Here is a 53338-nt window from a genome sequence, read left to right as displayed (position 1 = left end):
TCCACTTTGAGTAATCGTCCCGCGGCTGCCTGCCCCGTTGCGCTGTGTGAAAGCTTCCAAAGAGCCGCTCGTCCCGCACATCCTCCCTGCCCGCCACTGCGTATCCTTGCTCCAGGCTGCTCAGAGGCCCCAGCACGCACCTCTGGGTCGGTTCTGCCACCAACACGCTCGCCCACTGCCCTTCTCCACCGGGAAAGCAAGTGAGCTGCTTGGAGGAACCCAGCACCTCCACCAAACAACCTCCTCGTTTGGGACTGGCTTCTCTGAAACTGATCGCCTTTGATGCCAATATATTTCTTAATGGGACAAGCCTACATCTGCAGAGCAATCCATTCGGTTGTGAGTGCCCTAAGACTCCCAGCCCTCACACTCGCCTCTCCACCTGCCTTGTTTGTACAGCCTGGTGTCCCAGCTAAGCAGATTTTCCACTGATTTCTCACAGGAGTAACCTGGCGATCATGGCGGAAAGTTGTGTTGGGGAGGATGTGGGAGCCCTGCCTTGGTGGCTCAAGGCTGGCATTGCCGTGCTCCAACCTGGATTTGTCATAAGGAAGTATCAAAATAACCAAACTTCACCTTGCCTGGTCCTGGTAATAAAAAAAAAAAAAATGATGAGCCAAACTCAGTAATAACAGATGATAAAACACAGAGCAAGTGCAAAACTTCGCAGTCTGGGAGGTTCAGGATGGACATCAGGGGAAAAAATCTTACCCAGGGAAGTGGTGCAGACCTGGGACAGGAGGGCACCAGAATTTCCAACTCTCCATTTTTTTTTTCTGTTTTAACATGAGAAAAAAAAAAAAAAAAAAAGTACTGGAGAGCGACTGAGTCTGGAACACATTGCCCAAAGAGGCTGTGGTGTCTCCGTCCTTTGCAATACTCAAAATCCACTTGGACATGATGCTCTGCAGCGTGCTCTAGGTGACTTGGTGCTTCTGCAGGGGTGTTGGGCAAAGTTCCTCCCCACCCTCAACCATTCTGTGATTCTGTGATTTGCAAGGCCCAGCTAAAGAAAGCTAGCAGTGATCAGATAAATTCGTTAGATGAGAAACTTTTTGCACTAATTCTTAGGATGCTGTGATAGAATGGTAAGATTTCAACTGTCCTGAAATTTTTCCATCCTGCCTCTTTTAATGGAGAAGAACAAATATTCTTTCTGAATCATTGAATAAATTATTAAAATTTAAAAGAAAAGAGCATCAATTAGACTCCTAGGCTCTAAATACTATTCCATTTTTGCTTACAAGATCTATACTGAAATGAAATGGATATGATATGACACGATATGTAATGAAATGCATTTCATATGTGTAGCTGTCCCTCTACACGAGACCAGAACTGACCCTCCTGTTTGCAGGGCTTTCCTCAGTAAACCTGTGCTGCAAATGCTCTTCTGCTAGGAGACTGCCCTGAGCTTGAGCTGCTACCCGAGGGCCTGGCATGAGCTGAGCATTTCTGTGGACACCGTGGACACTTTGCTCACTCGCAAAGTCCTTCTGGGCAACTGGCCCTCCTGAAAGACCAAAAGCCCCATCAAGCAGAGGACACCCCCCCAACCACGGCCACCCCAAGGCAACCATGCGGATGGCACCCCACAAGGCTCTCAGCTCTGCTCTGAGGACACTTGGGACAACAGGCCTGGGCTAGGACAGTGCCACCAGTTGGCAGTTGCTTGTCATATTTGCACTGCTATGTTCCGGTGTCCTTTTGATATAAATGACCATAATGCAGTTTTTTTGATACTCTTTCGGTGTGTGAGAGTGGTGTATCATGAGCTCTGGACACAAACTTCAAAACCCAGGCTGTTAAAACTGCCCCGAGTGTCATTTAAATTAGCCTTGTAGAGGGTAGTGCTCTCCTTTTGCCAGTTCTGAGTATCTGCCAAGTGTCTGCCATGTCTTATTACGCTGGCATAAAAAGGAAGGAGTGTCATTAAAACACCACGGCATAGAGGCACAGGCCCTCATTCCTGTTGTTTGTTTGTTTGTTGTTTGTGGTTGACAAAGCACGATCCTTGCTGTTGGGTACAGCCAGGAGGATTTCCACAGCCCCTTCACCGCACTCACCTCTGAGATGGAGCCTGCTGCCCTCTTGCCTTCTGCCTGGGAACAGCAACTGCCTCAAGCAGTGTGGAAGCTCTGGGTGTGAGACTGATGTAAGTTCTGCAAAGGAACTTCTGTTCTCTTAGCGGGTAAAGTGGCCTGTTACTGCAGGAGAAACAGACTAACATTATTATTATATTGCACTGGTGCAAAAACAAAACATGTTTATTCTGAAAATACGTTCACTTTTTTTTAAGACGCCCTGCTCCAAAATTATACACAACTTGGGGAGAGAAGAAGCATTAGGCAGGTGCTGGGAGCAGACGCGTGTGTGTGGGTGCTCTGCCCGGTTTCTCCAGAGCTTTCCCCGACGGTTCCTGCTGCTGTCCCGGGCACCTCTCCCTGTTTTCCACCGCATGTTGTCAACCCCCCATTCCAGCCGGAGCGAGGCTGATCCCATCATCCGCGTGGGCTGCTCCTGCTCTCCCCGCGTGCTCCCGGCCTCTGACGCACAAAGCGCGCACGCGGCAGCAGCCAGCGAGCACCGAAGGCTCTCGCCCTTTCTCCGCGCCGCCCGTCAGCACCACAACAAGAGGCTCCGCCGCAGGATTAGGCTGCCTCCCGCTCGGGGCCGCAGCCCGAGCCCGGGCCCGGCCCGGGATTAGCGACACAATCGCGGCCGGGGAGCCTCCGCGGGGACACAAAGCGGCGCCGCACAAAGAGAAGCGATGGGGCAGCAGCCGCCTGAGCCGCGCGGATTAGGGCCGCTCGCAGCGGCCGGGAGCCCGCGGGCGATGCTGGCCCAGCAGAACGGCCCGTGGCAGCAGCAGCAGCGGGACCCCGACGCGCTCCAGGGCCGCGAGCGCTGCGCTCGTTGCGCCGCTCCGGCACGTCCCACGGAGTAGGGCCGGGGGCCGCGTGCTGGGGACACGACGCCTTGCGCTGCCCCTGCGGACGTGGAGCCCGCCTTGCCCTCCGCGCGCTTCCCGGTTCCACGTGCGTATCCAGCACACACCGTGCAGCCCAGGAGCGGCGTGCGCAGCACGTGGAGAGCTGCTCCAGCACCCGCCGTGCTCGCCTGGTTCCCCTCTGTCCTAACCAGTGCCTGCCGCGTCCAGGAGCAGCTTTTAAAACTGCCCTTTGACTGCTTAGGCTTAAGGAGCCCTTAGCGATGCACCCGGCTACTCTCCGTGCTGGGGTTATTTCACGCATTTTCAGGGCGTTTGCCACACAGAACGGAGGAGCCAGGCTGTGCTTTGCGGATGCACTGCACAGGCACGGCCATGAGCTCAACAGGGATCCTCTGCTTCTTGTGTAAGGGGCACGCTGAGAATGAGACCCTTCGTGCCCATCCAGCACCAACGGCAGGAGCCACCTACGGGAGCACGGCCGGCCGTGCCCTCCATCCCAGCACCCGCGTCCTCCCAAAGCTCCTGGAGGAGCCATTGAGCATGATGCAGGAGAAGCAGCTCCAAGCCCACAGGGATGGCCCAGGCTCCTCAGTGCAACGAGCTCCACGAGAGCTGCCGGCAACCGGTGGGCTCCCGGGAGGGCTCGCAGCTCCCACTGCAGCCACGGGAACGGGAAGGATTAAAGGATCTGCTCCCTGGCTGCCAGGCACGCACGTACGTGCGCACGGAGGAATGTGCTGCAGAGATAAGCAGAGGCCGCATGTCCTGGAGGCTCAGCGGAGATTAATGGAGCGGCTGGCCACGGCGGCCGCAAAAGAAGCCACATCCATCTCAATACCGGAGGAATCGGAGGGTGCCTTTGTTCCAGATAAACTGGCTCTATCTGCTAAGTCTAACAAGAGGTTGTGTAACTGCCTGTCCCTGACAGCCGGACAGCACAAGCCTCAGGGAGTTAATTACTGCTCAAATAACGTAGCCTGCATAGGTCTGCTTATATACTGTGATCCGGTGACTCTAACCAGTAGCATTTTTTAAACTCGTGTTATTGTAAACAGGTGTTGAGCTAATTGCTTTCTGCTGTATTGCAGACTCTTGCTCTACTGGCGTAGCGGTGACATCAGCTGCGAGCGTTAGCTGGTAGGAACGAGCAAACAAGGCGAAGTGCGGGGCAATCCTGAGCAACGGAGACATCCCGCACCCCGCAGAGCCTCGCTCAGGGCCGTGCACGGCCGCGAGCTTTACGGCTCCATGCCGGGCTCCGAGCAGGACGGAGGAGCCATGCGGTTCCCCACCGTGGGGCCTGCGTAGCTTTTCTGCAGGAGCAGAAGCTCTGCGCTTGGGACTGTGCGTTGTAATACTAATTTTGTGGTTATGAGCTTTGTGTTTTGCATGAATCCATGTGAAGGACTTCACAAGCCAAGTAATGGCTGAAGTCTGTACGGAGTTTACAAGGAGTTAACGACCACAGTTTTACAGACACAGCAGTAACAAGCGCTTGTTCTGTGGGGAAAGAGCTATTCCTTACTACGATGCAGCAGTGAAGAACAAAAAAGGCCCCGAGAAGCCGATTCACAGGATGTGGCACTGGGGTACAACGTGGTAGATGGGGTACATAACCCCACGGCCATGAGCAACTCATACAAAGCAACAGAGCAAAGGTGCACGTGGCTCAGACCAGCAAGGAGTATAAAAAGCAAGCGGCCAGGGGAACCCTAAAGAGGATTTCCTTCACTGAGCCCATGGCAAAGCCTGCAGGCAGTGAAAGCTCGGGGCAGGCAGCTCTCCGGCAGGGTGGTTTTCTCAGGAAGACACTGGGAAAACCTCGGTCTCTTTTTCTGTGTAACTTCTTCTGCTCAGGGTGGCAAAGCACACCCAATTCAAGGCTTTTACGTAGTGGGAAGAAAGTTTAAGAGTTATTCAGAGAGTTACTTAAGGCAATTTTCAATGCCTGGACCTTGTAACAGCTAAATGAATTCATTAGTGAATTCATTGTGATTTGGTGTCACCCCTCATCTGGGCTCCCACTGAAGTAGACAACTTGCTCCCTTGCGACACAGCTGGGATGCCACCGAGATGCTGGTCTTGTGTCTGGAGCCCACTGGAATGAGCCTCACCCTCAAGGAATTAAATTTCTAAGGGGAATTACACTCAGTGCTCCATCCCCGCACACCTCCAGGGACCCCGGACCCCCCACGGCCTCGCCACACGGCGGACCCAAAATGGCCCCCGGCCCGCAACGAGGCGCCAAATCCACCTGCGCCACTGGGGGTTGGGGGGGAGGGGCGCTATGCGCATGCGCGCGGGGATGGGATGGCGGGGGGGCGGGAGCGCGCGCGGGCGCGCGGCGCATGCGCCCTGCGCGGGCGGGAGGGGCGGCGGCCGTTGGGCGGGCGCGAGGCCGTTGGGCGGCGCGGGGGGAGGGGGCACCTGCCGCGGCGCCGGCCCCGCGCTCGGGCGGCGGCGGCGGCGGCGGCTCCGCCGGGGCGGGAGCGGCGGGACGAAGCGGCGAGGGGCGAGGGCGGCGAAGGGCGAGAGCGCGGCCGTGCCCCGGGGCGACGCTGGCGGCGCGAGCCCGTGGTGAGGAGGAGCCCCCGGGCTGCGGCTACCTCTTCGTGCCTTCCCCCGGAGACCGCGCTCCCGCAGGTTGGTGCCTGCCGTCTGTTACAGCGGGGGGTGTTTCTCTGGAAAAAGAAAAAAAAAAAAAACTTTTTTTTTTCCTTCTTAGGTTTTTCTTTCGCCCGTCCTGGGAATGACATCCCCCATTCTGTGCTTGCTGTGGGGTGAAAACCTCATTCCGTCTGTTACCTTTGTACCTGCTGCCTTGTTTGAGGAACCGGGCTGTCCTGCAGCTGTTCCTTGCAATATAGCTCAGCCTATTGTATGTGGGGATAAGGTTAGGGTGTATAGTGCGGTAGTGCTGTCCTAACCCACTTTTGGGCTAGGGTAAAAGCACCCACTGGTGCTTTTCCTAATCAGCCCCTCGGTTTTTCTTTTCCCCGTTCTAGTTTCTGTTTCTCAGTCAGCCATTCAGTCTGACTTCTCACACTGTGAATTTTCTTCCTTGTCACTCCCTTAGCCCAGCTATAAGTGGTGTCATATTAATTTATCCTACACAAGTGGTATCATCCTAAGTCCCGTTAAGCTGTTTCAGCTAAGGGGACTTGCAAGACTCTTAAGAAGAGTATCAAGAAGCCAAATTCTTAAATAAGAATTTTAATTAGGAATTTGAGCTCATTACTTCAACAAGAAAGTAAAGAAAAAGGGTCCAACAGTTCTTTCTGTGAAATTGCTCTTGAGCATGCTCTTTTTGCAGCATGCTTACAAATCAAACTATGTTGTGGTGTACCTGCAAAGTCCTTTGATCAGTAGCTTTAATATCAAGCAGGGGTTTGTCTTACTGCGCTTACCAGCTGGGCGGAGCGGCCGCCGGGCTCGTCCCGGACCCGTAAACGAAACTCAGCGCTGCAGGAGCAGGAAGCGCTGGATGGGGGAGCGCTGCGAGGAGGTGGATGGAGGCAGCGCCGGCACCTCCGTTTCACCCCATAGCACGGCCTCTGAGATGTGCGCAGGGCTGCAGCTTGCTTGGCGTGGGCAGGGTGCCTCTGAAGGCAGGCGCTCTGGGTCTGTATGTGTCTGTAAAAATGCCTCTTCCTCTTGTTTTGGGATGCAGGGGACATACGTGAAGATGCTGGAGGCCGACCTTGTCGCGAAAATGCTGCGTGCTGTTCTTCACTCACATAAAAATGGCATTCCCTTGGCGCAGCTTCAGAACGAGTACAAGTCCCTGACTGGCGACTGCATTCCCTTCCAGCACCTGGGGTATGGGACGCTGGAGAGATACTTGGCGAGCATCCCGGGAGTGGTCCGGGTGGAAGAGAGCAAAGCGGGAGAGGTAAGGAGGTGTGAGCCGCACGCAGGGGTGGCGGTGGGCTCCCCACCGAAGCATTTCTGCAGCGCGCTGGCTTTGTCGCCTTGTTGTGGCTATTGGCGACCCACAGCAAGGTGGGAGAGGGGGTGTAGCCCAAGCCCTAACTGCATTCCTGCCCTCAGAGAGTGGAGTGTGGCCTCCAGAGCTGCCCTTTTGCAGCAGGTGAGCAGGCTTGTGAGCGATGGCTTTGCTTGCTGCGAGCTGCTGTGGACTGAGGCCATGTCTGTGATGCGGGTGTGGGTGGCCCTGGCAAAGGTCAGTGCCAGTATGGTGGAGGTCCTGCTGCTGCTCTGTCACGCAGCCATTGGTTTGCAAGTTAAGCCTTGGGAGCCTAAGAAAAAAGAATTCCCACCTTCTCTTCTTGTGCTGTGTGTGAGCCTTGTGGGTACTGTGGGCTCTCAGAGCTGGGCTGACTGGAGAGAGAGAGGATGAGCCTCCATGCTGGAGGTAGTTGGAGGAGCTGCCCAGGGAACAAGAAAGGGGGTTGTGAGGCCGCGTCACAGGGCGCTGCCTTTGGAAGGGGATGTGCCAGTGAGGCACAAGGAGGGCAGCTCCCATGGTGCTTGTGGGATGGCCACGCAGCTGGTGCCTCTGTGCTGCGTGCGCACAGCTTGGGCACCAGGCAGGCGGGAAGAGAGGCCGGCGTGTGGCTGCTGAGCTCTGCTCGGGACTGAGGCGATGAGGAGGCAGAGCACACGTGGCTGGAGTGCTGCCGGTGATGGCGACATGCTGCTTTGGAAGAAGAAGCAGGAGAGTTGCCTTCTGTGTGAGAGAGCAAGGCAGCTGTGTGGAGCTCTTGCTTGAGATGGATGATGAAACTGTGGAGAGATTATGGGTGAGGATTGTGAGCAAGCTGGGTGATGCTTTTGTGGCAAAGAATAATAGGAGCTGAGGCCTCTTTGAGGACTGCGGAAGTGTCCTGTTAGCAGGCCCTTGTTGTCACAGGGGGCTTGAGCCACCCAGGTGTCTGCTGAAGGGATAAGACAGCAGGGCACAAGCAGTGCAGGAAATTTCATGAATGCATTGATGATGATCTGTGGTTTTAGTTGCTTGAATTGCTGGCAAGGAGAGGTGCTGTGCTGGACATGATACCACTGTAGGTGAAGGTGAGGACAAGTGAGTAGGGGACTGTAGAGCAACTGTTTGAACATGGAGAGATGGGGTTAGGAAAGCCAACAAGCACATGAAGTTAAATCTGGGATGTGAGGCACAGCAGGAAAAGTTGCTGCAGGTGTATCAGCCGGCAGAAGAAATCTAGGAAAAACGTGTGATAACCCATGAACAGGAAGGGCAGCCTAATCATAATGGACATGGAGATGGCAAAGGTGCCGATGTCTTTCTTGCCTGTGTTTTTTGGAAAGGGTAGCCTTCAGTAATCCCAGGTCCCTGCAGTATGAAGGCATACTGGTGGCCTTGCGAGATGACCCTGCTTTATATTTGGACGGTCATGGTGGTCGGCGATGCTGCCAGTGACTGGAGGGCAGAAAATGCCACTGCTGTCTTCAGGAGGGGCAAGAAAGAGGACCCAGGGAAACACAGGCCAGTCAGCATCACCCTGACCTCTTAGCATATCTACTTGGATATCATTTTCTAAACAGTTGAAGGATGGAAGTTGACTGAGTGTAGTGAACCTGGCTTTATGAAAGGGATATCATACATGAGCAACTGGGCAGGTTTCTGCAGTGAGCTGACCAGCTGAAGGGAGAGCTATGAATGTTGCGTCTCTCGACTTCAGTAAGGCTTTTGACACTGTTTCCCATAAATTTCGCACCGATGAAACTGAGACTACGTTGAGTGGAGAAGGAAGTGGGCTGTAAGCTCTTTGATTTGCTGGACTCAAGGGTTGTGGTCAGTGGCCCAAAGTCTAGGTGGAGGCCAGTGATGGGTCCCCCTCCAGGGTGAGTGCAGGGTGCAGTATTGTTTAATGGCCTTGGATATGGGAAAGAGTGGCCCCTCAGTGAGTTTGCAGGTGATATAAACTCAGAGTAATTTGTGCACACAGTGATTACGCTGCGTCTCAGAAGGATATTGACAGGCTGGCAAAGTGGGCTGAGAAGATGCTCACAAAGTTCCTGAGAGAGAAATAACTAGTGTTGCTCCTTGGGAGAAATATCCCCTGCATCAGCAGATGTCTTGGTCCAACCTGCTGCAGAGCAGCTGGCAGAATCCTGTTGGGCAACACATTGAGTGAAGCCCTTACAGGGAGACCTGCTGACAGCACCCTGGGATTAGGAGAGCACGGGAAGGAAGTGAAGGGAGGTAATGCTCGTTCCCTACTTGGTACTGGTGAGACCCCATGTGGAGTGCTGAGCTCACCCATGCAAGAGAAGAGATGGACATAGTTGAGCAAGTGTGCCCAGGGCCATGAAGATGAGGAAGAGATTGGAGCATCTGCCATTAGAAAAGATTCTGAGAGAGCTGGCGTTGTTCATGCTGGAGAAGAGGAGGTTCTAGTAGGAGGATCTCATAATCTTGGTGGTGGTTTAGGGAGTGAGAAAGATGGAACCAGCCTCTTCTCTGTGATGCCCAGAGACAGGACAAGAGGCAATGGACACAACCAAGCTGCAGGGAGGCTGCATTTAGAGAGAGGAAGGTATCGCTTTCTGGTGAGGGTGGTTGAGCACTGACATGGCCAAGTTTGCCAGAGGGGTTGTGGAGTCTCCATCCATGAAGGCAGTGAAAATCAACTGGGCCACACCCTGAAAAACCTGCTGTGGTTGACCCTGGGTTTAGCAAAGAGTTGGACTAGATGATGAACAGAGGTTGCTTCCAGCCTTAGCTCTAATGTGACTCTTTGCATGTAAGCCCTGGGCTAGGGAGGCTGTGCGCAGAGAGGTTGCTAGTGGGTACATTTTCTGTGTTGGTGGTGACTGTGCAACTAGTTTGCTGTTTGATTGCTAAGCAGGAACCCCTCAGAAGGGAAGAGCCCTTCTTCTGAAGAAACTGCCAATATCTGCAGCTGCCTTAGTTAAGCCAGGCAGTTGTGGATCCTGGGGCTTAGGGGGAGGTTGAGCTGAAGTGTCCTGTACTAAGTCAAGAGTGTTGCCTTGTTCTAGGTTTGGCCATGCCTGTATTTCTGTAGACCTTCTGAGTCAGGCTGAGAGACTGAGGAGGCTATTGAGGTCTTGGGTGAGCAGTTGCTGACTGAGTGATGATTTGTTTTGTGTTTATTATTATTATTATTATTATTATTTTTATTTTTATTATTCCATCCTCCTCTTGTTAGAAAAGCTTTCTTCTCTTCTCATGAACATTTCTGCTAAATTTCAGAGGTGTCTGCACCCTCCTCTACCCTTGAGGAGGTCCTCTTGTCTCCTGCTTTTGTGCTATATTCTCAGTGCCTTAGCTTGTTGTGAATCTGGTGTTGTGTGCAAGGGTCCTTCCCATGGTTAAGCTTGGACATCAGCAAATGTTTGACTTTGTCTCTTTGGTACCCTGAGCAGATCACTTGCCACGCTGTTGCTTGCACCGAGACAGTGCGGATTGCTCAGCTGGTAGCACGGCAGAGGAGTTCCAAAAGGAAAGTGGGGCGACAAGTCAACTGCCAGATGAGGCTGAAGAACACAACTCCTGTCACGTTAGTAGGTAAGATGTGGCAAGCTGTGGAAGGGCTGCCTACATCAAATGCATGTGTAGTTGCTGTGGCAAAAAGTCTTTGGAGCAAGCAGTGCTGTTTGCCACCAGTTTTGTGGGCCTTCTGAAGAGTAGTTGTTGTGGCAGAGTGTTACTGTTGAGATTAGGTGTGCTTAGACGCTAAGGTGTGTGCGGAAGCCCTTTTCAGAGGTGTACCTGAACTGTAAATGCGGAATGTCCTTGAAAGACAACTGGCTTCACTTGTGAATGTGATGGCTCCCACCATCAAAGCAATGCAGTATTTGGATGAGTTGTGTAGCTGTGCGTTTGCAGGTGTTCAGAGGAGGAACAAGAAGGACAAAACAAGATGAAGTCCCCCTTCACTGCATTCAGTGTTTACATTGTTTTAGCAACTGCTGTTGGGGGTTGCTAGTGCCTGTTCTTTGCAGCTCTCTACCCTTTTACGGCCATGGCAGTGTATTTCCAAAGCCTTGGGGACTATCTTTCCTTATGTTCCTGTGCTGTTGTGTTGGTGGTGGTGTCCAGGCCTTGTACGAGCCACGCCTGATATTGGTTTTTTGTCAAAGGAACCAAGAAGAACGGGTGTGACAACTATGTCTCTTGCCCATGGGGCATTTCACAGGTGCTAGTTCCAACTGGAGTGCACAACTCAGCCCAGTGCACAGCACTGCATAGAGGAGTCCTTTAATACTTGAGGAATCCTGCCAAGTAATAGGTGTGTGCAGAATAGGCAGTACTGCCTGCATAGTCCCAACAGTGCTGCTAGTCTCCCAAGGAGGGATGGGGAGCTGGGAGGGGGAGCAGGTGCCAGTGAAGGTATGTAGCACTTGGGAAAAGATAAGTTGAAGGTCATCATCACTGTGCATTATGTAGGAGGTGGGTGTTCTCCTGCTGGGGAGTTTTTCTCTTTCCCTCTTCTTTGTCCCTGTTTCTCTCCTTACTTTTCCACAGGCCACTTTTCACTGTTAGTTGCTGTATACCATCAGGTACGGACCACCCAAATAAATCTTTGTGTGTCTGTGACACTGTCTCAGGTTTCCTCCTGCCCTATTGTCTTTACATGCCTGCTTCATCCCTAGCAGCGCTGGAATATGGGAGCAGCCTGGCAGAAGGCAAGCAGGCAATTCCTTGCAGTTCTGGCTGGAGCTGCATGTACTGGGGAGGCTGGTGACGCTCCTGCAGTGACCTCCTTCCCTCTTTGTTCCTGAATGTGCCTGGGAAAATGGGGTAGCTGCCAAGGTGGCTTCTGGGAGAGGGAAGAGGAGCTGCGGCCAGTTTTGTTGTTACCCTGAAAGCAGTAGCTCTGGGAATGCAAAGAGTGTCCCTGGACAACCCACGCTGTCAGCTTTCACTGAAAAGAAGCTGGAGACTCCTTGTCTGACCTTATGGTTGCTGCTGCCACCTTTTATACAGATTGAAGCTCATATATGTCATTGATTTGCTTTTATTTTTGAGCAAGCCCTGCTGTGCCAGGGATTGGAAATGCCTGCTCTGTGTTGGGGCTGGGACAGGGGGTCCTTTGTGCCATCTAAGGAGAGAGACAGGCCCTACGCAGGGTAGGGAAGGCAGGCTAGCGACTTTGGGTTTCTCCAGAAGGGTATCTCAGTAGGAGAGACAAGGGGTAATGGATACAAGTTGAAACACAGGCAGTTCCATCTCCATGTGAGGAAGAACTTCTTTACTCTGACAGCGCCCAAGGACAGGCTGCCCAGAGAGGTTGTGGAGTCTCCTTCTCTGGAGATCTTTTAAACCCGCCTGGATGCCACCCTGTCCCATGTGCTCTGAGTGTCCCTGCTGGAGCAGAGGGTTGGACTAGATGATCTCCAGAGGTCCCTTCCAACCTCAACCATTCTGTGATTCTGTGATCTTCCTGGCTAGGGGCCTTTGGAATTTGCTGGTTGCACAAGTTTTACTTTTGCAGTAGAACTGCTTGTCTACTGTTGCTCAAACGCTCCTGAGCAACACTGGCCTTTTCACCATCTTAAAGATGGACCCTGTCCTCTCATCGATGTCTGAAATGACCTACAGAGCTATGGCTTACATGATGGGATACCTCTCCTGCAGGAAGGATGGTTCCAGATTTCCACTCCTGCTGGTTTGGCCTGTCCCAGGGAGAACTCAGCCACTTTTCCCCACTGGTCACTGCTTGGAGCTGCTGTGTCGCTTGAGCTCTGTGCTGATCAAGGTGACCATCCCACTTCAACAGTCAGTAGTTCTGCAGCTTCTTTGCTAAGGGGTGAGCTGTCTTATCACGAAGGGAAGCAACTGCCTTTCCCAGGCAAGCCCTGCTGCTTGTGTCTCTGAAGTGACAGTGGACTATGCAGTAGGTAGTGAGTTTCTCTGCTGCTGAAAGGAAGGTATCCAGCTCTCTTGTTGAGCTCTGGACTGGCATATCAAGCTTAAAACTCAGGAGCCTTTGTTCTGCACACATTCCACTACAACCTCTCTGTGTCTCTCCGATATTCTCTGTCCTGAAGCTTTTGGTTTTTCTTGCTCTCCAGTTACATACTAGCAGTGCTCCCTAAACTGATGACTCGTGCTAGTTTAATGAAAATGATTGTAAACCCATTATTCAACCATATTGCACAAAAGTTGGTCTGGTACAATAAGCAGATAAATGGCACATAAAGGACAGTGTGCTGTGTTCCTTTGTAGGTGTTAGTTGGTGACTTCCGTTGTGTGGTGGGAATTTAGAAGGACAATTGTCCAGGAATTGCCTCAGGAAGGTGGAGTTAACTTGAATCCACTACCATCCTGAAAAACCTGCCGCTATTGGGTTTCCACGGGTGGTAATGTGCAGCCCGGAAAATGAGCTTTAACCAGGACTTACTTTGGTATCTCACAGACTGCATGGTTTATCATGGCTGTGATGGAGCCACAGGGTCTTGTCTGTCTCGCTCTGGTGCTGTGTGGAGATAGGAACTATGGTTTTGCTGGTGCTTGGGTGTTGTGACATCAGGCTGTTGTGAAGACATTAAAACTTGTGTCTGAAAATGTCCTTCCTAAATCTGTTTGCCAAGGTATGGATACCCTAGAGGGAGCTGTGTGCTGTGCTTGAAAAGTTTGGGTTGGGTGGAGGAATTTTTTGTGTCAACAGAGTGGGACAGCATTACTGACAGCTTCATCTGCAAACTCTTTAGGAAAGCCAAAAGGAACTTTGCGACAACCCAGGTTTATGAGCAGCCCAGAAGAATGCAGCAAGAGGCCTGTCCCTCGCCTGCAAAGAGGAAGAGGCACGGCCTTCGGAGTGGTGAAACCCACTATAGAGAATACCCTGCCTGCCTTGTCCCCGTCTGCTGGAAGTGGAGCACCTAAAGAGATTCCCATGCAGAGGCATGTCACTGTGATAAACAGGTCAGTGCGCATGTGTGTGCGAGACACCCACTGGAACACAACACGGACAGGTGAGATTGTGGCAGGGCTCAGGAAGCAGGTAGGTAAATGTTGCAGCTGTTCGAGGCTCCCTCTGTCCTCTTTTGTATGAGTGCTGCTTTGAGGCTTGGAGAGCAGGAAGGGTTTGGGGCTCTGCTGCCTTTGGCTCATCACAGAGACGTCCAGTGCAGGAGGATCTCGTGGACTGCCTGGAGGCCTTGCTGCTGCCATCGAGCTGGGCAGTGTGGGTGGAGGAGTGTGTGGGAGCAGTGTCCCGCTGGGCTGGATGGCCTTTCCGTAGCAAGAGCGAGTCCCTGTGCTCACTGCTTACAGGCTTTGTGTGCTGCTAACGCTCACCTGTCAGTACTGTGCCTGTGGACACGTGGGTGCAGGGGGTCGCTCTTTGCAAAACCAATCTGCAGGTGCTAGGGGGAGCAGGAGGGCCATTCTTTTCCTTCTTAGGTGCTGCCAGAGCCTTCCCCATGTTTCTGGCCTGCTGGCCCCCTCCTGACGAACACTCTGTGCAAAGTGCTGAACAGGGGTGCCCAAAGCAGCGTGACAAGCACAGCGCTCGCAGCCCTGGAGCGCGTCGGGGTCCCGCTGCTGTTGCTGCCACGGGCCGTTCTGCTGGGCCAGCATCGCCCGCGGGCTCCCGGCCGCTGCGAGCGGCCCTAATCCGCGCGGCTCAGGCGGCTGCTGCCCCATCGCTTCTCTTTGTGCGGCGCCGCTTTGTGTCCCTGCGGAGGCTCCCCGGCCGCGATTGTGTCGCTAATCCCGGGCCGGGCCCGGGCTCGGGCTGCGGCCCCGAGCGGGAGGCAGCCTAATCCTGCGGCGGAGCCTCTTGTTGTGGCGCTGACGGGCGGCACGGAGAAAGGGCGAGAGCCTTCGGTGCTCGCTGGCTGCTGCTGGTGCCGCATGTGGGTGTGGGAAAGGCCCAGAGGTGCGCACGTGTCTCTCCCCGTTTTGTGTACCATGGTTGCTTGGTGTGGTTTCCTGTTTCTCTTCATTTGTCTTCAGAAGTGTGGCTTCTCTGAAAGGCCTCATGCCTGTGGTGGACAGGCAGAGCAAAATGCTGTTTCGACTCTGTTCGCTAGGTCTGTGCAAGGCCCAAAAGCCTGCAGCAATTCTTAAAAACTTAACTGGGTGAGTGGCTGCCTTCTGTGGACTCCAAGCAAGCCTGCAGCTTCTGGTGTTGTTCTTGGTGTTCCCCCTGCACACTGCCCTCAGCTTGTTTCGGAGAGCAGTGTCCTGCTTTGATTTCCAGGGCTCAGGCATGTTGTGCCCCTATGATCAGTCCCACTTGGTCCTGTTCACAGGGTGCTGCTGGAGAAGTATTTACATTGTAGGGGATCATCCCATGTCCCTGCCCTGTCCAGGGATGGTGTGCCATGCTTGTGCCATTTCCCTGTGTGCATTTCCCAGCCCAGCCACTTCGAGAGTTCGTAGCAAAGCCTGTGAGTGCTGCCCCAGGTGCCATTGGGTTCTCCTGCTCTCATGGCAGATGGCAGCTGTTTATCGTGGCAGGGCATCTTCAGACCTCGGTGCTCCTTGGTGCTCGAGCTGGCTGTGCAGACTCTGCAGCAAGTTTGCACATACCATTGTGTTTGGAGTCTGCCTGCCACCTCTGCAGTGGCCCTCGAAGCTCTGTGGTGCTTTGCTGTGAGGGGGCAGACTATTTCTGCTATGTGCCTTGTCGCAGGAGAACAGGGAGGTGCTGAGGGTACCTGCAGTCGGACCAGGCTGCCCTACCCTGCTGCCCTTCCTGGCTTTGCAGGTGGCATCACAGCGCCTGAGAGGCTGCCTCTTCTATAGACAGTTGCCTGCCTTTACACAGCTACTGCCTTTATCCTAAGCCTTTTTCCTCACAAGAATCTTGTTGGCAGGCTGAACAAGAAACCCCCTGTTGATCTGTTTTGCTGCTGCTTACAAATTTGTCTTTCAAGCCAGGACAGTGTCAGTTGTGATCTCATGCAAAAGGCCAGCTACAAGTATGTAGAATGCATTTTATTTTATTTTATGCCACACTGTTTTATGCCATCCACACCTGGAGTGCTGTGTCCAGCTCTGGGCTCACAATTACAGGAGGAACATGGAGCTACTGGAGAGAGTCCTGGGCAGGACTGCGAAGATAGGGAGGGCCCTGGAGCAGCTCTCCTGTGAGGAGAGGCTGAAAGAGCTAGGACTGCTCAGCCTGGAGCAGAGAGGACTGAGAGGGATCTTAGCCAGTGTGTGCAAACACCCTCAGGGAGAGTGACAAGAGGCTGGACCAGGCTCTTGTCAGTGGCGGCCAGCAACAGGCACAAACTGAACCCAAGGTAGTTCTGCCTGAATTTGAGAAAAAAACCTCTTGACTGTGAGGGTGACAGAGCACCGGGGAAGGTTGCACAGAGAGCTTGTGTGGTCTCCTCTGGAGATGTTCAGAACCCACCTGGACACAGTGCTGTGCAAGGTGCTGACCCTGCTTGTGCAGGATTTGGACTAGATCATATCCAGAGGCCCATTCCTACCTCAACCACGTTGTGATTCTGTGATTCATGCCATTTTAAACCATACCATTCCAATGCTTTTTATACTATTGCATTGCACCTTGACCCCTTTCATTCCATTTTATAACCTGCCATTGCATTTTATACTCTAACAGTATATACCCTTCCATTACATTTTAGGCTATTCCATTGCATTTTATGTCCTTCCATTTTACAGCATTGCAATTTTATTTTTTCCATTCATTCTGGTTTTATACCAATTCATTTTATAGCATTTTATTCCACTTATACTGTTCTGTGTTAGACCTCTGCTCTCTTCCATCTCATTTTAGCTTCAGATTTTATAACATTCTGTTTCGTATGAGTACGTTCACTTTTTAACAATTCCATTCCATACTATTTTGTACCATACCAGTCCATTTTATAATATGCCATTTCATACAAATCCATTTTATGCTGTTTCATTCCATTTTATACCATTCCACTTTATAATTTCCATTTTATACCTTTTTACCTTTCCATTGCATTTTACACCATTCCTTTTTATACCATTTGATTCTGTTATGTGCCCTTCCTTTTCATTCCGATACATTTTATACCGTTCCATTTTATTCCACGCAAATCTGGTTTATACCATTCCATTTTCTTTTTTATGCAGTTGCGTTCCTTTTATACCATTCAATACTGTCCTCTTCCATTTTATATTTTATACCATTATATATTACATTTTATATGCTGCCATTTTATACCATTCAATTTCATGATTTTTCTCCCTTCTGCAGACTTGCCTTCTGTTTTTTTACCATTCAATTTCATTATATGTTTCCACTTAATTCCATTCTATTTTATAGTCTTCCATTTTATATTAATTCTTTTTAGAGCATACCATTTTTCTTTCCATTTAATACCATTGAAGTGCCATTTTATGCCACTCCACTTTATACCATTCCTTTTTATAACATTCCATTCCTGTCTGTATTTCATTTTACAGAATTATATATATCATATTATTTTGCAGTTTCATTTATTATCATTTATTTTTTTCATTTTTAATATAATTTCATGATTTCATATCAGTTCATTTTCCTTTCACATAAAAATCATATCTTTTTCTAACATTTAGTATAATTTAATACCATTTTATTTATAATTACATATTTCATATCATTTCATATTTCATATCATTTCATGTATTACTTTATAGAATTTTCTGATTTATTTCATATTGTTTTATATTGTCATTTTCATGTCATTATTTTGTATTATTCTACATAATTTAATTTTATATCCTTTTAAATCTTTTCATTTTATATTATTGTGTTTCTTTTTTCATGCCATTTCATATCATTTCATTTAATATTGTTTCATTTTCTATACTTAAATTTTGTGTCATATCATTTTATATCATGTTTTTAGCACATCTTTTTTATATCGTAGCACCATTTTGTGTCATTTACTGTCATATTATTTCATATTTTTAATTTAATATAATTCTTTATATTTCATTATGCCACACTTCCTATAATTTTGTATATCACAGAATCATAATAGTTGGAAAATACGTTTAAGATCAAGTCCAACATAACCGATCACCACCATATATCATTTCATACTGCTTTCATATCATTTTGTTTCATCTTCTTTTGTACCATATTTCATATCACATCATTTTTATCCTATATCCTATTTCAAATTGTTTTATATTATTAATATAATCTCATTATATTTTATATCGTTTTATATAATATTATTTCATATAATTTCATATAATTTGCATCATATGTATATCATTTATGTATCATTTTATAGCATTTCATATCACATTGTCATTTATAATTTATCTTTTCAAATAATTTTATATTGTTTCATAGCCTTTCATGTAATTTCGTAGCATTTTGTTAAATCATAAGCTACAAAATGATAATCTCATTTTATATAATTGCATATAACTTTATATCATATGATATAATTTTATATAATACCATTTAATATAACTTCATATATAATATCATACAATTCTATATCATTTTATATAATACTGTTTTATACCAGATAGCTTTATATAATATCTTTTCATTTTATATAATTTAATATAATAGTTTCACGTCACATTTCATGTCACGTCACATTTCATGTCATTTTATATACAATTTTATAGCCTTGTGTATCAGATTTTTGTATAACTTTATAGCATTGGTTTATGTTGTATAAGTGTGTATGATTTTAGTTTATATTTTTATTTATCTTCATTTTATATGATTTCATATAATTTTATTACATTACATTTCATATCATTTTATATCCCATATCATTTTATATCTTACCATTTTATATTTTAGGTATTTTTTTTCTTAATTTTAAAAATTTATATATTTTAATCCTGTCAGCAAATGGAATGGTAGTTTGAGCCTAGGAGTCTCAGAATGTGAGAGGGGGCATAGATGGGTATTTGCCTACCAGCAGGTTGTCATTGTGTGTCTTCCCACACAACATGCCTTGTTCTGTGGGCGTTGCTGTGGATCGGCAAGGCCACAGAGGGCAGGAAAGATCTTGCTCGTAATGTGAGTATCAGAAATTTTCCCTTGTGGAAAGTGGCAGCATGGATGCAAACAGGCTGAACTGCTTCCTAATTCCCCTGTTTGGAGCAGCAGCCAGCACTGGCAAACTCTGCTGCTGGAGTTGCCTTTCAGCCCTTGTCAGAGCTGCACTAGATGTGTCAGCCTCGCCAAGGTTGGTGCCTGCGTGATGGCTGCCTTGCCTTCCCTCTGAAGCACTGCGCTGCGTAGAGCAGCCCAACTAGCTGTTCAGCTGCAGCTCTGCACAGGGGCCCTGTGGGCTGTGTGTCTGCTCAGGTGTTCCTGATGTGCCCTCCTGCAGATGTTGGCTGCTGCAGCTGGGAGGGCTCTCCAGCAGCTGGGGAACAAAAGGCCTTCCACAGATGGAGATTTCCATGTCTGTGTGCCAGGGAGAACATTGTTGGCCCTGCTGCTCTCTAACTCCATGCCAGTCCATCTTTAGAGAAATAAAATGTCGACTAGACTCCACATCAACATGCAGCATGTCACAGGATTCTTGGCCCTTTGCAGGGCTTGAATCTTGGCTATAGCACCTGCTCTGTTCCTTGGGAAGCAGGTAAGCTATGGGAAGCAGCAGGAAGCTCCAGAGAGATCCCATGATGTCTCTGAGGAGGGAGAAGATCCCAAATGAAATTCGCTTTCATTTCTTGGCACATGGGTAGCAACAGTCCTCTATTCCAGGCCTCCTTTCTGACACATTCCCAAAGACATGGTAAGAGGAGGTAACAGCTGCCCTTCTTCTGGCTCCTCGGTAAATCTTCTCAGGTTAAGAAGGGAGGTGACTGCAGGTGTTTGGCTGTTGCCAGAAAGACAGGCTTGATTCTAGACTTTCCTTCAAGCGTTAGTGCAGATCACTGAAACCTTGCTTGTTGCCACAGGCTTTCTTTGCAGTTGGATTATCCATATCACTCAGTGTGGCTTTTAGTGGTGCTTATTATCTGGTAGTGCTGAGGGCCAGTATGCTACTGTTCCCTATTGCGAGGCGGCAGCAACACGATAGTGTCTGAGGTAACTGAGTACATGAGTAGATGTAGCAGTGGTGATAGTGTTCTTGGAGTCTGTTTCCCCTGAGGGACCTGCTTCCTCCCATGGGTGTTTAGCTTGGAATTGCCCACTGTGGTAAATATATGTACGGAGACATGCTTGAAGGAGAAAGGGATCAGACTTTTCTTGTGACTGTTTGGACAGACCTTACATCCTTTCTGTGAAGGACACTGTGCTGCCCCCTTGCAGGGGGCCCTTAGTTGTGCCTGGAAGGTAGAAGGATTTCTGTGATGCTGCCAATGTGTTGAAGAGCCTCTTCACATGCACTGTGAGCATGAGATGTGAATGAGTTAGTGCAATACAGCAGTGGATGTGCTACTGTTGGTCCTCCTGTGTTTGGCATGAGTGACCTTTGCCTTAGTCTTGTACCACATATATTTTCCAGATGTAGTTTTATTTGGTCCACTGCTTAGCACTACTAGGGCATCCTCTGTGGCTTAGGGAAGTTGTTGTCCTGGACTAGCAGTGCCTTGTGCCTTTTCTGAAGACAGAGATACTACTTTTGGTTCAAAGGACACCTCACTGCTGATTGCAGAGTGGTCATGCTCTCTTATGGGAATAGCAGAAAAGTAGGGGAGAAGAGATTCTATCAAATCTGTAGGATGTTGCTTAGATGTGTTTTGAATATGCGAGGCCATTTTCCTGTTTGTTGTTGTGCTGTGTCAGTGTGAATAAATGCAGGGCTGTGTTAGTGGTGTGTGTGTGTGTCTTGGATTCCTGTTGCTGTTAATACTAATCACAGTGTAATAGTTGACAGTGTAATAGTGTCCTGACATCAGTATGTGCAAAACGCCAAAGTGTTTAGTAATTATAGAGAGTTCACCACTTACAAGAGATCAGATGGAAAAATCCTTCTTCCTCCAGCTAAATGAATGTGGAATGTATTTTAAGCATAGATCTTGTAAACAAATTGAATCGTATTTAGAGCCTAGGAGCTGCGTTAAAGCAATTTTCTTTTTTCTTTCAGACCTGAGAAGAGACTGACTATTCCACCACGGTTTCAGAAGGAGCTGCAGGTTCACCTATCCAGAAAATCTTCTGTGGATCTGAATGGTAAATTTTCCTGTAAAGAGGTATTTTTGTCCATATTGCTGATGTCGTATTAGATGTTCTACTAAATAGAACCCAGCTCGACTCAGTTTGAATGAAGATTGTTTTGAGTGAGAACCAAATTCTGTGAATGAGCTTGCTTACTCTGAAGTCATGGCCCATGGGGAAACCTACATAGCTGCTTGTCTGCCTCTATCAGTCTTTAAGAAAATTCCTTTTGCAGTAAATGTCAAAGCCAATTTTATAGAGAGCGTGAGTAGTTTAGTAATGGAGGGATTGTGCTTGACTTGACTGGGAGGGTCAGTGACTGTGATCTGATCAAGAATGATGAAATCCATGCTGGTTTTCGGGAGCAAGCTGTCACATGAATGCAAGCACACAAACACACTTTTGCGGAAAACCTTCTGCCTATTTGCTTCCTATAAGTTAAGCATTTGAGAGCTTGTCAAATGACGTCACCTCTTTTGAGCCAGGCAGAGCTGTGAAACAATAGGTCTGATAGCAAATACACTTATCTGCGAGGACAAAGGAGTAGTGATTAGGAAGCAGGTGAGCTAGTGGTATGAAAGTCCCATTTGCCTTTCTCCAGCATGAATTGTGTAGAAGTAACATGGACAGTTACATGCTTCCTTCCTTGCTTTGTTGGAGAGGTTTTCTGGACTGCAGTAGCAAGAGTAAGCAGACTAAATCCTTGGTGTATTTTGGTATATTCTCTGAGCTGAGAAAAATATTCTCTGATGTTTTGCTGCAGCTTTGCTCTTGTGCTTGTACTCAAGGAAGCTGTCTTGTGTATCTCTTTTGATGTTGCTTTAGTTTAGCCTCTCAGCATCAGAGGGCTTTCCTCATCTCTTCAGGTGTTTGACGTAGCATGACTGAGGGTTTTGGTGTTTCTGCATTGTCTGCCAGGATCATTTCTGAGGAAGCACTAGCAACTCCTGATGAAAATAACTGTAGTGGTGAAAACTCAGCTGAAGATCAGCAGTTTGCTAAATTTATGAGGCTTCTATGTCTCTTTTCAATAGGAGGTATTTGAAAAGGTTCTGCTGTGCAGAAGGAAAGCATTGTTATAGAGTTGGTGTTACACCGCCAGCAATCATGTTTCACTTTTTGGCATGAGTGCCTTCAACTGTCTTTCTCCTTGCTGTTGAGATGACTGTTTCCTTCAAGGCTCTGTGTGTTTCTGTTTAAACAGATAACTTGAATACATCTGTTCAGGAGACACATAGTGGCTCTTCTGCTCCTCACACTAGTGAAGTTCAAAGTCGTATTAAGGAGATTCTGACAAGGTACAGCAATGGCATCTGGCTGTCAAAATTGCCTCAGATTTACCAGCAAATGTACCAGGAGGAACTTAGCACAGCAGTGCTTCGTCAGCTAGAATATTGGCCTCATGTGTGCACAGTAAGTATTTAATGTCTTTTTTTTTTTGGTGAAGTTCAGATTCCTGAGTGTTTATTTGCCATATGTTGTTTCAGGTACTTCTACATTTTCTTTCAGGATTTATAGCAATGACAAATTGAAACAATACCTTTGAAACAACACCCAAAAAGTCCTTTTGAATAGGGTGGTTTTGCTTTGGGGCGGAAGAGTTGGCTTCTGTGACCTCCTGGAGTGAATGCTCAGTACTGCTAAGCTGCCACCTTTGTCTGACTCTTAACACTGATGGTTCGACCAGGTGCTGATGACCCTTCCCCACTATGCCATGTTTTTTTTTTTTTTTTTTCTGCCTTGGTTCGATGCTTTTCAATGTTGGTGGGTGTTTTCCTCTTGAATCCTAAGCTACCGGTAATCCTGGTCTTAGCAGTCTTAGGTCTGACTGTCACTTTATATTTCTGTAGACTTTTGCACAACTCTTTCTCACATCAATCGGTCAAGGTTACAGAACTCCACTGTGTGTGTGTTAGGCTTGTGATGCATTAGCAGATGAATGTTAAGTGTGATAATGCTGGGGGGAAAGGAGACTATAGCTCAGGCCTTCCTGCCTCCTACTGAGAACTGTTATTTTTTTTGATAATCAGAGGCATCCTCTTGTTCTTCATGTTCGGGTCTAGTGTCAGGCTGGAGGTTCAGTTACATCTGTATCTTGTGAGTTGCCTGGGTTAAGGTTCATCAGTCACAAAGCTTCTACCTTCAGTCCAGTGTTTTTTCTTGTCACTGTGATTCATTCATGGTCCATGCCGCTTTACAGCAAGGCTTTGTTCACATAACAGTCATTATTAACAAACACTTTTAACTTAATGAATATTTGTCAATTCAAGACAGCAGAAATACTGAAGTAGTGAGATTCTTCGCCTACCTGAAATGACTTGTAAAGAAACTTAAGATACAAAACTTGAAATACAAAAAAAATATGATTTGTTACGAAGGTTACAAACAAAAAGTTTGTTATGAAAGATGAGCTCCTGTGTTATGCAGAGAGCAAGCTGTTCAAGATTACTTAATTTGTACAGGAAGCCTTAGTCTTACCTTTTTCTTAGGCAATATTTCAAACCAAATGCCAGTTTTTGGGAATCACTGTCCATTTGCTTATCTGTTGGGTCCATCTCTTCCATGTAGCAAGTAAAGAAATTCATTTTTAGCATAAATAAACAATCATGGAATCATGTATTGTACAACAGCAACCAAAACCACCAGTTTTCTTCTCAGTCAGTCGTATTGCAGAGAACTGTTAACAAGCCTGTTAACAGTTGTATAGCCTTCGTATATGAAGTCTACCATATATTGCATGTATATGATATAAGGAGAAGCATATACATGTTTATGTAAAACGTGTGTGCACGTATATATGTATATATATATATAAATGCCTATTCAGCTTTATTCTTGTGATCTGCAAATAAACAGCTCTTTAGGTCCTATGAAATGCCCTAGGGCAGACTTTACTCTTTAGTATTAGTAAAGATGGTTCCATTCCTAAACTCCTTGGGCTTGGTGTGCTATGTAAATAGAGAAGGTTTGCTGGCCTCTAAGGAGTAGGAAAAATGTGTGGTTTTCTCTCAGCATCTCCTTAAAGAGCCAGCACATACTCTAATTGAATACATGATGATAAATAGTAGTTTAATTACAAACCAGGAAACAATAAACCCTGTAACATTTTTTTCAGTATCACTGAACTTCGGGCCTTTGCCATGGACAACATCAATTGTAAACCACATGACTAAACTTTCCTCTGGAAGGAAGGACTTTCGTTTTTAACTTTTAGAAAATGGCTATTTCTGTATTCAGGTTACAATCACCAGTAACAAATTTTTCAACTAGAGAGCTAAAGTCCCCATAAAGTATCACAAATTATACGATGAGCGTCTTACTTTCAGCCCCCATTTTTCAGTAATCTGGAGGGAAAAATCTACTGCTAATGATTCATCCAACTATTTTTTTCTTTTAGAATCTTATACCTTCCTGTTTTGATGATTTTTGTGTTGTCTTTCTCACAGCTTTTCTCACAACTTTGTAATTTCCTTTAGAATTCTGAGTCAAATTACGTAGCTCTGTTTGGGCTTAGCCTTGGATCCTTGTGTTTGAATCACCTGGAATCCTCAGCTGAATAACTGAGAAAGTACAATATGGAAGTGTTTAGAAAAAAGGGATTATAGGCTTCTAAAAAAAAAAAAAGTTCATTGTTTCCAAAAGTCAAAAATGAGACCAAAATTTAACAGTAAATGCATACTTATCTTTTGTTGCGTGCCATAGTTTCTTTTTGAAGTCGAAAGGCAGTTATAAACTACCTTAGTGAATGTGTGCTTTTAGGGCTTTTCTTTACATTTGCTTAGGTCTCCCATCTTCATGAACTTCTCTTGGAGCCACCGAGGTTGGTTATGGAGATCCAGGAGAAAATTCAGTTCCTACATTTCTTATCAGAACTTCTACTTGAATTTCAAAAGTTCTTTCTGATCTTTCCCTGAAGATTTTAGAGCATCCTAGAGAGATGTATAACTGGATAAAAGTACAGGAATAGCATGAGACACTATAATAGCAAGGTATGATAGGAGGGACTAAAAGCTGTCTTCAAAATGCCAGGAAGTCATGATGAGGCTTGCTAAGGGGGACGTCCTGGCTGGTATAGTTGTAATTGACCTGAGAAATGGCTCAAGTACAGGGTAAGTTTGCTGATGGTACGAAATTGTTCAGGACAATGGAGAGATGAGCTTCTGAAAAATTGCAGAACTCCCAAATATCAGGTGTCTGTCCCATAAAACCACAGCTGAAGTTTAACATCAGCAGTGGTTAGGAAGGATTCAAACATATAAAAATGATGGTCTCTGTGCAGACTGTTAAACTTGGGAAATGAGGTCTTGGCACTATAATACTGTTAGGAAAATGCCAGCACAATAGAGAACGCTAGAAAAGGAACAGAGAACAAAATAGGAGACACTGCCATTGGAGAAATCCGTTGTGTAAGCATTTGTCAAATACAGCTGTGCTCCTCTCATCCCCATCCTGCACACATGGAAACTGAAACTCTCAGAGAAGCATAGCAGAGTGAATGGGTGATTGAGAATGATGACAAGGGTATGGAACAATTAATTTATGTAGATAGGAAGTGATGAAGATATTGGCTATAAAATAAGTGACGTGGAGAAGGGAAAAAGGGGGACTGATCATCTTCATGGATTCAGAAGCAACTTAATATACTCACTGAGACCAGGAAGCATCAGTTATGAATTATTTAATTCCAAAATACTTACAGACCTGAGTTGTGAAATACCTGAAATGGAAGATGCATCACTACACTTATCCTATCTCTGCCTTCCTAGACATCTGCTGCTGCTGTCAAACAATGTCAGACCAGTAAAATTTTGTTTGATCCCATACAGCTCTTCTAGTATTCTGGTTCAAGCCTGCCTATTTATAATTTCACATCTGATTCTTTGAATAACGGTGTTGGTCCTGGCTTCTTTATGATAGTGGCTTTTGTTGATGTTTGGACATCAAACCAAGAAGATAACAGTAAAATATCAGTCTCCTTGAGATGCTTGCAAGATGAAACTGTCCTCTGTCATCCTGCCTAACCTTTCTCGCTAGATTCTCTCTTTCAGTTAGAAGACAGAGCCAGTGGCAGCAATATTTAATTGACAGAGAGGATGTTGTCTTCTCTGGGCTTTTAATTGTGACAATAGCTGCCTTAGCTTTTCTGTCTTTCCACAAGCTTCTTTAGAAGCTTGCCTAGAAGCTTGTTTTCCCCAAGAAAAAGAAGCTTTTCTAAAGAAGCTTGTGGAAAAATAAGCTCAGTGTTAAGAATTGTGCTGTGTATTTTTAAAACAAATATTTGCTTTTTCTCGTGATATGCTATTGGCCCTGACTATCTACTAGTGTGATAATCTATTGTCATCAGATGCCAGTTTAAACTCTGGTTATGAAGCTTCCTCAGTTTGTTGTCTTCCTTCTTTTTTAATAAAAAATGCATAAAAAATGTGCAATATCTGAGCGTATTCTTCAGTGAACTTGATAACCTTGCTGTCGAATAACTGGCTGATGTTCATGCATATGCTTCTTAGACTGGCTTACTTATTTTAAGCTGGAGATTTTGCCCAGAAAGGGAAAACTTACTGTGCTTTGCTTTGCCTGTCTAACTTCCAGCACATGCTTGACAGTACTTCTTGCAGGGAAAGAACAGGAAAATTGTGGATAAAAGAAAAAAGGGAGAGTTCACTTTTATTTTTTCTTTATCAATTGAACCTTATTAATCTTATTAATTAATTAGTCTTATAAAGCCTTTGACTTTACTATCAAGGAATATTCACAACTTTTATAAAATTCATGTGATAAGAAAAATTCCAAGGAAATAATGACAGAAAAGGGGGGAAAAAAAACTTCTCCTAAGTCTCCATCACTGGGCTGTATCTTCTCCCCAAATGAACCTGATATTATGCCCTACTTGGTCTGGCAGCTGAATGCTTGCTGAGCTGTTCAGAATTAATTGCACAAGCCAACTCAGTGGAGAGAGGAGTTTCCACAGTAACCGGTTGTATTCCTTGGGCTTCTTTAGTTCTGTCAGTCGTTAATTCCCGGAAAGGCATTTCTATACCATGATTCAGCCGTGTGATACAAAAGCCATTATTTCAGATAAATCTATTTGAGATATTATAATATACAGTGTGTGTTTACGAGCTGAGGCTTGCTTTGAATTTGGAGTATAAACTGAAGAGAGATCGTGGCTGGGAGCACGAATGACTGACAGGCTGCAGAATTTTACGCTAGCTGTACACCCTGGCTCTTGCACATGAGTGCTAACACTGTTAGCATTACGGTAGGTCTTTTTCTTTGCCTTGCTCACTCAAGTGGTCACTGGTCTGATGCTTCAGGTGGCCTTTTATTGGCTACTAAACATAAAGCCACTGGTTGCTGCGGGTGGAGTTCATGGCACAAGTGTTCTGGCTAGACATGCCCTGTGTGTACAGTTTGTATCTGCCTATAAGGATTCAGAACAAAAGGAAGTATAGAAGTAGACCTAGATGTGACATATGTTTTAATGCTACAGTAAATATGGAAGCAACGAGGACTAGAATTAAGCTTCAGAGTTGTTGCAGCATCTGAAATGTGTTATAACAGACCTGAGATTTTGGAGGGCAAATCTTAGATGATGATAACTGAAATTCAAAACTGAACCAGTTCACCAAACACAGCACAATTATATGGTTTGGTGAAGCCCTATTGGACTAGGGCCTGAAAATGCTGCAGTAGATCCCAAGGATATATACCATGCCTGAGTGATAAAAGGGTTTTTCACAACCTTGTAGGGGAAGTTCCTGCAGCTCCTAAATTCTAAAGAGTTTTTAATGAGTGAGAGTTCCTAAGAGTAAGAAGTTACCACCCTTTCTATGGAGAAGGAAATACTGTTTGTGCAGGGTTAGGTGTTTGCTTGCTGTTTTTTCCTAATATTACAATGTGAAACACATGAACTGTCACCCAGAGCTGGCTGCTTTAAATATGAATGGTAGTCATCTGTCCATCTGAATGGAAAAATTGTAGGATAAGGAAGACAGATTTTATTTCTGTACAGTAGCGGATTCTGACTAAGAAAAGATGCTGCCAGACAGAGTTATGGATGCAGGGTAATACTGGTGAAGGTCGGAACACCTTCCTTACTGCTTGGAGCTCCAGCTTGCTAGGGACCAGTACTTCATGCATGAGAAAGGAAAGTCAGGTGGGGATAAGAGCTGTGTTTGCACTGAAGCACTGGCTTCAGGCGCCTGTCAGCAAGATGTATGTATATGCAGTTTTTGGCATGTATGCTCTAGTTGTCAGCTGGTGTATTGTAGTCTTAAACATGATCTGAGAGACTCTATGAATCACATTTCTGATGAATTAATCTCCCTGAATTAGTGTGAAGAGTCTAATTGTTGTATCTTAGAGCAGTCTTTAAAGCCCTGTAATCAGTCATCTTCTACAGCTGCTACTAAACACCTCTATCTCTCGATATGTATATGTGAAAAGAAAGGAACCGACTCCTCCCTTTCGTGTTGCTTAGATTACAGTTTAGATTAGTAGATTTACTTAGATTACAGTTCATTGGTTTGCAGCATCAGTCTTTATTTTGGGACTTTTTTAAATTTAAAGCTGCATTATTTTGGGATCCTGATTCTGTTTTTTCAGAGCTGCCTGTGTTACTCTGCTTATTCTTTTTGTTGTTCAGCTCCAGGAGAAACATGCCCTTATTTTTCTTCAGTATAATATGGCTTCAATCTGTCTGGTCTTGAACAGTGTTGGCCCGGCAGTACATTCTCATAAGCTTTGTCCCTGCTCTCTAATGAAGAGGTATGTTGTACTTGCAAAGCAGGACTGTATTTATGGGCAGCACCATCCTGTATGGAATGGCAAATGGACCTCGCTAAAAACCAGGATGGGATTTGCCCTAAAGACAGGGTAGCTGATACAAAGTCTGTCACTCAAGCTAAACTATTTACAATTAAAAGAGTCTATCCCGTCGGACAAATTTGAAGATCTCTTGGCCACAGCAGTGATTGAAAGAATCTGTTGCATCTTGGCTGTTAGTTTCAATGCAAGAGGTAGTAGCCTGAGGACATCCAGCTGAGCCTGCTTACTGAAGTAAGCTGAAATAGCTTACTGAAATAGCAATGTTTTTCTGCCTCTCAGTGGCTGACACAGCATCCTGTCAGCATCCAGTCTCTTCAGAAGAGAGATTTGATGTCTATAAAACCTCAGAGCTATTATTGGAGTTAAGAGGCTTAAAGGGCTCTAAGGGTCTTCTCTCTTCAGTCTGCTGCCAGTCTCCAGGGTGCGAGGTTTAGAAGTCCCATCACTAAAACTCATTCTTCCCTTTTGCAGCGCCAATTTAGAAAGTGCTAGCCAAGAGAAAAGATGCATAAAGGTAGGCTCTTCCTTCTAGCTTTTCCAGGATAATCCACCATACATCCTACCACAGTCTGTTCATATGGATTGTGGTCCTAGTAATGTCAAGTATTTTATGGAGCTAAAGGACTAATAGTTTCCTTGGTTTGTCTTTTAAACAAATCCCAACAATCATTTTGAATATTCTTAACTTGTTTTTGTGTCTAAGATATTAATACTTGTCAAGGAGGTACTGATATCCTCTGGGCTATTTGGCTATTTTTCCAGGAGAGTGTACAGGCAAGTTACCCCTTGCAAGTATTTAGTAACTTTAAATAAACTCATTTCTTTGGTGGTGGTTGAAGGGGCACACTAAGATATCTGCTAGCAGCTGCTTCTACAGATGCTTCTTCTGGTGAAGGAAGAATGTTATTTTGTTTTGTTAATGATCTTATGATTGAAAATATCCTTGATAGCTTCCATGAATTACTGTCATAGTCACTTTTGCAGAGGCTTCTAAGTAGCTATAAAGGACATGGAAGAAGTCATGGTACTCACTGCCTTGTCTGCCTTGGTTTCTAGTCCCTCAGACCTTCTTGGTACCCAAATCTAGGAGCATTATCTGCAGGAATGAAGCATTACCCACAGTTAAAAAAGATAAAGTTGGGAAAAAATGAAGCCAGTTGGGTTTGAGAGCTGAGGGAACTAGCTGATGTCATTGCAGAGCCATTTGCTAGTACTTTCCAGGATTGTGAAAAGTGGAACATGCTGGGGAACCTAGTTCCTGAGGCCTGAAAAAAATCACTTACTTGCAGCCCTGGGAAGATTCCAGAAGCATGTGAAGGACAAGGAAGTTGAGAAAGACTGACAGATATTTGCCTAAGGGCAGTTCATGTCTGATTAGTCAGACCGCCTTCTCTGAATGAATGAGCAGTGCATGATGTTTCCTTTGATATCTTTATAAAGGTTTTTGACACATTTTCTCATAGTCTTGTTTGCATCTGAACGCTGCATGTGGATTTGATCAGGTCTGGTGGTAAACTGCCAAACTACTCCTACTGCTGCTGATGACAAACCCTCCAGGGGTTGTCATGAGCGGTATGAGGTCCGCTGGGCTGATGGTTGCTTAGGGGTATGCCTCAAGGGTTGATGCTGAGGCCGATCTGCTTAACATCTTTCTTAATAAACTGAATGAGGGCAGTCTGAGGATGATACCACATTGGGAAGAGTGAGATGCTGGAGGAGACAGCTGCTCTTCAAAGGGATATCAGCAATCTGGGTCTAGCAGGAACCTCCTGAAGTTTAGGCAAATGTCAAGTCCTGCTGGAAAGAGACTGCTAGTGGTGCATAGGGCTGAGTGGATAGCAGATCTCACTAAAGGCCTTTGGGAGTCTTTGTGGGCATCAGATCAGACTGGGATAAGCTGGGGAGCCTTTAGCTTCCATGTGGGTTGTCTTAGCAAGAGTGTGGGTAGCTGGTGGAGGAAAGGGGTTCCTTCTATTCTGTCGGTACCGCTGAGCCTGGTACATCCCAGAGTCCTGTGTCTGGTTTGGAGCTCCCCAGAACAGAACAAGGCACGTATTAACTGAAAATGCACACTGGGCAGAAGCCATCTAGGTGAACAGGGAGATCTAGAGAATACCATGTGTAAGAAAAAGTGACAAGAAATGCCTTTGTTCAGCCTAAGGAAGAGAAGACAGAGGTGAGTTCTTCCTGCTGTCACCCTTTGCTCATGGATGGGCATTGTGAATACAGAGTTCTTGGAGATGCACACTGGTAGGACAGGAGGCAGCAGATATATTGCAATACAAGGCAATTCCAGAACATTGGAGGAGCCCTTTTTTCCTCAGAAGAGTGCTTAGCCTCTGGAAGAGAAACACAGTGAAGCTGTGGGATCTGCACCCTTTGAAATCTTCCCGACTCAGCTGCGCAAGACCTGGAGCAATCTGATCTATTGGGCTCAGCTTTGAGCACATAGTTGGATCGTGTGGCCTCCAGAGGTCCCTCTAAACTTTTTTTTTTTTTTTTGCTAGTTTACTGTAGGTTCTCTGGGTTCTGCAAATCACTGGATCCTGGATTTGTCCTCCTTTCTTAACTCTGATTATATGGCAGTATCTGGAGTTAGATTCTGTTGTGGAATAACTTCTTTTGGAGGAGAAAAGCTTATTTTTATATGCATTCATAAAATGCTCTGAAAGAGCTCAGTAATTATCAAAGAAACTTAAGATAAACAGAGAACCTGACTTCACTGGCCACTGTCCTTCTCTGGCCAAACTTCATTAAGTACAAATAACAGCCTGAATACTTTTCACGTGCCTCTTTTAATGTTAGAATCCCACTTTGACTTTACGAAATAGGTTCTTCAGGTCCTGGAATCATTTTTGATTTGTTGTGGGATGTCTCTCTGCAGTAATTTCCTTGAAATACAGAATAAAATTAGGAGACATAGACCTAAGATTTTTACGCCATCTGTACTTCCCTATACTCCTCTCTACTTCTAGATTGTTTGTCAGGACAGAATTTGTGATCTTAAAAGTTAAGCTAACTATCTGAGAAGCTTATGAATTAGATGGATCTGGGGATTTCCCATCAGGTATAGGTATATCTGTAAGAAGCCACTAACCCCTTCTTTTTCTCATGCCTGCTCCCAAGAAGATTTTTATGTCATCTTGGTTTAGAGAACAGATTTGGAAAGAAACCATCTTTAAAGACTGAATACTCATGTCTGTGGATTCCTGGAGCTCAGGGTTGTTGTGTGTATATCTTTGTCGTCTGATGTCTGTGTTGATTTTTTCCTGTAGAAAAATTTACCACCGAAGTCTTGACTGATAAACTCAGGCTTTATACAGTGAATGCATGAGAACTGCAATGTATTAACTTTTTTCTTTTATCTATTATAACTACTTATTTTATACCAAGTTTGGACAGGACACATGCTGACATATATAAAGGGTGGCAGAGATATGAAGCTAAGGACTGTTTGATTACTGTATTTTTGCATCACTCTGTATAATGAAATTCATAGTCAACACGTGAGAACACACCCATGTAATCCCCGTAGGGGCATTTTTGCTGACTCTTAACTCATTGGCACATAATAATTTGTGCTGAGTGTGAAAAGGTGCATGTAAGAGAAAATACATGCTTCTTCACATGGTAGTGACCATTTCTTCTGTTTTTGAATACACTACTACTAAATGATCTTGTCTTGTCAGTATTATTTTGATAATGAGTGACCTCTAACTTTCTTATAGCAAAAAACATTTGAAGTTTCCTTTGTTTTATTCTTTCACTGTATGTTGTTAAGACAGAACCACAATGAACAATTCTAGCAAGGTTTCTAAAGTTATCCTGAATGTGAACGTCACTGTCCCAAAGGTGAGAGCTACCTCGGAGTAGCAGGTAGCTATCCATCCATTCAGTTTATTCGTTGCTGATCCAGCTCTGGAAAGGGCTTGGGTGTGATGTTTTTTGGGAAACCAAACATATCTTTACTCTGATGGAGAAATGTCAAAGTGGAGCTCTACAAACCTTAAGCTTTATTTATTGCAAGATTTGTTCTTGCTTGGGGATAATGGCGAAAGCTGTGATACTTTGATTGTCTAAGATGCGGTTAGGCTGATCTTTGCTGAAATTTTGTAACTCTAACAATGTGGAATTTTATTATGAATTTATTCTTACAGTTCTCACAAATACTGTTTTCATGGCCATGACTTCAGACTGTCCAAGAGGCTTAATTTTGGATATGGGGAAGGAGGGGAGCCCATGGACTTGAAAAGCATCTAGGTGTTAAGGGAAGTTCTGGGTGTGTGGTTCAATATGGCCTAATTAAACTTAAAATGATTCAGAATTTTCTTCCTTCATTTCAGAATTTATCAAAATAAGAGTTCCTTGTATGTGACAGCAGATGTTGTTTACAGTAGTGCCTGGCAGGTGATCTCTCATTTCTGAAGTGTACCTTTTTGCTCAGTTAACTGAGATGGAGTTTTTGTTTATAATTGTCTTGTGGAAGAGATTTTATGTCTTTCATTATTTTCAGCTTCTGATAGGAGAAAAAAAAATATGTACTTTTGGGAGCAAGTCTTAAATATTTTAGTCTGTACTGATTTAGACACATGTGTTCAGTATCCTAAATAAACAGAGGAGGAGAAGGCATGAAAAGGAATGACTACACTTCAGAAACTGCCTCAAGTTTAGTTCCCTTATTATAGCTTGCATCGAACATGTCTTACAAAATTTTATTAAAATGGTTTAGATTGGGGCATAACTGATTCTTGATTCTACTTTTTATTTTCCAAGGTGGAAAAAGTATGCACAGGTGATCATATGGATGGACTCCTTTATCCTGCTAAGAGGGTACCATCATCAGTGAAGAGTGATACAGAGCAAGGAAAAGCATCTCAAAATGTTATTTCTTCAAAAGTGGACCACTTGTTAAAACCAAGCATGGAAACCTCATCTGCTTCACTTAGCAGTGACTTCAAGCAGAAAGTTGTCAACATCTTGCTGAAGTATTCCAGTGGTCTTTGGGCTAATGCACTTCCCAAGCTGTACCAAGACACTTACCAGCAAAAATTTCCAGAGGGCGTTCTAAATAATCTAGAGTTACTCTCAGATGTATGCACAGTGGACCACATATCTGACAACCCAAAAAAGGCCATCCTCTATGCTAAACCCCCAAAACCCATTAATGAAAATCTGAATGTCCCTGAGAAAGTCCAGATGCGTGATGATGTGAAGGTTGCTGCTGAACAGCAGAACGAAGAATCCAAAGAGCAGTGTCCAGAGAACATGTCTGTCCCTCCTCTAGTCATTCCAGCAGAAGGATCGCTGTCTGTCTTGGTAGTAGAACTGAACAACACTAATGAGGTTATAATTAGGCAAGTTCTTACTTTAGAATCACTTTCTTTTTTAGCATTATTTATCAGTCTACATATTCTTTTCATAAGACTCTGCCATATCCTCTGCCAGCAGGTGAACAGGAGATTTGTGTTACTTGCTAATGCTTTTAATGAAACTTAGGAATCCTTGTCTGTGCATTTGAGCAGAAGTTTGCTGAGACTGATGAGCAGATCGGTTTTATCTTTATCTTGTCTGACAACCAAAGAAGGTTTGAAAGACATGTTAAATAACCTGTATATGCCAAGAGCATTGTTCAGATACTGCCTTGTAGCATATGCATCAAAGCCTTTTTTTGTGTGTGTGTTTTTAATTTTCTTTTTACTTCTGAAACTGACTCACCACTACCCAGTTGTGGCTTGAGAGTGTTGAGATTACATTGCAGTTTTCACTTTTTGGGTAGATGTAGCTCACTGTTGAATGAAAGCTCAAGTACTTCTTATAAGGTTTTGGTGGTGGTTAGTCTGTCCAACTTCAGAGAATACTGTTTTTACAGTCTTTTTAGAGGATTGTGGTTGCTATGTTATGTATATATTATGGTGCTGTGTCAGGAAATACCTCGATAAGCTTAATGTGATTCACTGTTGGTATAAAACATAGAAATGCCAACAATTCTTTAAAGCTATGACTTTCTGAAGAATATTTCATTCTAAATTGTTGCAAATTGACATAGATCTTAAAACAGTTTTATATCACCTGAAAAGATTAATTAAACTTTTTTTTTCTATCAGTTTTCACAGTTTCAGGTTAAGTTAGTTCACTCATTCCCAAAGATCTTGATTAGCATCTAAATAGGCTTGTGTGCAGATTACTTAGGTCGTCTAGCAATGAAACACAAACTGGTTCCTTATTACTGTTTCACAATGTTTGACACTAACTGTAAGGTTGAATTTTTTTTTCTCCTCCAGCCAACAGTAATACTTAGCCTTGGAACTTTGTTTAATTTTCGACTACAGTTTAGTTCAGAACAATTCAGTTTACTGAACTCATGAAACTGTGAAGGCGGGGAATTCTTAGAGAAAAAATAATACTTGGGGATTATGAAAGAAATTCTCATATGAGAATGTTTTCATTTTTATTTTAGGTGCTAGCACCATTTTATACTGCGCTTTTTCTCAAAGTATTTTATGTTGTGCATTTTAGTGGCCACAGGGGTAACAGCAGGGATCATGCGTATAAACTTGTTTTGTGTACTAGTCTTATAAAACTTAATTTAAGGCAAGAGCCTTTACATCTGTACTTTCACTATCCATCTTGCTTCCATATTCCCGTGCAGGTGAGACAACTGCACGGGAATATGGTGCAGCAGTACGCAGTACTTTCCTTGTCACTGTACACCTTTCAGCTCTGATGGCATTCGTAACCCGCTGCCTGCAGGGGAACACGCTCCACCTTTCTCATCTGTTATGGCTGTGATGTCAGCTCTGCCAGTTCAGCCGAGGGAATGGGATTAGGTCGCCTTCCCATTGAGACACAGGGTTGAGGGCACATGGAGCTGAGTCCCAGACCTGGGCAACAGGAAATGTACGCAGAGACCCTCCTGTCAGCTGTGGGTCTCAGAAATGGCCCCCTTGCTTTCTTAAGCCTCCCCAGAGGGGAGCCTGGGTGCATCTGGATCCAGTCTTAGTCCCAAGCTTGGTCGAGGATTTATTAAGAAGAGCAGTGAAGCCCTTCTGGAGTACATAGCTACGAGGGGCAGCTGCAGGAGCCCGGTTGTGTAGTAGACAGAGGAGGAGGCTCCGGGGAGACCTGATCGCTCTCTGCAGCCACCTGAAAGGAGACTGCAATGAGGCAGGGTCGGGCTCTTCTCCACAGTAACTACCCACAGGACAGGAGGAAATGGCCTCACGTTGTGCCAGGGAGGTTCAGCTTAGACATTAGGAAGAATTTCTACATGGAAAGAGCGGTGAAGCCTTGGAACAGGCTGCCCAGGGAGGTGGTGGGGTCAGCGTCCCTGGCAGTGCTCAAGAGCTGTGTGGATGAGGCACCTGGGGACACAGATTCGCAGGAATGGGGGTGATGGGTTTCTGGTTGGACTTGATCTTGAAGGTCTTTTCCAACCATAATGATTCTGTGATTACCAGGGGCTTGACATGCAGACGCTGTGCTCCAGTGGATGATTTAGAATAAGCTTTATTAGAACAAGTGGGCAGAGGGGAAAGTTACTCGGCAAGTTCAGATGTCAGTATGAGAATTAGCCGCTACACTGCAAAAAATGAGGGCTGAAAATCCAAAATTTGAATCCCAAATCCAAAGACCAAGTCCTGAAGCCTGTATATGCACATTCACTAACACACAAGGGAGAGGGCTGTCAACTTTGAGACCTCTCCCAGACCCAAGAGGAGAGTTTCGACTGCAGGGCCCACTGCCCCAGAGGAGAACTTGGTTCAGAAAACCAGAAGCTCCCATGGGCGTGTTTTACACCCAAGTCAGATGGGATGTTGTCAATACGTTTCTCTTTGCTGGAAGTTTTGCTGAAATGCATTTCGGTGTGTTTTTCTGCTAGGAGTTTTTCAGCAGAGAGCAGGTGTCTGTGTTGATGTTTCCGTGTACCACTAGCAGCTGGATAACAGCATGCGCTGTGTCTCTGTGACCTTGCAGCTTCCCTGAGAAGCTTCCCTTCCGCTGTCTCAAGGCTCCTTTATGCAGACACTGGTTCCTTCCTTTGCCCCTATCTAGCACGAGATAGGGAGGAGTGTGTCTACCACAGCTGTTTTGAGGAGATTTTCAGGAGATTTGAGGAGACCTTCCTGAATGTTCATTTTCATATGACTGCAATACAGAGTTAACCCTCTGAAACTGATTTCTGCTTCCTTTGGCGAAATTGTCCCATTTGGATGGGTTCAGGCCATGCTTGTGTTTGACTTAACCCCTGTTGAGCTGCATTTGACATTAGGAATATAAGATAACCACCAGTAGCTGAAAATCATCATTATATTTTTAGTTTGTTTGAAATGATATGACCCAAGAATAAGAAAATCACTTTTTTCCAGCTACTGACAGGTACAGCCCAGGAGATTGGCTCCCTTCACTGGCAAGGCATATTGCTGTCTTATGGTGGGCTTGCTGTCTACCAGGATTTTTGGAGCCTTTTCCACAGAGCTATTCACAAGCTGCTCCATCCCCACCAGAGATGCAGTCCAGGAGTCATGGCCAGGAAATGTGCAGGAAGCGACACTTAACCCGTGTTGAACATCATGAGGAATGGGCTGACTGAAACTTCCAGCCCTGCTCATTCCTCCCTGGATGACAAGCCTGCCCTCAGCTCCATCCCTGACACCCTGATCCCCAGTTTGGTGTCATGTGCAGATTCTGAGTGAGCTCTGCAGTGTCTGGGTCACTGATACAGAGGTTAACAGGGCAGGTCCCAGGATAGACCTGTGTGGAGTTCCACTTGTCATCAGCCTCATCAGCCAGATCATCATGCGCCCAGAAAGGCATTCTGAGGGAACCCACTCCTGATTTTTCCCAGGGACCAAAATGAGTCTGGCTTGCCTGTAGTTCCCCAGTTTGATCTTTTGGGCTTTACTAAATATAGGAGCCATACTTAGTGTTGCCTGGAATCTTCCCCCATCTTCCTCACCTTTCAGAGATGGTATCAGCCTTGCAAGGGCATCAGCCAGCTCTCTTACTGCCCCTGCATGCATCCTATATGATCCCATAGACTTGTATAGTTCAAGTCTTCTCATGTACTCCATGACTTGGAGCTGCTGGGTAGCTGCTGCTACGACTGAGTATCCAGACTTGTGTTCAAAATGTCAAGTTGCTTTTGTGGCTTATGCAACAGATATTTCCTGTGAAACATTTGTGATCATTTTCCTTCAAATATTCCTCTGAGTTTTTAGCCCACATATTTCTGTTTTTCTAATACATAGTCAGTTTATGTTTTTCAGACAGTACATGTGCTGCAGGTCATCCTGGAAGGCTCAGTGTGTAAATAATGAACTCTGATGTGAAATAGAAGTAAAAATGTAAAGGATTTCCGTAGCACATGCTGTCTTTTCTGAGGTGAAACAGTGCTTTTCCCAGCTGTTGAAGAGAACTGAAAATAGCTGTTCTGAAGAATTTCAGCATCCTTCCAAATATTTGCTGTCATTTTTAGATCCCTTTTTTTTTCCCCCTTTTTTTTTCTCGCTGCATTAAGATTTATGCAAGTGGGTTTTTTGTTTTTTTGGTTTTTTTTTTTGCTTGACATTTTTAATCAACCATGGAAAAAAGCTTCAATTCTTAGATTTTTGCCCCTATATTGAAATGGAGATGTCAGCCCCGCCCAACACATTTTTCCCAGTCTGGCCACAGACTACAGCAGGCAGAGATCAGGACTTAAGTCACCAACAGAATGAAAATATACAGTAGACAAAATATTGCCCCAGTGAGGGGAGAGAATTCAGCTTAACTGGTAAATAGTATTTCTGTTTTACTCCAGAATGAGGTGGATAGCGGATCACTGATAGTAACTGTGCTATAGCTCTGGGTAAAAAGTGCTTTCAGTGGCATTTGATAGGAGTGTAAGGAATAACGTAGCATGCCGCATCTACGCGAACTGGAACTGCCTTCCATATGATACCCTGACGAGTTGAAGCTGCTTCATTTAAAAAATTCCTTTAAAGCTGCAAATTTTGGACCATGGTTCTCAGACAACATTAAGCGATAAATTCTGTGTAGGAAATAGGGTTCTGATTAGTGTCTTCTTGGCTCCACATACTGGAATGAGTACTTAAAAGACTTGTCTACTTCATGGACAAAGTCACTCATCTTCAAGGTCAAAACAGGTCTTGAAAGAAATAGTTGTTTTTGTTTGTTTTGTTCTTTTTTTTTTTTTTTGGACATAGTGTTTGTGTGGACATAAAAAAAGGAAAAAAATGCATTAATTCACTTTTTCTTTGCATGGCCTCACAGTCTTTCTCACTCCTTCTATTTAAGGAGTGTATGGAGGCTGCCAATTACTGCTGCTGTTTGGCAGCATCAAAAAATCAAGATTACTCATTGTGTCTTGCTTGAGCAATATCTCCTTACTTTCTTGGCATATGACTAAGTGTTGCTTGGCTTAAGCTTTTGTACTGGAGTACAATTTGAGACAATATTCAAAGGTTTAGAGCTATTTCAAATTTGAAACTTGGGACAATTCTTTAAGAATTCTGTTGTAGGCAGAATGAGAGTGAGATGATTGAAATGTTCTTAGATGTTCTGTATACACCTACAACAGTGCCAAGGCAGAGATGATAGGCTAGGTCCTACAATGGAATTCTTGCAAGAAGTAATTATCATTTTATCCTCAACTATGAGTTTCCCAGCTAGAGATCTGGAAATTTTCCCCCACCTTTATCCCTTTGATGAGACAAAATATTACTTTTTTTTTTTCCACTACAAGAACGTAACTGCTCTGTTCATTTCACAATGAAGCACCAAGCTTGACATGTAAATTAGTTTCAGTTGAGAGTGATGCTGAATGCATAACAAATGACTTGCAAAGTCTGACCACCTGCATGTAGATTAACACACGCTCTTGAAAAATTATTTTTCAGATTCTTTTAACAAAAAGGAACTTGGAAAGCAACCTCAATCACCTTTGATCAGCCAAAAAGCTTTTTAATGCAATTTTTACCCATTCCCTGAAAATAGTGAGGCAAGAAGTTCTGAAAAATTCAAGATACTTCTACTTTCTGTTAAGTATCTTTAAGAAACAAATGATAAGAAATAAACTTTTGAGTAGCACATATCCACCTACCTGTCTCCACTCCAAGTTCCTTATGAAGTATGTGAGTGTTTACATAGAAATGAAAGGGCTGTTAGGCATGAAAAACATATATAGTTGAATAATATGATAATCATATCATTAATTTTCAGTCTGGGAAATGATCAGATACAAGTTAATCATTTTAAAAAATTAGCACAGTATGCATAGTACAGTAACTGCACAAATTCTGGATTATATATATCCAATCTCATAACAAACTTATCTTTTTATAGTATTTTATACCAAACTTTGTGGTAGAAATGACAGTGCTAGTCATTTTTACAGACAAATCTAATGTAGTTAAAAGTAGCTGCTAACACAGCTTTGGAAAGAAGTTTTTCTTCTGGCTTTTCTAATCTCACTTATTCCTAAAATGTTTAGAATGTCCTGTTTGGATCTTTCACTAAGTTTACATAGTTTAAACTTAAGATTTATGTTACAGACTGCTTTGGTATGAGCAAGGTCAGCAGTCTAGTATCAAAATCATTTTGAGGGCTAAGAAGAGAGTAAATAGGAGATGGTTTGACAGCTGATCTCTAAAGCTATTTTAAATGCCTTGTGCTTTGATCAACTTTAGTGAAAACCTGATTGATTAAGCTGTGCTCCTAATGGCAGAGGAGCTTTAGAGGTGACATAAAAGTTCCATATTGTCCCCGACGCTACTCTGCTCTTTGGGTCAAGTTCCTCCATATTACTGTAATAAACTAGTAACAGCTTTCACTAGAAATCTTGTTGGGTATGTTAGACTTTGTACTCCTGGATCATGTTTAGCTCTGGACGGTACTGATTTTTATATGAATTGCTACTTTTCTGTGGCCATCTTAATCAAAAAAGTTTCAATACTGATGTGCTTAGAAGCTATATTTATTTATAATTTATTCATATTTTAGTATTCATATAAGTGCTGTTTTTATGAAGCCTTTTGTAAACACATCCTGACTCTTGCAATTTGTTTTTTTCTGAAATACTGCAGGTATGTGGGTAAAGATTATTCTTCTGCACAGGAACGAATGGAAGATGAGATGAAAGAATATTATAGTCGGAATCCTTCAATGTCACTAGTTGGGTCTGTAAGTGTTGGGCAACTTGCTGCAGTACATGTTGAGGAAGATGCCTGGTTGCGTGCTCAGATAACTTCTGTGGAAGACAACAGAATAAAGGCAAGTAGCTTTTTGTTCTGGAGCTTGGAAAAAAAAAAAAACTTGAAAGTGTCCCTGCTGGTTTCCTTTAACACCTATGCTATTTGTAGCAAAATTATTAGAAGTATTCATCCAAACAAAAGCTGTAAAAATAAAGGCAACTCTAGAATGACACTGAAATGCTACTTGAGTTTTCAACATTTTCAAAACTTTAAAATTCAACATTGCCATTTTATTTTTTTTTTCCCATGTAACTTCAGCCAGTGCATGCTGAGTGTTCTTAACACTCTTTCTGTGAAGAATTTACTTTTTGTGGAACAGTTCGGGAGGATGGTTTTAGGGATCTTGAGAAGAAAGCTTTCCTTACACTCTGAAAATCAAAGCAGTGAAACAGAAATAATGCTAATAGCAATATATAATACTAAATTACTGAAAAGTGGCTTGTCTACTCAGTTGAATGCATGGAGAATGTGTTAGCTGAATATCTCTAGACTCAAGGACATGTTCTTAAAGATACTAATAAACTTGTTTTTAATTAACTTTTCCATTTTCAGGTGTGCTATGTTGATTATGGCTTCAGTGAGGTTGTTGAAAAGAAATATGTGTACAAACTAGGCAAACAGTTCTACTCTCTTCCATTTCAGGCTGCAAAATGTAAACTGGCAGGTAAGAAAAAACAACATTGTTGACTATACAGACTTATGGTGTGAAGCATCTCAGCCTCGGATTATTGTTTATAATAACATAGTTTAGTCTAAGCAGATATGAGGAAGGAAGGAAAAAGAAGAAAAGGAGCAAGGACGGAGGTGACAGTTTTTTAAGAAAAAAGAAATTGATGTCAGAATGCCTGGTATCTGTCTGAAGGAACTTAAATTGTTTCTGCCCTTAGCTTATGTGGAATGAGCTTGGATGATTTTTCCCTTTAATGTATTTTTGCCTAAAGGAATTTTGAGGAAATATTCAGGGATGTGTGAAACAATTTACTAGCACAGCTCCTTGTTCTAGAAATAAGGCATCTCTGTTCATTTGGCACAGTAATACACCTGCATGTGGTCCCTTTTAACCAATTTTAGACAACCCTTCCCGTCTCAGTACTTGCAGACATCCTAGACTGTGCAGGAAATTTACCTTCCCCAAACTGGGCCAAACTGGCCATTTCTAACATTGACATATTATATTTCACATATAGAGAGGTATAGTGTTTTTGCTGTTTTTTTTTTTTTTTCCACTTTTGCACTCTTTTTCCGTTAGACATTTGCCTTGATTCTTTATGAAAAAGATGCTGCTTCATTATGTTTTTTGAGATGGCTTTCTATCTTAAAGAAGGAAAAATCAGGCAGGGTACAAGTAGGGTTGTAATATGAATTTCCATCTATATCCTGATTCTTGTAAGACTACTGTTGCAAACACAAACCTGATTATTGCGTTTTCCTGCAAATTAAGTGATATGTGAAAAGTATGGCTTGTTTTACAGGGCTGGAATTCTTCTGTGATGATCCTGTCTTAGTAAAGACTGTGGAAGCACAAACTTGCAGCAAGATATTTGCTGTGGAAATATTGGAAAAGAGTGATATTCCTCCTCTTGTTCTCTATGACACTTCTGGAGAAGATGATGTCAATATCAATGCTACCTGCCGGAAGGCTCTGTATGACAAGTCTCTTGAACTGCGCCCACAGGTACCATCTTCCTGCATCTTGCTTAATTCATTAAAAAATTACTGACCACTCAAGTATAGGATGCATAAGAAACAATATGCAGAAATTGGGTGAGTTTTTATGTATGTGCTTTTCCCTTTCTCGTCAAAAAATTTGCCGTTACAGGTAGATGCAGTATATACAAACGTCAGAGTAACCAGTGTTTCTTCTGATGGAAGCCTGTATTGCCAGGTACCATCTAAAGGCATGTCCAGGCTCTCTGAAATATTGCAGAAGATAGAAGACTGCTTCCATTACAAGGTAGATATGTGATGAGGGGAGTGGTGGAGTAATGTGATATTTCTTTAGGTTATCTGTGCTTTTCTTTTTCACATAGGTTCAAATTACTGAGGTAGTTACAGACTGTTATCAAAATGGCTCCAAATTCTTTACTTAGTCTTCGGGAAAGAACCTTCAGAGGGAAAGTTTCTTTTCATTCTCTTATTCAGATAACCACACAAAAACAAAGAATATTGAAAATGTTCTTATTTCCTGGGCGTAGTGCTTGTGAGGTGACTGTTGCTATCAAAGATAAAACTTGATATTCATAATCTTTCAGCATTGATATGTGTATGGGCATGGATTTTTTTAAAAAATTTTTTGCCTAGTAAATTTCATTTAAGTTGTCTTTGGTCTTACTTGTACCTTATTGTGTATTTAGGGTCATCATGGTTTCCATGAGGCCTTCCTTTGAGACAGTAGTGAATTTGGGTCATTAGATATATTGTTGAATGATGTGTTTTTGAAAATAAAATAGGAAGTTCACCAGATGTCTATCACAACTGCTTGTGTTTTTTAAAATATCAGTGATAGTCAGTGGATTTTATATCCTGAAGTTATAAAAGTGAGAGTGTTTTTTGTTTTTATTTTATCCTGCTAATTTACATTTGCTTCAGTGTGTCTGTAAGAAATGTTTCCAGGAATTTAAGCTTTACTGATGTATGATACAAGATGCTTCTAAGGCTAGAAAGAAGCGTTATGTTTGAAACTGAGCTATTGCTTCTCAGAATTGTGTGTTCTGTGTGTGGCTTTTGTAATAATTAGTTCTGTGCCAGATAGTAATGGCTCTATGCATTGTAACTTCTGTTTTATATTTGCAGGCATCTGACTTTAATGTATCATTACCTTTCTGTGGTAAAATCTGCTTGTTTCCTTATAAAGGAAAATGGGCACGAGTAGAGGTAAGAAGAATTCAAACAACAACAACAGTTTCACTGTGTAGAATCAGTTCTTCCTTTCTGATTAGCTAAATCTGGATCCTGATTTTCCCTGAAGCTTGTTATACTGCATGTGTCTCTGTGTTTGCTAACTTAGATAAGATTTGTTCTGAAATGTAGAGTGATTGTGTGAAAGAAGTGTTTGTAGAAATTTGCACAGCACTGGTTCATTAATGTGCTTCCCTTTTCTTTTCTTGCCTTAATTTTTAACCTTACAACAACTCTATTTCTTTCTCATTTCAGATAACACTTGTTCACAGTAGCAGGGCGCTTGACGTGCAGTTCTTGGATACAGGAACAGTCGCATCTGTAAAAGTGTCAGAGCTCAGAGAGATCCCATCACAATTCTTGAGAGAAGTCATTGCAATACCTCCTCAGGTATAAAGACGTGCTAAAGCTAACTTATGCTAGATTTTTTAACAGTGTGTGTCGTGCTGCTGCTTAAGTAGTGAAATTATTCTTGTTCAATTGATAGTTTAGTTTTGTATATTGAGAGAATGTTGCAGTAGTGTGTGAGTAATGACAGTGGTTATGCATTTTCTTCTGTCTCTGTAACACATTATTGGACTTGTCTGCATTAATAATGTTTCTGTAAATGGTAAGTTGAATAGTGCAATGACTATTAGGGTTGTACATTATTAAATTTTACCCTTTATACTTAATTCTGTTTTTAGGCTATAAAATGTTGCCTGGCAGATCTGCCTCTCAACACTGGCATGTGGACTCCAGATGCTGTACTGTGGCTGAGAGATACTGTATTGAATTGCCCAGATTTTAGCATGAAGGTAAGCAACCAAATGATTCTGTCACTTGAAATCCACTCACCTGTGGAAAAGGCTCTGGAAACTTAACCATTCATCAATGCTTTTTCTTACAAACATGACATATAAAATAAATATATAATGTTATATAAATTTATTTATAAAAAGTGTGTAACCAGCAGTGTGAATGCAGTGTGCCCTTTCTTGTGACATTTGATATAAAACATGCTTGCCGTTTGGTTGTCAGGAAGTACTTTTTCTTCTCAAGAATTTGGGAAGTGACTTCCCTTCACATTTTTTCCTGTGCCAATCCAAATAGAAAGTAGAATTATTTTACCAACAGATGAGGAAAAACCGGGTTGGTCCTGTTTTCCCCATTAAAAGGATATAAATTTGGGAAACTCCTGGTTTCTTTTTATGCCTCTTAAGTAAGGATGACTTTCTCTTTCTGGTCTTGGAAAGCGACTTTATTTTTGTTTGCATTTTTTTCTAGTCTACTATGACTTAGCATATATTATTCTATACTTTTAGTTTCAACAGAATAGAAACTTTAATAATACCGCTTGCAATGTGTCACACCTAGTTCAATTAACTGAAAGCACTTTTCTAAATTAAATCTTTTTTCCTAGATTATGACTCAACAAGGCTGACTTCCTCTTAAAAAAAAAATCTAATGGCAAATACCGTCAGAGCATTAAGGGGTACACTTTGATATGTTTGGTAGCTTTTGACTTGCCGTAGCATAAGAAATAATGTACAAAGTGCTTTTCTGGTTTGAGACATGACTTTTACAAAAGGCTTTTCTGAACATCCTCCTAGTTTGAATTTGGTACTGTCTGATTTGCTTAAATAATAGAAGAAAGCTGTCTGCTTTAACTGTGGAAAGTTTTTATTCTTCTCTCCTATCTAATACCTAGAAGTAATAGTGTCTTCTGTGGGTTAGTTTAGAAAGCTGTAAACAAACATACTTTGTGGGGAAAAAAAAAATCTCAGTGCCTTTTTATCAATAATGCTATCAACAATCCAGCATAAATAAAAACAAATGAGAAAATATTTTTATTTCATTGCTTGAAAATTATGCTTATTGCAAACCTTTTTTTCCCCCAGCATTAATGTAATAGACTTCGTCTGTCATAATAAGAGAATTCCGAACCATTGGAGATTAATTTTTAATAGCATTTTTCAATTGTTCAAAACAATTGAAATCTCAATTCAAGCTTTGTATTTGCTCCTTGCTAGGGGAGCAAATTGCTTTTTTCAGCTGCTATGCTACTTACTATCCAACAACAGTTAACATGCTCTGGGTAACTCAGTGGGCCTTGTGCAATGAACTGTTGCTGTGTTTCTACGAAAGGCCTTAATCTTCTGCGCAAAATCAGATTTGCATTTAATATTCATCAGCTAGAAGTTAAACAGCTTTTTCTTTTTGAAGGTGGCTAAACTGGATGGCTCTAAGGGAACTGCGCACGTTTACTTGTTTACTCCAGAGAACTTCCCAGATGTGGACCGCAGCATCAACCGCCAGATCGTAAATGCAGACTTGTGGAAACACCAGAAGGATGTTTTCCTGAGCGCTGCCGCCGGCGGAACTAGCCCCACAAAGGTGGCAAGTGAAGCCGTTTCTGCTCTGGGATTCACCGGCCCAGGTGCCGAGAAGAGCGTCGCCGATGCGGCCAAGCCCGCCGTGGAGCGCGGCGGTGCGGTGCCTTCCCTGGAAATGCCTCCCCCTCTGCCGCTGTGCAAGCTCGGCAAGCCCATGGATGTCTACATCTCGCTCGCCTGCCATCCAGGGCACTTTGTGGTGCAGCCTTGGCAAGAGCTGCATAATCTGGAAGTCCTCATGGAAGAAATGATGCTCTACTACAGCATGGCAGAGGAGAGGCCTGTGAACATTGAAAAGCACAAGCTGTATGCAGCTCAGGTGGAAAACAAGTGAGTAGATATTTGCCGAAATCAAATTCTTTGAAGGCAAGCTTTTACCTACAGCAGTACTTAAAACCTAGTAAATCACCATCCTTAGTTCTTTTGGAGTTAGTGACAGGAATACATGTTTCTCATTAAAACTCAGGGTTTCCAAACAGTTTCTTTAGAAAATGCTTTATGTCTGTGTTGTTGACAGTGATGGATGTGATGACAAACATCCTGATGATGTTTGAGAGATTAAGAGGGTAAATGAGGTTGCAGTTTCTTCATGCTTTCAAATCACAGTTAGAAGAGTTGATGTCTATTGAGATTGCACCAGACTTGGTTAAAACATGCCTGTAAGGGTGGTGATATCATTATTGTTATTATTGTTACTATTTTGCTGTAGGTATCTTATTCTTGTGCTTTGGCTGTGTGTGAATACTAATTCAAATCTTCTACTCTTCCCCCTTTTTAGGTGGTACCGGGTGATAATAAAAGGAATTCTTACAAATGGATTACTGTCAGTTTATGAGCTGGACTATGGTAAACACGAGCTTGTCAGCATGAAGAAAGTACAGCCACTCCTGAACACATTTAGAAAACTACCCTTTCAAGCTATAATTGCTCAGCTTGCAGGTAGGTAGTAAGGGTTTGTTATTTTGTTGACTAAAGTCATAGGCAGTAGGGCTACCAAATGAGTAGAGATGTTAAGGTGACAAAGGGAGGTGGCATAGTTATTTTTTGCTAAAATAAGCATATATTCACTTAGAGAAATCTGTATAAGGCTGCACACTTATGCCAACAAATTAGCTCTACTTTTATTCTTTATATGGGTGGTGGTGGTTCTGTTCTGTTAGTCCTACTTTAATGCAATGGCTACAATTCTTCTTGAAGTTTGCTTGAAGTTGTATATCAACTGTTTTACAGTGTCACTATTGTATATCATTTTATTTGAGATATTTAATTTGCAGAGACACGGGGAAAATTAAAACTGAATAGCTTTCAGATCTTTAAACATAGTATATAAAGTATAACATTTATGATATCTCTGCATTCTTAATATCCTAATCTGCCTAAACACCATAGGGGCTGACTTCTGGAGAAGTTTTTTCTTGCTTATTTTGCACGTATTGTAGCTTAATATCTTCTAGTTTTTAAATGGAATCCAGAGTTGCCAGAAGGGGCAGTCTGGGGGAATAGTCTAGGGGAGGCAGGGCGGCTTTCATCCAATTCAGGCAAAATATTTGGACTGAGAAAAGTGGGCATAGAGAGTGTGCATACATCAGATAAAATAAATAAAAACAGCTAAAGTTGGCTTCTGCTTGCTGTCTTTCTTTCTTATCCAAAATTTTCTGTCCTTTTTCTGCATTGCTTTCAAAAATGTTTTCATGTTCAGCTGCTGCTTTTCACCTTTTTTTGTGGGAGGAGGGTTGAGTGCTGATGTAGACTTCAGTTACCAGATGTGCTTGTATGAAGTGACAGGGCATAAAGTTGGTGCTCTGACTGTAGGTTGCTTTCTCTGGATCTGCTTTCCTGAATAGCCTCTGTGTGACCCCTTTTAAATTAGTCAAACTGGCTGTGCTCCGACTAGGTCGGAGTCCTGGGAGGGCAATGCTGAAGTGAAGCTGATTTCTAGCTGTGTCTGTCTGCTGGGAGGATCCAGCTGAGCAAGCCAATAAGTCATCCGCTCTTCCTGCTTTGGAGAATCCAGTGCAGTTAGTCAAGCTGGCCTCTCAGCTGTGCCACACTGCCAAAGCAGTCCAAAAACGCCAAGACAACCAGCAACTATTTGCTTGCTGTTCTTCCACTTTTGCTGCCTTTTTTCATGCCTGTCTCTTCTCATGCTCTAGTATACTTCCTTGTACATTCTCTTTTGCTTCCCCACAAAAGCCTCTCCTAGTTTTAACTACCTCTTTTTCGACTGCTGACTTCACATTCCTTCTGTAACCTGCAGGAGACGAGTATCTATATTGTCTTGTCCTGTCAGTAGCAAGCTGCTGCTAGCAATGACAGTGCCATCACTTTGCTGCTTTGCTTCTTCTGTCTTAACTTGCCGCTTGGATATTCATCTGCAAGGCTGAAGCCTCCTTGTCTAGATGCTGCACACCAACAGTGGGCAGGGAAGGCCAAGGCTGCAGTGGTCACTCCTTACTTTGCTCATGACAGCCACACTCAAAAACCTGCCTGGATTCTCAGGTCGCATCTTGGAGCAAACCTGCCTTGTGGGGTGCTGGTGTCAAAGGAAAACGAGATTTGGGAGACATTTCTCTTCAGTTCTGCTCTCTGCAGGTGTAGCTTGGGCAAATATTTTAGCAACTAGTATTATTGTTTTGAAATGAGGAAAACTTAATCTAAAACAAGTCTCAATATAAATCATTTCAGCAACATCAGGCAGAATCAGATCTTTTCTGGTATCTGGTTTGTCTGGGTAACGTGGCTTGATTGTACATGATAACTACCACAATTTGAAATGAACATTGCCCTTCACTTCTGTAAATTTGCCTGAATCTTAGGACTTCAAGGAAATATGAATGGCCTATTCTCTGTAATTAACCTTGTTTGCATGGGAGATGAGTGACCTTGCATCTTTTCTAGAGTTAAGCTGCTTTCAGTAGCGCTTCCTTGAAATACCTCTTTGTCAAGCACTTAAACTTGCCCCTGCTCTTTATAAACTAGATGATTCAGATTAGTCTAGTCTAAAAATGACCTTTTGTTTTGCATTATATTTGTCCTAGGAGTGAAAAACCAGCAGTGGTCGGAAGAGGCATCAGTAGTGTTTCGGAATCGTGTAGAGAAGAAACCCTTGGTGGCACTGATACAGGCAGTTAATGAAAGCACTAACTCTTGGGATCGAAAAATAGTGACATATTTAGTGGACACATCTCTTCCAGATACTGATGTATGGATTCATGACTTTGTGTCTCAAGATCTTGTGGAGTTTTCAAAGGTTAATTAATCATAACTTCTGAAATGTAGCAGCTCAGATTATTTAGCAATAAAAGAAGTAACAAGCTTTTGAAAAGAAATTTAACAGTTCTTACATGACCTTGAAGATACGAAGGTGATAATTTTGAAAAATCTACCTGTGTTCTGTGAAGCATTTTATTTAACAAGTTTGGGTTCTATTGACTTCAGGTTGACTTTCTGAAAACTTGCACTTTGTTTACCACTGTAATACTAGAATATTTGGGTGAAAATATTAAAAAAAAAAAAGTTATTTATCAGTAAAACACTGACTTCTTTTCTTGTGATCTTTTCCTGATTTGGGGGCTTCTTAACTAAAAGCTCAGAGACATTTATTTGATATTCCTCCCTTTTTTAAAATTTGTATCTCTGGTACATTTGAAACAAGCAGTTGTCACTATTTCTGAATTTAGTGTCTGAGGTGCACATAATTGGTGGGTGGAATTTTCCCACCTCTTAACTTGCTGTGTTGAATAGCTGAAAATGCCCAGTATGGGGAGGACAGGGAGTTCTGAGACTGCATTTGTGTGGTTGAACTTTCCCAGGAGGATATCTGCCTTTTTATGCTTGCAGATCTGTTTGTTACTTGTTAGAAATGATAGCGCTAATTCTTTCTTCTACCATTCCCACTACTCCCTGGTTGCTGGAGTCACTTTTTTTTAATAGCACATTCCTGGTATGCATCTAAAAAACTCTCAAAAACCATTGCTTCCTTGGAATGGCTTACAAGCACATGGATCAGTGCTTACTAGACCCCTAAACACTATTTTTGGCCCTGTTTAGATTTTAAGTGCCTTGGGAATATTCAGAGGAGCTCTAGACTTCATTGTATTAAATATCCTGTAGCCTAGTTGTGAGTTTGCTTTTCACAGAATCATTATGGTTGGAAAAGATCTTCAACATTGAGTCCAACCAGAAACCCATCACCCCCATTCCTGCCAATCCATGTCCCTAAGTGCCTCATCCACACAGCTCTTGAGCACTGCCAGGGATGGTGACCCCAGCACCTCCCTGGGCAGCCTGTTCCAAGGCTTCACTGCTCTTTCCATGTAGAAATTCCTCCCTGAACCCCCCCAGCTGAGCCTCCCTGGCACAACGTGAGGCCATTTCCTCCTGTCCTGTGGGTAGTTACTGTGGAGAAGAGCCCGACCCTGCCTCATTGCAGCCTCCTTTCAGGTGGCTGCAGAGAGCGATCAGGTCTCCCCGGAGCCTCCTCCTGTGCCCACTAAATAACCCGGCTCCCGCAGCCACCCCTCGCAGCTCTGCGCTCCAGCCCCTGCACCGGCTTCGCTGCCCTTCCCCGAGGGCAATCCCTGCCCTGCTCCTGCTCCTGCTGGCCACGCTGTTCCCGACACCAGCCGGGAAGCCCTCGGCCTCCTCGGCCCCCTGGGTGCCGCTGGCTCGTGTCCACCAGCACCCCCAGAGCCTTCTCTGCCCCCAGCTCTCCAGCCGGTCGCGCTGCATGGGGTGCTTGTGACCCCAGTGCAGGACCTGGCACTGGACCTTGTTGAACTTCATACGATTGGTGTCAGGCCATCGATCCAGTCTGTCCAGATGCCTCTGCAGAGCCTTCTTACCCTCACGCAGGTCGACTCTTCCTGCCAGCTTGGTGTTGTCAGCAAATTTTCTGAGGGTGCACTCAATCCCCTCATCCAGATCATTGATAAAGATATTAAAGAGGAGTGGCCCCAACACTGACCCCAAAGGAACACTGCTTGTGACCAGCCACCGGCTGGATTCATGCTCCATTCACCACCACTATCGGGGCCCAGCCTTCCAGCCAATTCTTCACCCAGCAAAGAGTACATCTGTGTGAGCCATGAGGTGCCACCCTCTCCAGGAGACAGCAGGGGGAGGCCGTGTTAAAGGCCTTACTGCAGTCTAAGTAAACCACGTCCCCAGCCTTTCCCTTATCCACTAGGCAGGTCACCTGGTCATACAAGGAGATCAGGCCAGCCAGGCAGCACCTGGTGTTCATTGAACCCATGTTGGCTGGGCTTGATCCCCTGGTTGTCACACACAGGTTGTGTGATCACCCTCACAATGATCTGCTCCAACACTTTCCCTGATAACTGAGGTCAGGCTGAGAGGCCTGTAGTTTCCTGGATCCTCCATCCAACCTGTCCTGTAGATGGGTGCCATATTGGCCAATGTCCAGTCACCGAATCACAGAATCTCAGGATGGTTGAGGTTGGCAGGGACCTCTGGAGATCATCTAGTCCAACCCTCTGCTCCAGCAGGGACACCCAGAGCACGTGGCACAGGGTGGCATCCAGGCGGGTTTGGAAGATCTCCAGAGAAGGAGACTCCACAGCCTCTCTGGGCAGCCTGTTCCAGGGCTCTGTCACCCTCACAGGAAAGAAGTTCTTCCTCACATGGAGATGGAACTGCCTGTGTTTCAACGTACACCCATTACCCCTCGTCCTGTTACTGGCCACCACAGAGAAGAGCCTGGCCCCATCCTCCCTACAGTCACCCCTCAGGTCCTTGAACATGTTGATCAGGTCTCCTCTCAGCCTTCTTTTCTCCAGGCTAAACAGGCCCAGCTCGCTTAGTCTTTCCTCATACGATAGATGCTCCAGTCCCTTTATCATCTTTGTGGCTCTCTGCTGGACCCTCTCTAGAAGGTCCATGTCCCTCTTGTCCTGGGGAGCCCAGAACTGCCCCCAATACTCCAGGTGCGGCCTCACCAGAGCTGAGCAGAGGGGCAGGATCCCCTCCCTCGACCTGCTGGCAACGCTCCTCCTGATGCAGCCAGGATCCCATTGCCCTTCTTGGCCACCAGGGCACATTGCTGCCTCATGGTTAACTTGCTGTCAACCAGGACTCCCAAATCCCTCTCCGTGGAGCTGCTTTCCAGCAGGTCAACCCCTAGTCTGTCCTGGTGCCTTAGGTTATTCCTCCCCAGGTGCAGGACCCTGCACTTGTCCTTGTTGAACCTCATGAGGTTCCTCTCTGCCCAGCTCTCCATCCTGTCTAGGTCTCTCTGAATGGCAGTCATCTGGGACCTCCCCTGTTGACCAGGACCTCTGGTAGATGGAGGAGAGCAGCTTGCCGAGCACTTCTGCCAGCTCCCTCACAACCCTCAGGTGGTCCCACCTGGCCCCATAGACTTGTGCCTGCCCCAGTGCAGTAGCAGGTCACTGAATGCTTCCGCCTTTCATAGTCCCTTATGATTGTTAAACACAATTTCAAAGCTTTGCAGTACAAGCCAGCGCAGGGGTGTTTCTGCTGACAGCAGCTTTATCATCGTTCTAGCAATGCACAACCTGAGCTGACAGGCTGTTAGCAGGCTCGCTGCCTGGGGAAGGGCAGGCGGAGGTTGCTGTCTCTTCAGTTAACCGGGAGATGAGATTTCTCCATTGCGTTATAGACCACCTCAGGTTGGGCAACAAAACGGAAGCGGACTCGGCCACTCTCTTGGAAGAAGGCTTCCGGACTGGTGGATTTCCAGCAGTTTTCCCTTCTTATGGAAAGCCTAGCGTTATCTATTTGTATGCAGACATCTGTCTAGATCTCTTTTGGTGGCCTTGGGTTTATTCATGTGATATTTCAACTTTTGGAAAAACTGATTAAATGGTTTAAATAGCCAGAGGGGAGCGAGGGCATTTTTTTCTCCAAAGCTTTAATAGCTCATTCAGTATCGCAGTTCTGCACACGTTTGTAGCTGTCACATCACTGTTACAGGCAACAAAAGCTGTAGACTGTGAATTACTTGCTTGTTCCAGG

General features: G+C 44.1%; 1 protein-coding gene across 1 annotated transcript; it reads left to right on the top strand.

Annotated features, from left to right (window-relative positions):
• The first annotated feature begins 5563 nt into the window (after positions 1-5563).
• Positions 5564-49814, top strand: TDRD7 (tudor domain containing 7). The gene is made up of 17 exons (XM_088527905.1): positions 5564-5596; positions 6624-6845; positions 10325-10466; positions 13616-13829; positions 20921-21006; positions 22196-22404; positions 33592-34172; positions 40902-41088; positions 41622-41733; positions 42542-42744; positions 42889-43023; positions 43863-43943; positions 44223-44357; positions 44654-44764; positions 46173-46672; positions 47121-47281; positions 49381-49814. The coding sequence occupies exons 2-17, from the start codon at positions 6639-6641 to the stop codon at positions 49599-49601; spliced, it is 3285 nt and encodes a 1094-aa protein (XP_088384031.1). The 5' UTR covers positions 5564-5596; positions 6624-6638; the 3' UTR covers positions 49602-49814.
• Positions 49815-53338: the final 3524 nt, after the last annotated feature.

This window comes from Tinamus guttatus, unplaced genomic scaffold, assembly GCF_059628265.1.
Source record: "Tinamus guttatus ecotype Peru unplaced genomic scaffold, ASM5962826v1 Tinamus_guttatus_pri_ptg000295l, whole genome shotgun sequence".
In the NCBI taxonomy this organism is placed as follows: Eukaryota; Metazoa; Chordata; class Aves; order Tinamiformes; family Tinamidae; genus Tinamus; species Tinamus guttatus.
This window is presented reverse-complemented; position numbering and strand designations above follow the sequence as displayed.

What these genes read in the sequence shown, in the direction of transcription:
- TDRD7 (XM_088527905.1), top strand. Translation starts at nt 6,639, where the DNA reads ATGCTGGAGGCCGACCTTGTCGCGAAAATGCTGCGTGCTGTTCTTCAC. An exon ending in TGCAAAATGTAAACTGGCAG is followed by an intron (nt 41,734 to 42,541) that starts GTAAGAAAAAAC and finishes CTTGTTTTACAG; the next exon opens with GGCTGGAATTCTTCTGTGAT. An exon ending in GCAGCTCAGGTGGAAAACAA is followed by an intron (nt 46,673 to 47,120) that starts GTGAGTAGATAT and finishes CCCCCTTTTTAG; the next exon opens with GTGGTACCGGGTGATAATAA.